Here is a 69,595-nt window from a genome sequence, read left to right as displayed (position 1 = left end):
ACAGGGCCGAGACGGTGGCGGAGGGGGTTGCGCTGATCCCGGGGCGTGTGTCTGGCCAGGCCCGGGCAGGGTGTCAGGGACCTCATCTCGGTTGATTCTCTGCACAGCACTGCATCCGTTTTACCAGCAAAGAGACAGGCAGGGAGGCTGATGCCCCGTACTGGGTCACACCGCTGGGGTGTGGGTGGGATTGATCCCGGGTCTCCCTGGTTATAGCCACCGGTAGTCAGAGGAAGCTATGGAGTTTCAGGGCCCACTGAAAAATGGAAATTGAAGCCTGTTGTTAAAAAAATTATTGATAATTTCAAGAGGGCAGCAGCAGAGAATTAAACCAAGCAATGGGTCTTTCTGACTCGGAGCCCTCTGACTGCACGGGTCACACATACATGAAACTGCCCTGCCCAAGGCATTCCCCCATCCTATGTGCATACACATGCATGCTTACACATGTGCACATACGGGGGTCATGGCAAAATGATGCAGCCTCATGTCCTGCTTACCCAGAGGTTGTGGGCAGAGCCCTCCCTGCCCTTAGGTTTCTCACTTCCAAGAGGGACCCGGGACAGAGCATAATGCCAGGGTGTGGCCCCCAAGCAGAGCCCAGCAGGGAAGCAGGTCTGGTGTCATTATTAATGTTTTTAATGACAGAAATGATGGCCACATATGGGAAGGACAGCAGCAAATTAATCTTACATGATTAACAAGCAGCCCAAAGTGTACCAATGTAATTAATTCCTGCATTCATTCTGCTATACACTCACACACATACATACACAGCACCCACTAGGTGCCAGATTTTTGCAAGGTGTTGACTTTACTTGCCCAGCCTTCCAACGAGGCTCACTCAGACTTCTGCATTCTAAGCAGTCATCCATCCATCCATCCATCCACCCATCCACCCAACCATCACCCATCCACCCAACCATCCATCCAGCCAGCCATCCAAACATCCACCCATCCATCTAGCCATCCATCCATCCATCCATCCATCCAACCATCCATCCATCCATCCACCCATCCACCCAAACATCACCCATCCACCCATCCACCCATCCATCCACCCATCCACCCAAACATCACCCATCCACCCATCCACCCATCCATCCACCCATCCACCCATCCATCCAACCATCCAAATATCCATCCATCCAACCATCCATCCACCCATCCATCCATCCATCCATCCATCCACCCATCCATCCATCCAGCCATCCACCCATCCATCCATCCACCCACCCATCCATCCATCCACCCATCCATCCATCCACCATCCATCCAGCAAGCCATCCACCCATCTACCCATCCATCCACCCATCCATCCAGCCATCCACCTATCCATCCATCCATCCATCCATCCACCCATCCATCCAGTCATCCACCTATCCATCCATCCATCCATCCATCCATCCATCCATCCATCCAGCCATCCACCTATCCATCCATCCATCCATCCATCCATCCATCCATCCATCCATCCAAACATCTATCCATCCAACCATCCATCCATTCATTCATCCATCCATCCATCCACCCATCCACCTATCTATCCATCCATCCATCCAAACATCCATCCATCCATCCATTCATCCAATACTCATTCCTTCAACAAATGTTCAATTGCCCACTTTGTGCTAGTGCCTGGGATCCAAGAGTAAACAGTCCACATGAGCTGTGCCCTGGAGGCCATCCCAGTTGGATGGTGGGGTCAGTAGAGTAAAACATCCCTCCGCCCCCTGAAGTCTGTGCTATAGCCAGCCGCAGTGTGTTTGGTGGGCTGTGGATGTGAGGGATGGATCGGTGAAGAATCTACTGGTTGAGGAGCAGGAAGGACTCACAGAGGGGACATTTACCTGGGCTTTAAAAGGTGAAGAGAAGTTTCCCAGCTTGGAAACAGCAGTGTAGGCAGAGGGAACTGGTATTCAAAGACAGAGGCAGGAAGGGGCCTAGGGTGGGCGGGGTGGGGACTTCAGCTCACCTGTACACATAACCTAGCACCCAGCATGTGTCTGCCCGTGGGTTCTGGACCCTGCCCAGCTGGGCTCAAAGCCCTACTCGGCTGCTTATAGCCCTGCCACCTTGGGCAGGTTGCATGATCTCTGTGCCTCAGTCATCTCATCTGTAAGATGGGGATAGTTATAACACCTCCCTTCCCAGGATTGTTGTGCAGGATTAAAGGTGTTAATTCAAGTCAGGTACTTAAAATGGTGCTAGGCGCATTGTTAGTGCCATGTCAGCATTAGAAATACATAAAACTTCTAAATAGATCCTTTTTTAAATTAAAAAAATTTAATTTTAATTCCAGTATAATTAACATATAAATTGATCTTTTACACTTAAAAATATTACAGCTTGATAGGATGATCTGTCTGAACCCAGCCCAAATTCTAGTTGAGAAAGTGAGGTGCGGGAGGATAGTCAACACAAAGTAGACATACAGGAAACCCTCCCAAGATAGGCAAAGAGCCAAACCTTCTTAGCCATGGATCCCAAGGGTGGTATGGCAGTGTTTCTGGAAGGTTCTATTGCACACTATGGCTGGAATATGTCTTTTACTTGTTCATGAACTAACCAAGCCGAGTGTAAATGCTTGAAACCCACTGAGGTTGGGGTAGTGATAGGGGATGAGGAGGACACAGCACCAGGGGGCTTGGAGGAGGAGAAGCCATTTCTGTTTGGGGGTCAGGGAGAGCCCCAAAGATTCACCCACACTGTCCAGGCAAACAAGAGGAGGGTGTTCCTGCAGGAGGAACAAGCACGTGCAGAGCCCGGAGCTGGAGCAGACGGGCAGTGAGGTCGTGCGCTTTCCAACAGAGAAGTCTGTCGGGGTTTGGAGACACCTGTGTTGCAGCTGGGTAGACTGAGGGGTGGGTGGGGGGGTCCTCATACCCGCAGCACACACCACATGCAGGCATGATTCACAAATGCTTTGAGGCAGCTGTGCTGCCCTGCATTTTGAGAATAGCAAACCGCAGTTTGGAATGGTGGGGTGGCCAGGGAGGGGCTGGACTTGACCCCAAGCCACAGCTCTGGGCTCTCTTCCTGGGCCACAATTGGGGGGTGGTTAATAGAAGCAGAGGAAGGTGGATGGGATTTGTGTCTCTAGAGTTCCCGACTTCCAGCCTGCTGTGTGGGTGGCAGCCAGACCCCTCAGCTGTCCCCCTTGGGAGCCAGGGTGGCCAGGTTTATGGCCCTCCAGGAACGTTTGCTGAATGTCCAGCAGGTGCAGAGTTGGGGCTCCCCAGGTGTCACTGGGCAGGCAGCCCCCATGTCTCCTGATGGCCCCCACTGGGGCAATGCCCCCCGAGGTCCACAGAGCCAGCCTCACGAGGCGGCTTTGCTGCACGGGATCTGTGGGAGGCTGGGGCAGACAGCCCTTCTCCTCCACCTCCATGGTGCTGCCCAGGGCCTGCCTCAGTGTCCCTTCCCAGGATAGCCCTGTGGTGTCGCTAACGGTCACCCTGCTTCTAGCCTCACCTGTCCCCTCAACCCCCTTCACAATCAGCTGCACCTCCCCAGACCCCGCTGTGATGTCATCTCTCCCTGTTCTCAGACTGTCAGTTGCTCCCCACCTGCACCCACCTGGCACCAGCCCAAGGTCTGGACTTCAGGAGTTTCTCTCGTCCAGTCTGTTTTCTCCCCAGTGCCCTGTTCCGGTGCCCGTGAGCCCTGCTCGCTCACCCGTCCCTGCAGCACCTTTCTCTGCTCTCTGGAGGGCAGACAGAAGCCCTCTTCTCCTTAAAGTCATCTGTAGCTCCCTAGTGCCCTGATCCTCAAACTGGGCCTGTAGGGACTTGGGGGATAGGACCCCAGTGCCTCAGCCTCATTGTCCATCAGCACCCCTTAATCTCACCTCTGGTTCCTCAAACTGTGCTCTGGTGTGGGGGCGGGGGGCAGGCACCCCCCTGACTGGGGCATCACTGTCTACCCCATGCCCTGTTGGGGATTCAGCCTGGCACAGGCTCCGTGCACCCACACCGAGAGTCACACTGGAACTTGGGACATCCCAACCCCTGCAACCCCAAGCTTGGGGCTGCATTCTCTAGGTACATGAGGTGAGTTGTGGTTGCTGGGCCCCTGCTTTTTTCTGCCTCTATCTTTCTTGCTTTGGCCCCTGATCCCGGCTGCCTGGGTTAGAGGCCCCCAGAGATCTCTTTGAAGCTGAAACAGCTTATGAACCAAGAGTCCTGCAAATTTCCACCAGAAATAAAGGGGTCCCACTGGCCTCAGGCATGAGATGCTCCAGCCGTCTAATGGGGGTGAGGGTGCCTTTTAGCTTGGGGATGGCCCAGTGTGCACTAAGATGCCTTGAGACCCAAGCTATGAGGTGTGTCTTTGAGGGTCCCTTCAGTTCTGGCTCTGTCAGGGCGCAGGGGTGTGCTGATCGACTGGGGCCCAGAGCTGCTGGGTCATCCGTGTGATGAGAACATGGGCCCTCGAGCCTGGCTGTCTGAGTTCAAGCCCTGGCTCTTCCACTCACCACTGTGTGACCTCGGGCAACTCTGTGAGCCTCAGTTTCCCCATCTGCAGATTGGGCAATCTCTCTTGTTGTGAGTTTACAACTAGTTCATGAACATAAGGTGCCTAATATATAAGAGGCTCCCGGTGTTTACTTGACTCTGAACCCAATGTTCATATTATCCCTTCTCCTAAAAGCTGTGATCATAGCCTCCTCTTTGGGGCTTTGAGAAGGAACGTGAGCTCTGCACCCTTTTGCAGCAGAGCAAGGCTGCCTAACATCAGCTGAAGCTGTTCTGCAACCTTAAAGGGGTATTGATCTGTCACCTTCACGCATGCTGGTGGTGGGCAGCTCTCCACAGCACACACCCCTGGAGAGGGAGATAAGAGCCCGCCTGGGCAGCCAACCCGTGTTCTGACCCCGTAAAGAGGATCACTTCAGGGACATTGAGGATGGCCAAGCCGTGTTTCTAGAATGTCTGGGGGTGATTGTGGAGGCCAGTGTGCCTCACTGCTGGGGCCGTGAGGGGCACGGGCCCAGTGGCCTACATGGGAGAGGGGCTCCGTCTGTCAGCACCATGGACAGCACCACCAGCAGCGGGGATTGTCCGGTGAGCCTGGAGCCTGGCAGCCTCAGAAAGGGGACGAGATGCCGAGGGAAGCAGCAAGGGCCAGGGACCGGGTGGGCAGGCAGCTCATGGGGGCTTCACAGTTGTAGAGATGCCGGCTGCTTGTCGGATGACCACTGGGAGGGATGAGAACCCGCATCCAGCAAGGGCTCCCTTGAGCAGGGATGCTGGGCAGGTGAGCAAGTGTGTGGGGCTGAAGGAGGAAGGTGGGCGGGGAGACCCTGGCTCAGCGGTCTTCCTGGGCAGTGTCTCTGTGAGGACAAGCAAAGGGAGAACCACCTTGGCCAGTGCACGCCCAAGGCTCCCGCGTTGTCTCAGCTTCTCTGCCTGGCTGTCCTGGAGGCCACAGGACACTCAGTCTGCATTGTGGCAGCAGGAGGATGGGGCCGTTCACGCCCCAGAGCAGGGCCCCGCCTGTGGGGGTGGGAGTGGGTGGACGAATGTCCAGCCTTCCATCTCTAGGTGGGTACTTGTGAGCTGTGCTTCACTCCTGAGTTACAGCCTTTGAGACGCCAGGTCTTGTGCATCCAAGGTGACCCCTCCCCTGAACTTGGCCAACCCCCTGCTCGTGAGGGTCAGATCAGCCCACGTGACAGGCTAGGTGTGAATGCGCCAGTGGGGCCCTCTGGGCCTGCCCTTGGTCTGTCTTAGCCTCACTTGCTGCATCTGTAAAGTGGGGCCTTATGCTCTGGCTCCCCCAAGTGACCCAGCAACTGCACGATGTGAGTAACATCCCTCTGTGCCCTGTGGTCTCTGAGCCTCGGTGTCCTCCTCCATGAATCGGGCACTGAGGCTTTCCCCAGAGTGAGGTTTCACCTTGCCAACAACCCACCTGCTTCCTGCTGTCCTCAAGAGCTGCGGGTTGGCCGTGGCGATCTGGCGGTCTGGGCGGGAAGGGGGTCACTGCATGGCCAGGCTGGGCTCTGAGCAGCTGCTTGGGAGGCACGGGTCTCGGAAGGCAGGCCTGCGTAGATGGATGACCCCGCCATGCTAAGTAAGCATGGAGTGGGGCCCGTGGGAAGATGGAGAGAAATACAGCCTTTCCTCTTAACGACAGCGTGACGGTAGCAGGAAACATCAAACACGCGGGACGTTTATGTGCCCTCATAAAACAGGGGCTGTAATTCTCTCTCCATCCTGGGCAGAGCCTCGGGGACCGCGTGCTCTCTGAGTCACCTCTGGGAGGAATGATTCCTCTCTGGAGATCCCTGGAGCCTGTGTGGCCTGCGGGGCTGGGGACTCCAGCCGAAGCAGAGTCGTTCACGGCCCAGAGGATGGCAGGGTCAGTGAGGGGGCAGGAGGCCATGAAGGGAAGGGTCTGGGAGGTCATGGCAGTCTGCCAGAAAGCCGATCTGAGGAGGGGCGGCTGGCAGGAACGGGCGAGGGAGGCTGCAGAGGATTGCAGGGAGACCGTGGCCCCTCAGCGCTGTGGGCCAACGCTGGGACAAACCTGAGGAGGGGACAGCGAACTCCACGGCTGGCTGCATGGCCTCGGGCCAGTCCCCCCTGAAAAGGGCCACATGCTCCCTCCCCCACTGACGAGGCCTAGGCGGGACCCGGGGTGTGAAGGGGCTTTCTCAGAGACTTGTAACCCACTCGGCTGGGGCTACCCTTCGTGGGGTCTGACAGCACAGCTCTGTGCTAGAGCCTGGGATCCGGGGCGCTCCATCCAGTGCCAGGCCAGGGATGGTGGCGGGGGGCTCCTTCTGTGCTGGGGCCCCGGGAGGCTCCTGGGTGCCGTGTGGTCTCGTGGGGACATCTGGGTGTCCCTGGATTAGAGACATTTGAACAGGTGTCTCTCCTGCCGTTCTTACACTTATGTCCCTTGGGTCTCTGCAAGAGGAGACTGCAGGCAGAGCGTCCTAACATCTATTTGACCTAGAATCTTCTTCAGCAGCATCTCCTGGGGCTTGTGTTTGTGAGGCAGGAGTTCGAGGCTGCTGCCTGGGGGGGGCGGTGCTGTTCCTCCACCGTTTTATGAAGCAGCGGCTCAGAGGGGCTGCCTGGCTGTCCCAAGGTCACGCTCCTTGTCCTGCACTGACAGCCACGTTGTCACCGCCACGGGGCAGGGAGGCCCTCGGGGAGAAGCTGGGCAGGCGTGGGCTGAGACAGCAAGGCCCCCAAGCCACTGGAGATGCTGAGGCGGAACAGACACAAGAAGAGGGGAGGGCTTTCGGGGGCCCCGAGTCCTCGAGGACAGTGGAGGGGCCCAGCCTGGGTGGGGCAGCCTGGAGCCTGCTGGCCAGACGCAGAGCAGGGGGAAGCGACCTGGTGTCCAGGGGAGAGGCCCCTGCCTGGGACCCAGGTGCCGACCTGGGCAGGGTTGCTGGGTCAGAGAGACCCCAGAAGGGATGGGGTTCACCCACGGAAGTTTCCCCCAGTACCTCAGAATGACCCCTTCTTAGCCCATTCTCACAGAAGAGATGCTGGGGCTCAGAGGCAACTTCTCCGGGTCCTGCAGCCACGGGCAGAGTGGGACTGTAGCCCACGTCCGGGGAAGGACGAGCCCCCGCGGGGCCTGACCCCTCAGCTTCAGTTCTCCCGGGCCATGTGTTGAGGTTCCCTGGAATGTTCACCTTGTTCAGGCTGGGTCTTCTGGTCCACACTCATCCTGTGTGTTTATGGGGGAGTGAAGCCCCCTCAAAGTCAGAGGGGACAGCCGTGTCCTGTGAGGAGGACCCGGTAAAGGGGCCACTGGGCTCAGTGGGTGATGAGTCCCTGGAGCTGGAAACTGCACGAAGATCTTAGGGGGTCATGAAGAGAGACGACTGGGAAGTCCTGGGGAAAACCCAGAGCCCACAAAGACACACTTGATCCCTTTGGCAGCCATGGCCGGGCTTGGGCTGGGGGGAGACGGTGGTGGCCCGGAAGCAAAATATACCACTCTCCTCGACACGTGGGAGCCAGGGGGTGGGATCTGGGGGAGGGCGTTGTTCAATAGGAAAGTTTTTTCCTCCATCTGCTGAGGTCTTAAATCGGGAACCCCAGTGAGGCCCTGGTTATGAATGCCAACCCCGCAGGCCGTGCTCACACAAACCCACCTGCATGCAGGCCTCGGACCTGGGACACAGGTGCCAAGGCACAGAGGTTTCTGGTTGAGCACCTCCTGGGCACCCTGGCCAAGTTACCCGGGGACATGGCCTCCTGGAGCCCTGGGTCTCGGGCGTGGGAGGGGAGGCAGGTGCCTCTGTGGGCGTAGTCTCAGTGTGACTGGACCTGTTCTTTACCTGTCGCTCCCGCTCTCCAGCGTTTCCTCACCTCCCTGGCCCTGCCGCCCACTCTTGTCCCAGCTCCTCCACCACGGTTGGCCCTAAATGGGGCTGTTCCTGGGACTCCGCCCTCCAACAGCGCTACTCTCTTAAACCAGGAGTTCAATCCCAGAACCTGGAGAGGACCCCAAATCCTTGCTCTGCCTACTCCCCGGGGAGCTCAGCAGGCTGCGTCTTCAGGGACCACTGTCCTGCCCAGGACCCCGATGCCAGCCTGGGCACCCTCCTTCCTGACACCTCCACCTGGAAGCCCCCCGGCATCTCATGCTCCCTCCCCTCCCCTCTGCCTTCCCCACCTCCACTCCACTCTGTGCTGCTCCCGTCCCCCACGCTGGAGTCCTCCGTGGAGTCCCTTGGCTCCCCTGCTCAGGACCTCTCAGCCTGTCTCCCTCCCTCTCCACACCACACCTGGACGCTCCCACCTGGTCTGGAAGCTGCTCCCCCCCCTCCCCTCACTTCAGCCTTCTTGGAAGCACGTACAGGATCTTTCTTCCCTCTTCCCTGCTAGGAGCACATCCCCTGCCCAGCCCCGCTTCCCAGGGGCTACAAAGTGGGGACTCGAGTCCTGCACACAATTTCCTGCCAGGGACCCTGCATGGCATCAACAGCTCCCAGGACCCAGCCTACTCATGGAAGCCTCTGGGTCCCCCACTGCCTTCCAGGGAGCCAGGTCCACAGCTGGGGTCAGTTTGCTGGAGCTGCGTCAGAGGAGGGCTCAGGCTCCTTCCCGGAAATGCCCAGCCTGTCCTCAGACGCGTTCTCAACAAGCCCTTCACACTCCTGTGTGTGTCAGTGGGTCAGGTGGAATATCTCGAATCCCTCCAGGAGCCAACGACCTGCTGTCTGCGGGTGACCTCGCTTTTATGGACCCCAGGGACACTTTGGTGATGGGTACCAGTGCGGAGGCCCAGGAGAAATGTGGGCATGCGGGGGGCGGGGTGGGGCAAGGAGGGAGAGAGGGAAGCAGTGGGGGGATTACTACGGAGCTGGCACTGGCCATAAACTTTAATCAATTAAACTTTAAAACCCATTTTCTGGGTATTAAACTTCACTACCCGTTTAATACTCCTGGTCCTGAGCGTGGGAGCAGGTGTCCCTGCCTGAGCCACCACTTGGATATACGTGGCCTGAGGCTGGTCCGGGCGCCCTAGGACACCAGGGTCTCCCACGGGGTGGTGTGGACGGGGGAGCAGATCCTAGGGCCCCCACTGCTCCCATGGCCGCCAGCAGGGCTGGAGGGGCCATTCCGGAGGCTGGGTGGGCAGCAGGCGGCGTGTGCCCAGAGCCTGCCGCTCTTCAGCGAGTCCTCCCAACCTCCTCAGGGGCAGGGACTGGTGTCTCCTCCCCTTTACCGGTGGAGACACCGAGGCCCTGAGAGGCTACGCGGGGTCACAGGTCCAGCAGTTCCAGGAGGCAGATTCCAGGTGCTCTGTGGACTCAGAGTGGGTCGTCCACACCGGGGTTGGCCCCCTGCCCTCAGCCCACCTCTGGGCAGAGCTGAGCGCTCGGTTCACAAAGACGGGGAGCAGTGCGGCAGGCTGCTGCTTTAGCTCCGGGCTATGAACACGGGGGCCCCTGAGTGGGGGGCTTCTGGAGAAAACCCCCAGGCTCCCCACACCCGGAAGGTGCTTCGTAAATACAGGGGAGGCTGGCTGCAGGGCCCTGGGGGCACCTGCTTCTTGCAGAGCCCGGGGTCCTGCCCCCAGCTCTGTTACTGTGACCTTGCTTCCTTACAGTCCGGGCATCAGGAGCTGGAAACAACGGGGGGCGGGGTGTGGGGGGAGAGGGAGTTGGGCTGATGGCTGCTCCGCATGATGAGGGGGGCCGGGCTCCGCCTCTTGGGGGTGGGTGGTAGAATGGTTTCCAAACTCTGGGCACTGATCAGGCTCAGGGAGGCAGCCACAAGATGCTTCCTTCTTTCATGGAGTGAGCATTCATTAGGCGCCTCCTGTGTGCTAGGCCCTACGACAGGAGGTGGGGTGTGGGGCAGAGCCCCACCCCGGAGGCAAGTAGGGAACACACCAGTCCCGGCAGGAAAGAGGAGCCTCTGTGGGCAGTTCCAGCCCAGAGCAGGATGGCCTATGATAGATGCCCAAGGTGCTCGTGGAGCCCCGAGAGGCGTGCTTCCCTGCGGAGGTGACCTCGGAGACGGGTACAGGGGGTGAGCAGAAGTTTGTCAGGAAGAGAAATGGACGGGCACTCAGTGCACAGTGAGCAATCTGGGGCAAAACCAGCTCCGTGAGCCTTCAAAAACCCCCAGGGGAGGAACTGAACAAGGGGCAGGTGCCCTGGAGAGCCTGGAGGAGAGATGTTGTGCACTGGAAGTAAGCGTGCATTAGGGAAGGCTTCCTGGAGGAGGCGGCTGTGGTGTGAGGCCCTGATGGTTAGGGGGTTAGAGGTGGGCGCTCCTGCTGAGGGACTGCACAGCCTTTGCCAGCCCCCCCAGCTTTGTCTCCCTGAAGGACCACGGGGCCTCACCTCCTTTGTCTTTTGCATCAAAGCACAACCCCACGCTGGTGGCGCTGCATTATTGTCTCCTGGACTCACAGACGTCCTGGGGACAGCTGGGGCTTTCCTCCCCAGCTAGGATCCCGAGGCTCAGCCCGTGGGGGCCCAGGCCTGGGGACAGACTGTGGGCGGCTGTCGTTCCTTAGAGGGGTCAGGGCCCAGCCGTCACGCCTGGTGCTGTCTGCAGATGTTTGAGGGACTGTCATCACCGAGAAGCTACATGCTTCGAAGGCACCTGCTTGCTATGCCCGGGGCCTGGGCACCCTGCTTTCCCCCGTGGTCCCCGGTCCTCACTAGCGGGGGGCACCCTTACAGTGCACTTCACAAATGAAGAAGAGGCGCACAGTGATCAAGTGGCTCGCCGACGGTGCCGGCCCTGCTCCACAGTGTCCCTGGGACTCGGAGTCGGGTCTCTGGTGGCAAACACCACGTGGCTTCGGGAGCAGGACCCTCGCTCCCGGGTGGAGCAGCTCCTGCACTGGGAGCGCCCGTCCCCTAGTTCCTCCAGTTGTTGGGGGAGGGGCTGACCTGGCTGCTCTCTGGGCACCCTGCCAGCACCCATCTGTCGCTCACGCCCCAGGAGGTCCTGCCTGGCCCGCCCTGTCCCTTCCCCCATCACCCGTCCTGGCTGCCTGCCCTGGTAGTGCTTCCCTTGGAGGAGGACAATCATTCTGGGCTCCCTCCAGGAAACAGCCCTGGGGCGCGGAGAAGGCTCAGCTCACCCTTCCAAAAACCCCGACACACACTTGTTCGGAGTTGTGGGTGGCAGATGGAAGCTGACAGTTGAATAAATTAGGGCACGGTTACTTTTTAGCAGACGTCATATCAAACAGCTTGAGGTCCCGTCAGGAAGGCCTGCCAGGGTGCATGTCGGGGAGGGTGTGGCTTTTCCAGGATCCACGGACGGCTCGGGATGCCAGGCCCTGTCCAAACTCTTCTGGGGCTGCTTGGACGGTGTGCGGGGGGGGGGGGGGGGGGCTGAGCCTGCTGCCCCCCGAGGGTCTGGGTACCATGGCTGGTGAAGGTGCTGCCCACAAGGCCCCAGGTCACTGCGCCCCCCCGGCCGAAGGAGCCCGGGGCCTCCAGGCGGGGCCGTGTCCCAGGCATCAGCAGAGTGGAGCTGGCTGCCGCGCCCCCGCCCTCCCCCACCGCACTGGAGCCCTTCTTGGTGTGAGGACACCTTGCTGTCTTGGGATTCCGAGAGTGGGGTTTTGTTCACTCATCAAGGAATATTTCCCGCCTGGGAACTTCTGGGAGCCAGTGACTGTCGTGGGTGCTGGGGTCAGCGGGGGACGTGGAAAGCCCCAGCTCCCGACAGATGTTACGGCGGCCGGAGGGAGCACCGTCTTCTGGGCCCACCAGTGCCGTCCCAGTCGGCCGGGGGATCCCTCTCTCGGCGAGGCTGCAGCACCCCACCTCGCACGCGAAGAAGCGGGGCGCAGCGAGGGCAGGTCACTGTTCAGGGTCGTGGTGGGGCTGGCATGCAGACCCCTCCTCCCAAACCCTCAGAGACGCGGCAGGAAGCAGAGGAACGCAGCGCCCCCAGGGATGCGCGTCAAGAACAGGGAGCAGTGCCAACGCGGCTCTGCGGTCTCCGTGGGCGGTCAGGGTGGGCCTCTCGGAGAAGGCGGCTTTTGAGCAGAGTCGGTGACTGGGGACGGGGTGGGGGTGTGGAAGTTGGCCGGGGAGGGCTGGGCCGAGAAGGGCCAGGCGGCCAGGCAGCGCTCTCAGGGGCGGCTCCCAAACCCAGGTGTGGTGCCACGTCCCAGCTGTGGCTCTGTGTCTTCTCCTGGACGAGGCCCGACTTCCTGATGGGGCATCTGTGATCTGACCTCTGCAAACCCCCAGCCTCACCACCCCCCGTTATGACCCCACGACCCTGACCTTGCAGCCCTACCAGCTCAGACCTGGCTTCTCCCTCGGTGCAGTGCCTCCACACGGAGAGCAAAATCCAAGCCACCTGTGACCTCTCTGACTTCTCCCCTGGCCCCTCGTCCCTCCTCACCCATCCCCGAGGCCACCTCCTCCAGGGAGCCTGCCGGGACCTCCAGGAGAAGGTGATTTCTGCCTTCTCTGGGTTCCTATAGCATCTGCACCGGGATTATCGCCCTCTACTGCCAAGAGTCCCTTTCTGGGACAGTGGTCTTCCTCTGCTGCTGGAGGGAGTATTTCTCTGGTGTCTCCGAGGCAGCCAGCAGTCATTCTGCTGGCCCCGACCCCGGACCCGCATTGGGTGCATCTGGAGAGACCTGGCCAGATTATGTAGGGAAGGAAAGTGCCTGGCTGCTTGGAGGATGTGTGAAGGGCAGGCAGGGGCTGGACAGACCCCGGGGAGCCGGGCAGCGCCTGGGCGGGAGGCCTCAGCAGGCAAGGCCGTGGGTGTGACCCAGATTCACGCTGGAAACCGGAAGAGGAGATCCAAGACCCGCAGGCCAGAAGCCGGGAAGATGCTGGTCCTCCGGCCTGGGACGCAGCCACCAGGTGCCACCAAGTGAGACCAACAGCTCCAATGCCGCCGCCACCCCTCAAGAGCCTACTGTGTGCCCAGCGTCTCCCCGGACACGTGTCACTGTTAACGGAGGACGCTCCCACAACCCAGCGTCACCCAGGGGGAGAGTGGGAGAACTGTGTTTGGACTTGGCCCCCTTGGCTCCGAACTGGAGCTCTTCCCACCCCACTCCTGGGAGACCCCGCACAGCTTGGCGGTGAGGTTGGCTTTGGACAGGCTGAGTCTGGGCTGCTCCCAAGGCCGCCAGGAGTGGGGACGTCTGGGTCTGGAGCCCTGAAGGGAGGGCTGGGCTGGAGACAGGAGCCCCCAGATGGGGCTGGGTCAGATGCCCCCTCCTCCAAGGAGAGGAGCCAGCCCACGCCTCCTTCTGAAGATGGGGACACCGAGGCACCAGGTGTGGGGTTGCAGTGAAACCGGATCCTGGGGACAGTGCCTCGGCAGCTGCCGCTCGCGGGACCCCCGGCTCGTCCCCTGCGAGGAGCTGCTCCAGAGGTGGCTCAGGGCTCTGTGAGGTCATGGTGAATTGTTTGAGGGTCTCACAGATGATTTGTACTCAGTTCCCAGGAAGGAGAGAAAACTGGTCAGAGCTTGTGGTGTAGAATGGCTGGGGTGAGGTGGGCAGGGGGTGGGGGTGATGAGGATGCTGAGGGCCAGGAGGACCTGGAGGCAGGGCTGGGTCAGGCGTCTACCCCTCAAGCAGACACAGAATGAATGGGAGGATCGGAAGGTCCTGCTGACCCCAAATTATCTTCTAGTTTGGTAAAATTTCTCCCACTAGGAAGGCACCGTGGAAATTGAGCCCTGATCCTCCTCACATCCGGAGCCCTGACCCTGGTCACAGGCTGAATCTTCATCCTTTCTCCCCAAACTCGACAAAGAGATCACAGTCTAGCCACAGGGACGAGGTGGCATTCCACACACAGTTAATTCACAATGTAGGCCGGATCAATCTGTTCTCAGGAAGTCCAGGAAGTCTGTGTTTGCTGTCCATTCAGGACTCCAAGAGGGCTTCCTGGAGGAGGATCAGTGGTGTGGAAGCTGAGGCCTGAGTGATACAACGAACACCCAGCTTGGTGACAAGAAGCAGTGTGTGAATATGGTGGGGGGAAGCAGGCTGGGCCCCGGGAAGACTTGGGGAGGCCCTTTGTATGGCGCCTCTCCTTGCTTGAGCTCCCTCTCCTCTCCCAGGCTCTGTCGGGGTGTTGAGCTCCTGGGGTGGTTTCTGCAGCGGCTGTGGGCGTTCTGGTTTCTGGGCAGCTGAGCTCCCTGTTCCTGCCCCGTTGCCCGAGCCACTTTGGACACATAAAGTCCTAGGGCGTGCCCTGACCGTGTGACGGTGCGTGACTTTCCCCTCCATGCAAAGTGCTGGCTATCACCGCTCCTCACCAGGCGTCCGGCCAGTGCTGGTGGCACTCCATACCGGGGACGCAGAGGTGGGCAGGACAGAAGGCTTTCCGGCTCTCAATGAGCTGGATTCGGCCGTCCATCTGTTCGCCCAGCAAACCCCTGCACGTGTCTACAGAGGCTCCGGGCACATGAGCACCCGTGGTGACACCCCCAGCTTCCTGCACACTCCCGGCCTTGCAGATCTCCCAGCTGCCCGGGCCTGACCCCCGGCTATCCCAGGACTCAGGCCATGCCTTCCCTGCTCTTTCCTTCTGAGGCCCCAGGGGTGCTCAGGGGCTGCTTGTTGGATTGGGCCTCGTATAGTTTGTTGCAGGCCAGACCACCCCTCTGCGATCCCCAACCTCAGCCCTTTCATGCCTCCTCGTCCAAATTTGAGGGGTTTGGGCCAGCTCTGCCGGGGTCCCCTCGAGCCCCACCCACTCTGGGCCCGTTCTGTGGCTCCGCGACTCAGCACCGTGGTCGTACTTAATGGGCACGGCAACTCCGTTCTGGGCATCTCAGCTTCTGTTTGGACTCTGTGATCCAGGCTTACCACTCCATGATTCTCATCCATGTGTCAGTGCTTCTCTGGGGCCTGTGGAGAAGCGTTTGGAAGCTGTGGAGGCAGGGAAAGGGAGGGAAGCTGTTGGGGGCAGAGCAGCAGCCCCATCCAGGAATCTTTGGGCCTCGTGCGTTGGGCAGGCCAGGACTGCACCCTAGCACAGCTCCTGGGCCACAAGGTGGTCCTGTCATTGCACCCTGCCCAGGAGTGCAGCGGCCTGGGCTGGTGGGCAGGACGAAGCCTCTCGAGTGGGAGTGAGGGTCTGCACCCTTGTGGTGCATGCTTGTGGGGCCCGCAGAGAGGCCTCCTGTGCCTCCTACTCTGTCCCCTTGCAGCAGGCCCCCACCTGCCTTCTGGGCCTGGGGACTTGCCGGCTTGTCCCACTTGGAAGGGATAAAAACCTGCAGGCACGGTTTCCTGACTAAGGTGGGGGAGGGGCCGGGTGGGCCCAGGACTACCACAGAGACTTGGGGGGGACGGTGCAGGTGGTCCAAGCTACTGAGGTGCGGAGATGCCCAGGCCCTTCCCTGGTGGCTCCCAGGCACGGCTGCGTGTCTCACTCCTTCGACCACCATGGGGTCCCAGCTGGGCTGAGGCTGGTCCTCTGTCCTCCATCCTCCATCCTCTGTCCAGCTGGGGCTGGTACTCTGTCTTCCTTCCTCCACCCGTCTGGGGCTGGTCCTCCATCCTCTGTTCTCCACCCGGCTGGGGCTGGTCCTCCATTTTCCATCCTCTGTCCTCTACCTGGCTGGGGCTGGTCATCCATCTTCGGTCCTCCATCCTCTGCCTGGCTGGGGCTGGTCCTCTGTCCTCCGTCCTCCACCCAGCTGGGGCTGGTCCTCCATCCTCTGCCTGGCTGGGTCTGGTCCTCTATCTTCTGTCCTCTGCCTGGCTGGGGCTGGTTCTCCGTCTTCCATCCTTCATCCTCCGCCCAGATGGGGCTGGCCCTCTGTCTTCTATTCTCCATCCTCTGCCTGGCAGGGGCTGGTCCTCCGTTCTCTGTCCTCTGCCTGGCTGGGGCTCGTCCTCCATCCGACTGGGGCTCTCCCTCCTTCCTGTCCCCTCCCCCGAGGCAGCCTCCTGGCCAGCCCCCAGGCCTTGGTCTTAGCTGGGAGCCAGGGGTTGATGTCCCCTGAGGGATTTGTCTGGAACCTTTGCTTAGTGTCTCAGAGCTTTTGTCCACAAAACCGAAGGGCTTGTCTCCACCTCAGACCTTTGCCCGATCTCCATTTTGAGTTGTCTTCTTTTCTATTCCGAGGTGGACAGTGTGGAGGCCGGTACCGGACAAGGAGCTTTAAGGGATGCTTTGACCCAGTTCCTCTGGGGCTGAAGTGACATGACTTCCCTCTCAAGCCTCAGTCTGCTCCCCCGCCGGCCTGTCCCCTCAGCATGGTGGGTGCCCCTCCGGGCTCTGGGGACCCCACCCGGCAGTGCGTGCCGCTGTCAGGGGCCCCCTACTCTCCCCTCCACGGTGCCCTCACCTGCCCCCTTGCATGGGGACCTTCCCCACTGACTGATGGACACAGGTGGACAGAGGTCAGCCTCTGTGTCAAGAGGGGACCCACATGGGAGCCATGCATGCGCTCGGGCTCCCATGGGATCCGGCTGCCTTCGTGCTCCTTCTCCCAAGAGAGAACACCGCAGGCAGGCAGTCAGACCTACGACGTGGGACCAGGAGTGGCCCAAGGAAGGGGGTTGGGAGAGGGGTGCTGAGGAGGGGGCTGCACCACCCAGGGATGACAGTGCAGGTCCCGTGGCTGGGGCAGGTCCGATCATCACCGGGAGGTGATGGTCACCAAGGGCTGGCGGTGGGCTTTCGGGGTGAGTGGGGCGGGGGGGGTGGCGCAGGGAGGGGCGGCTGGTGCCGGAGGGGCCGTGGCGACGAGAACGCGCCTCAGCAGTGTTGCCAGGAGCCCCGGGCACGCTGGAGAGAGGGAATGACAGGCTCGGGTCTGTTAATCAGTGAGTTACAGTGCCTAGTGAGGGTCGGGGCCTCCTTGGAAGCTTGCGAAGAGAAGCCCACTTCCTGCCGTGGGGCAGAGCCAGTCTGGCGATGAGGCGAAGGACTTCGTTGGAAGCTGGCGGAACGCTGGAGAAGGTGGAATTCTCAGGCTGTGGGTCCCCACGTCCCAGCTGGGGCCTGACGGGGAGGGAGGGGGCTCTGAGGTTGGGGGGGTTTTCTGGGAGACGCACTGAGGACCCCAAGCCCTGAGGTCCCCCACTGGAAGACTCCTCAGGGGCGCCGAATAGGGCAGGTGCCCTGGAGGTGGTACAAGTCCTCTGATCTGCCCACATGTCATCGCGTCGGATCTCAGGGAGGCTGGCCGGGGCTCCTGCAGGGGCTCCTGTAAGGCAGAGTGGGGAGGGTGGGCATGGAGCTGGGGAGGGGGGCTTGCCAGGCCAGGCCGGGGCTCACTCCTGTGGCACTGGGGTTAAAGCCCCAGCGGGAGGTGCTGCTGTGGCCCTGGGTGCTAGGGTCCCAAACCCCAGAGGCCAGGCCGCACCTCCCTGCGGGAGCGGGTCGGGGGCGCTCCAGTCACGGGCAGCCGGCGCCCACCCTGCAGGGAGCCGTGAGGGTGGCCCCCAGAGCACAGTGCTCCTGGGGTAAGACAGCGGGCAGCCAACAAGACATTGCTGAGGGACATACTCCAAGGAGATCGGGAAGCCGTGAGCGGCTCCGTGGGCAGCAGAGCAGGTCCTCGGACCCAGAGCCGGTGGGTGTCGGGAGCTGCGGGGCCCCTGGCGGAGGGCGCAGTAACACACGGCCAACACTGCAGTAGAGGTCCCATCCTTCCCAGGGGCCCGGGGCCCTCACGAAGGGCTCCACAGGAGTTTGGAGAGCGTCGGTGTAGGGCCGGACGATGCCAATCCCCGGGTTTCCAAGGCACCTGGCGCCTGTTGTCCTCTGTCCTCTGTCCTCCACCCAGCTGTGGTTGCTCCTCCATCTTCAGTCCTCCGTCCTCTGCCTGGCTGGGGCTGGTCCTCCATCCTCCATCCTCCACCCAGCTGTGGTTGCTCCTCCATCTTCAGTCCTCTGTCCTCTGCCTGGCTGGGGCTGGTCCTCTGTCCTCCGTCCTCCGCCCAGCTGGGGCTGGTCCTCCATCCTCTGCCTGGCTGGGTCTGGTCCTCTATCTTCTGTCCTCTGCCTGGCTGGGGCTGGTTCTCCGTCTTCCATGCTTCGTCCTCCGGGAGTAAGGAAGGGGCATGGAGGGCCCCTGTTGAGAAGGGGCATGTAGGGTGAGGTGCTCAATGTACCCTCGCCTCCACCCGTTCTCCAGTGGGGCCCCTGGGGCCACCCACCTGGCTGCCCAGGGGTCATCTAGTTCTCGAGAATGGATGGCCAGGGGCACACACGGCTGTCGGCAGAGCCTGACGCTGGTTCTTCACCCTGGAGATCAGTGCCTGCCCCCAGTGCTCCCACCCTCGGAGACCCGGGCTCGACGGCCCTTCCCCAAGCCCACTCGGCCCTCTGTCCCCCGCCCCAGTGGCGGCTGGGCCTGCCTTGCTTTGCTACCCCATGTTCGAGTCTGCGGTGGTGCCCCGTGCATAGGGCTTCACTAGGGATCCGAGGCCCTTCTGCTGGTCTTCATTCTCAGGCTTCCCCACCGAGTCTGCATGACTGTGGGATGACCTCTCCCTCTTGGACGTCGGTGTCCAGGTCAGGACACAGAAGCTTTTGACTGGAACAGAGCAACGGTGTCATCATGGCGTGTCCTGGCGTCATGCTTCTGGTAGCTTGGGCCACTGACCAGCCCTCCGGACTGCCTAGCATTTTTTTTCCCTCCCAGAAATTAGAGTTGATTCATTGCCGTGCTGTCATATGGCTTTGAATCCCCAGTTAGTGGTTTGTGTTTTGGGGTGCAGGCGTGGCTGTGTGGACGGGCATCGTGGCCCTGGGGGCACTTGAGCCACTGTGTCGAGGCCTTCCCAGCGGGTGGTCTCCCAGTCAGCTGGTGGGCCCTTGAGGGCAGGGTGTGTCCTGGCTGTCGCTCAGCCCCAGCACCCGGCCCGCAGCCTGGCCGTGGGAGGCCCCCCAGGTACTGTGGCGGGAACGCGGACGTGTGGCGGGCCGGGCTCTATTCCCTCCATTTCCTCCTCTGCAAAGCGGGCGTGCCAGTCCACAGCCCTTTATCTGCAACACGAATCCAAACTGTGCTGCCAACAGACCTGGGGGTAGTCGGTTTGGAGGTGCGTGCAGCCCCTGCGGCTTCTGTCTCCGCCAGCGCGAGCATTCGTGGGTTTTCCTGCAGAACCGTCGGTGTGTGTGCCCGCTGGGCGTCTGTGTGAGATACAGTCCCCACACCAGGGCGCTCGTCCAGAGTCTACAGCCTTCCCTCAGGTTCCCTCTGGCCCCAGGGCTCGGAGCAGGGATCTGGGATATGAAATAATAGTGGTGCCCACAGGCGGTGGGGGGCTGGCCGAGCAGGTGCAGGGAGGCTACGGCCGCCTTCTTTCCGGTGTGCCCACTGTCAGAGCCTGTCCCGGAAGGCATCCCCCTCTGTCTGACTCCCCAGCAGCCTCTCTCAGGGGTCGGGCTATGGGTGAACGGCCGGGGCCCACATCCTGGTCCCTGGAGCCCCGCAGGGAGGGAGCGTCCACAGTGCAAAGTCTGGGACTCGGCGCTGGCCTCCGGCTGCTGGCCCCACCTCTCCGAGCCTCAGTTTCCTGGTCTGTGGAATGGGGTTACAGCCCTTCTCTCCCCGGGAGGTTGTGGGGCTTGAACGAGCTACATCTTACACGGTGGTTCCGTATTGGACCCCGGGCGTCCGCGGCACTCGTTCTCATCCTTCTCCGGCCTCCGGCCCGGCGCCGGCATTCTGCATTCCTGGCCCAAGTTTGTGTGTGTGGATGGAGTCAGCTGAGTGTGCTTCTGCTTGAGGCCAGTGCCGAATTCCAGGGATCCGGTTCCCATCCCTTCACCTGCGCCTGGCTGCCACGGCACTTCCCTGTGGAACCTGCTGGCCTCTTTGGCTCAGTCTACGGGGCTCACACACCTCCCGTCACCATCCCGCTCTGGGGTCTCCCCACCATACTAGAACTCTGATTCCTTTTCTTTCCACCCAGGAAGCCTCGCCACCTCCATGGCGACCTCCCCTCTTGGGCACTCTGGGGACCCGGCACATCGTGAATCATCAGGACCAGGGAGGCGCTAGCACTTTCCCGCCGTGGCTGCAGTGGACAGCCACAGCCACGGGTGGATGGCGGAGGGGGCATGAACGCTACAGCCCATGCCATGGCCACGTGGGCATTGCTGCTTCCAGGAAGCGGGGGCCCCTGTGTGCCAGGCTGGTCCTCGAGGAGACTCAGGCTCATCCCCAGGTGGCTCCCGTGTAAGGAGGTGCAGGCTGGGGAGGGGGCCCAGAGCCGTGGCAATACACTGAGGACAGCGCCCCATGCCAGGCACCTGCAGGGATGAGTTCTGTAAGGTGAGAGAGAGCGAGAGCCCCCCAGGCTCAATGTGTGTCCACCAGCAGACACAGACCCAGTGGCCACCACGGGACGCGCCCCAGGGCATTGGTGAGGGCGGAAGGAAGGCCAGCCTGGTGGGCGCACCTGAGTGAGGGGAGGAGCCAGGTTGGGGTGGCGGGATGGGACTGGATTTAGCAGGACCCCCAGGCTGCTGCAGGAGGTGAGTGTGGGGAGCTCATGGCTGCCCATCCAGGTCTCGGCCGGGCCTTAGTCTCTGTCCCCAGAAGGGCCTGGAGGCCAGGTGGAGGGCGTGGGAGGAGATGCATCGGGCACAGAGCTAGCAGCTTTGGCTGAACTCGCTTTCTCACCCACAGGAGGGCTGACGGCCCCACAGGGACGTTGTCGGAGTCCTGCCTGAGAAGCTCTTTCTTGTACCAATGTTCCAGGTCCGGGTCTTGCTGAATGCTCATGATCGCCTATGCAGGAAACTCTGCTCTAACCCATTTCACAGATGAGAAGCCTGAGGCCTGGTGGACGCACAGTGGCCTGGTGGACTCGCCTTGTCTGACTTCGAGCCCTGCTGTGGGCCCCCCTTCCCGGCAACAGAGAGAGGCAGACACCAGGCCCCTGCACGCGTCGCTGGGGGGCCCGGGCTCCACAACCCTGTTTGTGCTCTCCGTGAGACCCGAGTGTCCCCGAGCCTGACTTTCCTCATCTGAGCGAGGGCGCTGGGGATCTGCTTGCTTGTGGGGAAGGGACTCCTGGTGACAGAGCCCCCAGCACAGGAGCCACCCGAGGAAGTGCCGGGCAGGAGAGGCTTCGGATGGCTGCGTGCCGTGAGGGCCGCGCCCCTGCCAGCACCCAGCTCTCTCGTGCCCTAGGCGGAGATCCCTTACTCCTCTGCTTCTTTGCAGTAACACTGAATCTATGCAGGGCCTGGCAGATGCTTTATTTTTGGAGCTGGCTTTGATTTGGGGAGGGTATTGTTGGCTCCCGGGAGTAGATTTAGGAGCAAATATTACTGCTTATCAGTGGCACCTAGGACCCTCTGCAAAGGCACCTCCCTCCTGCCGAGAAGTCTAGACTTTGCCTGCTTGGCACCTGTCAGAGGAAGGAAGGAGCCCCGGCCTGGGGGCTTCCTGCCCAGCTCCACCCGGGCAGGCTGGGCGGCCGCGGCCACATAGATGCCTCCCTCTGGCCTCGGTTTCCCCATTTGATGTGGGTGAGGGTGGATGACGAGGTCTATCTTGGCCCTGCATCTCCTCTGCTCCCACCCCAGGGGGAAGACAGATGAGACGGGGCTCTTCCTCCTGCTGATCAGGGTGGTGTGATTTGCATGTGATTTGCATGAATATTCATGCAGATTTCATAAGGTTCTAGGTCCAGGCATCTAGGAAAATTCCAGCAAACAGACCTGGGCAAAATGCCTGGGATTGTCCTGGACCTTGAAGGCAGCTTTACAGAGACCGTCCCTCTGGAGGGTCCTGCAAGCAGCGTCCCTGCATTTTGTCACCTGGATCCCTTGTCTGAGCACCAGGAGGGGTCTGGATGGAGTGTTCGTGTCCCCAGTCTGGCCAAGGCTGCCGTGCCTCCATCCAGCGTCAGGACTCCCCAGGGGTTGCCCAGCAAGTCAGGGTGGAGGCAGATTTTTGGGTCCTGAGGTCGGGGCACCTGGGGGGCCTCCAAGACACTCCTCTCTGCAGAGCCTCTGTCAGGAGGCCCCAAGAGCAGAGACAAAGCTGCCCTCAGGGTCCCTTCCTTCCCCACCCACCCCTTGTCTGGTCAGTGCGATCCCCCAAACAGTTCCCACATTTCACATGTGAAGTTGATCATACCCCCCATCCCCCCAAACACCACAAACAAAACAACAAAGCCCAGACCCTCCAGCAGCCTCTCTTTGTTCTAGGAATAGAGATGACACCCTGCGTGGGTCTGCAGGGTCCTTCGAGCTTTTGCCACCTCTGTGGGCAGCCCGAGCTCCCAGCCTGTCCCTCCTCACTCCGCAGCTCACCTGCTTCCTGTGTCGTGGGGCGCTTGCACACGGTCCCCACTGGCTGCCATGCAGTTTCCCGGCCTCTCCTCCTGCAGCGCTCCGCTTGCACCCCTGCGCAGTGGTGTCGGACCCCCACCAGAGCCACTCACAGGCCCGCTCCCTCTGTGCGGCCCTGGCAGCCCCGGGTGCGCACTGGCATTGGCCGGTGTGTTTGCCCGGTCCCTGGCTCACCGCGGGACAGTGAGCTCCACGGGGCAGGGCCCAGGCCTGCCCTTTGCTCCAGCTGCAGCCCGCACATAGTAGGTGCTCTGTGAAGGGACGGATGAGTGGCTGACTCCGTGCACATTCCTCCCTTTGCATCCGACAACCCCACAGAGGCCGACTCCCTGAGGCCTGGGCTGCGTGTCCCCTCCCACGGTGGCCCCACAGGGCAGGGCACGCCGTCGGGCCGGCTCAGCGCGGAGGGGGCCTCTCCCGACCGTCTGCACCCACGGACAGGAAGCATGGCTACCCCAGCATCTTCCCGCCTCGGTGGGCATGGGGGCGCGAGCTTTTAGAGGCTTTTGTTCTGACAGCTGCACTTGGCTGCCAGCAGTGTTCTGTTCCGTCTGCCGGGAACACAGCAGTGCTGGTGTCGCGATGCCGCTCGGAGAGAGACCCCCGCCCCCTGGAGGGTGGCCCGCGGAGCTGGCCTGCTGTGGGCCCGGGGCCGGCTGGCCGGGCCGGGCTGCAGGCAGTCACCCCTCGGGACCTCATGGCGGTGCCGGGGTATGTTACCTGGGGGGGCGCAGAGCCAGGGCTGGCGGGCTCCCCCGTTCAGTGAGTACTCGCCGAGCGCGGGGTCAGGGACGACCTCTCTGAGGAGGCGCGTTCTGGCCGAGCAGAAGGGTGGGGTGAACAGGCCCCGTGAATGTGTGGATGGAGCATCGCGGCTGGTGGTAACCGCGGCTCCGAGCCCCCACGGTGGCCGCCGTCCCCGCGGCACACCTCGTTCCCATGTTTTCTTCTGGCACTGGGGCAGCCCCACACCCCTCCCTCGCCTTGGCCGAGGCAACGAGAGCAGAAGGGACTCATGCCAGCGCGGGGCAAGCATCTTGGCCGATGAGCATGGGCCGCCGGAGGGTGCTGTGTGAGAGCCGGGCGCCCTGTTGCCGCAGCGGGACCTGCCCCCTGCTGACAGGCACAGCCAGTGTGGCCTAGGCGGAGTGGCCCGGTGCCAGATGGGCTGATGGCGGCCGTAGGGCTCCCGGCTGTGCTTGGCCAAGGGAGGCCCTGGCAGGAGGTGGAGGGAGGGCCCCTGCACCCCGCGTCCCCTGCGGGCTGCAGCGGGGCAGTGAGTGGGTGCGTCCCTGAGGCCCCACCCCTGCCGGTAGCCCCCCCTTTGGCTCCTTGGGTGTCGGCCGCTGGTATCTCTCCTGTTCCTGCGTGGGGTGGGCTCTGGGTGACTCAGCCTCCCTAGTTGGGGTCCTTCACCCCGCCCTCTCATCTGGAAACAGCCCCTCTTTTAAGCTCTCAGCAGTGACCTCCGAGTGTCCCCTCTTTGTGCCAGGACATGGGGCCATGTGCCCAGCCCGTGGCTGTGTGTCCTGGGCCTTCCTCCTTCTCTGAGCCTGAGCCGGGGACCATGGCTGGAGCTTATCCGGAACCCTCCTCCCACCCCTGCTCCTTAGGGCTCTGGAGGGAGGCCTGGCAGCCAGGAAGGGAAGCGTCATTCTCCCACGGTGGCTGCTCAGGGCTGAGAAAATTCTCCCTGGAGGAATGGGGGCAGCAGGAAATGAATGGGCAGGCCATGTAGTGAAGCCTCTGTGAGCTGAGGCCCCGGGTCTAGGACAGGAGGGAGAGCTAGCAGGCGGGCTTCTGCTGGGCTGGCCCGGTGAGCCGTGAGGGACCCAGGCCAGAATGATCACGCTGCTACCACTAGACATTGGGTCTTGGGCCGCCTTTCTCTGTGTGAGGTCAGCCTTCCAGATTAGATGCACAGACCTACTAGGGAGCAGGGCCCCTGATTCCAGCCTCCTGTGTTAGGACTCACGGCTGTGTGGCCCGGGGAGAGCCCATGGCCATCTCTGAACCTTACTGTGCACCAACAAATGGAAAGCATGATCATTCATGGAGTGGCATTCAAGGTCAAGGTCAAGGTCAGGGGTGGGAGAACTTTTCCTGTAAAAGCACAGATAGCCAATCTTTTAGGCTTTGTGGAATATATCATTCCGTGGGCATAACAATTTCAATAAAACTTTATAAAAACAGACAGTGGGCCAGATTTGATTTGTAAGCTGTAGGCTGCAGCAGACAGGGATAGGGAATTCCTTTGTATATACTCAACTCCTGGAGAAATAAATATCACTTAGGTAGTCTTGCCTTAACCTTGTCAACAACACCTGCTAATTTCTCTTTCATGAAAAAACTCATGTTGGGGTGTATATCCAGAAGGGCTTCCTGGAGGAGGTGATGTCTGAGCTGTTTTCTCAATCTGAGAGGCAAGCTGGAGGGGAGAAGTCTGTGCTAAAGGAAGGGTGGTGGCAGAGGGAGGGGCTGCAATTTGCAAATTTAAACCGGAGCAGACTGTCAGAGCCCCTAAAACCATGATGAATGCACCTGGGCTTCCAGTGCCGGCCCATGTGCTCCCGAGCGATGGTGATTTATGACGGCTGAGATTTTTCTTAAGCAAGTGGTTTTCGGAGAAAAAAGAAAGGTCACCGCGAGTTAAGCCTTCCATATCTTATCTTGCTGTCTGCCAGCCAGCAATTCCCTCCGAACTTGGCAAAGCCCGATGAGCGTGTCAGCTGCCGGGAATGGGCCTTAATGTCCAATAAACAAACGCAGAACTATCCCCAGTAGCCCGCGTGGCTGAGCAGGGGTGCTGTTCTTCTCTTGGAGTGGTGGGCAGGGGTGGCTCCCAGCAGAGCCCGAGGGCTCAGAGACAGAGGCTAAGCTGCAGGACGGGTCGCTGTGCTGGGGGTCCCTGGCTGGGGGTAGGGAAGAGGGAGGAGGGCAAGCTCTGCCCGGTGTCTGCCAGTGGAGGGAAGAAGAGACACTAATCCGGGTCAAGCTCATCTTTTTTTGGGTGGGGGAGGGGCAGAGGGAGAAGAAGAGAGAATTGTGAGCAGCTGCCACGCCCAGCGCGGAGCCTGCGGGGGGGCTCGATCTCACGACCCTGAGATGATGACTTGGGTCGGCCGCTCAACCGACTGAGCCACTCAGGCAACCCCCAGGTCAATCTCATCTCGAGATTCTTACCTTAGTTACATCTGCAAATACCCTTATTCCAAAAATAGGTCACAATCTGAGGTTCCAGGTGGACAAGTCTGTTTTGAGGGGACAGTACTTGGGGACAAGGCTGGGCCGGGCAGGCAGGCAGGGCAGAGAGGACACCGGGTGGATGCAGCTGTTCTGGGGGAGGGTCTTTCCTGCCTCTTCCAGTTTCTGGGGCTCCAGGTGTTCTGGGGCACGTGGCCGCACCCTCAGTCTCAGCCTCGGTCTCCACGTGGCCTCTCCCTGTCTGTGTGTCTCATATGTCCCCTTACCTTTTCCTTATAAGGACACTTCACGTTGGATGCAGGGCCACCTGGAAAATCCAGGATGATCTCCTCATTTCAAGATCTTTAATATAATGATATCTGCAAAGCCCTTTTACCAAATAAGGATTTTCCACAGGTAACAGCATGGACATGCCTTTTTGGGGGCCACCAATCCACCTCCACAGTGGAGGGACACATTGATCAGCCCCTTTCAATGGCCGTGAGTGGGGCCGAGGGCATGGGCCTCCCGACGCTGAGCAGAGTCAGCTGGGGATGGGCAGGGGGCAGGGCCCTGATGGGGCACGCTTGACGATCAGAAGGAGGTGTGGGCTGCACGTTTGTGAGCCAGGCCAGGAGCGGTGGGAGAAGAGAGAACCCAGTGTTCAAATCCCAGCGTGGTGTGACCTTGGGGGGAATCATGCATTGTTTTACCTCGTTTATTTTATGCTGTTCTCTTTTCCTTGATCTCTATCTCGTTCCCCAGAAGCTGAAGGGGAGCGATAATGCATGGAAGGTGCCCAACGTCCATGATGGCCATTAACACCCAGCTGTCTACCTGACTTTACAGACCTTACCTGACTCGCAGGGGCGCCATATTGTCTCCTGCCTAGACCCTGGGAGGAAGGTGGGGATAGTGACCGTGATCGCTGCTGCGTGTGCGGGGGAGGGCTTCCCACGGCCCGTCAGATGGGTGACGATCCCGCGGGTCCCTGGCTGTGAGTGTGGGGTGGGGTCTTCCCCGAGCGGCATCCGTCTCCAGGAGAGGCAGGCAATGGGCTCAGACATGGGCTGGCAGCTGCCTGGACCTTGGTCTCCCAGTCCTGACCTCAGTGAGTGCCCTGGTGGCAGGGCCGAGACCTGACACCTGCCCAGGAAGGCTGCCAGGAGGTTCCAGGGAGAGGATGAGGGTGGGGAGCGTGGGCCTGGGCTGTGCTCCCTGGGGTGCCTGGGACATGGCAAAGGAACTCTGGCTGGCAGGGTAGCTGCACAACCCAGTCCCGCCATCTGAGGACATGAGTGGGGACCCAAGACAGGCAGCCAGCCTTGGACCCAGCGCTTCCACAGGCTCAGCCCTGGGCGGCCCTGACCTAAATGCGGGGTATAGGGTGAGGAGACCCGTGCAGGTGGAATTTGCCTGAGGTGGGGACAGAGGGGTGAGCTGAGGCCAAGAAGAAGCTGAGGCAGTATTGGGTCATGTCAACAGAGGTAAGTCAACAGGAGGTGAGAGCCTGCTTCACTCTTTCCTCAATCAGTATGTGACTACCACACTGAGTTTTGGTTATTCTTTCTCAAAAAATGCATTCATGCATCCACCCATCCACCCCCCTGTTTGTTTCCAGAAGAAAATCAAGCAGGAAGTGAGGGGCTCTGTGCCCATCACTCCCTCACGGACGGGTCATCTTCACCGCCACCCAGAGGCACGCCCCCGGCGCAGGGTCTTCCCGTGAAGGCCCCACCTTCGTGCGGCCTGGGGCCGATGTCACCACTGCCCGTTGAGCATGGCCGAGCATGGCCGAGCATGGCCGAACACGGCTCCCGGGCTGGCCAGGGAAAGCAGAGGCGTTCCACCCAGGAAAGCAAAAGCCACAACAAAGTGACGTGTTCTCCCAGTAGAACTGGAGGGTCCTTAGCAACCTTGGGTCACTTCCTTTCTGCAAGTTGATGGGGACGCAAATGACGGTGTTACAGGCTGAATGTGTCCCTAAATTCACATGTTGGAATCCTTACCCCAGGGCCTCAGACGGTGACTATGCCTGGAGATGGGTCTTTGCAGAGGTGATTAGGACAAAGGCGGTCAGGGGGGGCCCTGATCCATGCTGACTGGCATCCGTACAAGAAGGGGAGAGCAGGATGCAGACACGCACCAGGGGACAACCACATGAGGACATGGGGAAGGGACGGTCATCCATACGCCAGCAGAGGGACCCCAGGAGGACCAGCCCTGCCTGCGCCTGGGTCCCGGACTCACAGCCTGTTTCTGCTGTCTCAGTGCCCGGCCTGTGCTTGTTACTTTCCTGTGCTCACAGACCCACCGGGTGGGAGGGGGTGTTCAGGCAGCGTCTTCCCAACCTCGGGCAGGGATGTGGCGGTTTCCCAGGGTAGACAGGGTGATCCCGTGGCCAGACGGGCTGGTCACCAGCCAGGGCCACCAGCAGACCACTGTGGTCTGAGCTGAATGAGGTCTCAGCTAAGCCTCAGACACAATGTGTGTGCACGGTGGTGGGTGGGGACCCCTCGTGAGATCCACAGAAGGAGCAGACGTGGTGGGTGGTGGGCAATGGCCAGGGTGGAGGCAGGAAGGTGCAGGACAGCTGAGGGCTGAGTCAGGGTGGGGTGGCCACGAAATCCTGGTGTGAGGCCAGGCCTGGGGCTGGAGTTGGGACTGAGGGGACAGGTGGTTGGGCAAAGTTGGGGTTTAGGCAGAATCAGGTGGTCAGGCAGGACTCCAGGAGTTGGGTGGGGACAGTTCTGGTTGGGGGGAATCGGGCTTGCCTGTGGGTTTAGAATAAGGATGAAGATCTGACCAGGTTGGTGGGGAGACAGGTTGGGTCAGGGCGGAGCCCTCTGTTCTGGAGGGCTGACTGGGTTATGGATGAGAGAGGGGCCAGAGCCTTGTGGACTCTGGTTCAGTCTCCCCATGCTGGGCTGGCCCTGGTGTGATGATCAATCACTGTGGGGAACCCTCCTATCTATCTGCATGTGAACGCTGGCCTGCAAGGTTCCTTGGCCATACTGAGCTTGCTTCTGCCACAGGGCCTTTGCACCTGCTGCTTCCTGCCTAGAGCACCCTGCCCCAGTTCCTCGCCTGGCTCACTGCTCCTCTGTGTGATGTCCCAGCACGTCTGAGGGATTTCCTGGCCTCCCTGCCCAGATGACACCTATCTCCTTGTGACCACGTGACTCCACATTCCTCGCCTCACGATCCCCATCTGAGATGCTTGTATTTTGTGTGTGTTCATCGGTCTTCCCCACTGGCCGGTGAGCTGTTGCGGGCAGGGGCTTTGCTTCCTTCGCTGTTGCTCTGTCCCCAGGGCTAGTGCAGTGCCGGGCACCTGCGGGCACTCGGTCTCCATTGGTGAATTAATGAAGGAAAGAGAGACATCCTGCAACATTCCGCAAGGACTCATGGAGCAGTTCCCGTGTGCCGGGCACACAACGGGGCCCTGGGACGGAAATGCAACCGTGAGCAACAGTAACAAGATCGCGGCCCTGGCAGAATTACACTCCTGGGGGGAGAGCTAGACCGGAAAGAAGTGCCGTGTGCTTCTGCCAAGGTCAGGCGGCCCAAGTGCCGCAGAGAAAACCCAGCAGGCAGGGCAGGGGAGGGGCAGGGGCCGGGGAGGGGCGCGGCGGTGTCTGGGGTGGTCAGGAAAGGCCTCCCTGATATGGGGACCCTAAAGCAGGTGGGGGTGAAGCCCGGGAGGAGGCGTGAGCTGGGGGTGAGCAGGAGACAGGGCTGCGGGTGTTGGGCGAGGCATTTGGGTTCAAATCCGGCTCCTCCCGGGCCTGGCCTTCAAGTTGTCACCTGTGAAATGGGTCCACAGAGGCAGGCTTCCCTGGAGCTGATGCTGAAGCAGAGAGCACAGCCTCAGCGGCCTCGGTAAAGACTGGCTTCCTTTTGTCCTTTTGTTGTGATAATTACAACGCTAGCAGCCTCTTTGTTGCAGCCTGGAGGTAGACATCTGAGATGTTATTTTCCGCTGCTCACGACCCTGTTTCTTGGCACCAGTGAGGCGGGAAGCTCAAGCTGTTTCCTGTCTGGCGGAGCGCCAGCTCCTCTGGGACGCCCCCACCCCCTCCACTTCCCTGGCGCTCAGCCTTCTCCCCCACCTGCCCTGCCGGGTGACGGCGGGTCGCTGCAAAGGCACACTTGATCGTTTCCTGGATGCTTCTGAATTTTGACTTTCATGCCCTTCCTGCTGGGGGCTTGTTGGCATCAGGGCAGGAGCTGGGCAGCTGACCCGAGCAGAGGCTCTGAAGCCTCTGGAAGGGCACCTGGCTTGTCTTTGCCAGGGGCAAGCAGGCCTGGGCTCTCCCTCTTATTCAAGCACAGGTACATTTTCGGTGTGAGAGCGTCCCCAGGCCCAGGTCTGACTCCTTGGGAGGCTGAGGCACAGACAAGCAGGGAGGCAGCCCAGTCTCCAGCTCCCCACATGATGGGGTCCCAGAAAGCAGGAGGTCCCAGAAAGCATTTCTGCTGAGGGGACTATGGCTCGGAGGAGAGGGGAGGCCACTGCTAATCTGATAGGCCGGCTCAGACTCCCCTGGCCTCACCCTGCAAGGGCTCTGCTCCCTCCCGGGCCTCCCGTGGAATCCACGTGGCGGGGTTGCCTCCCCTGCCCCGCAGTTCCTGCACCCGAGATTGTCCAGGGACCTGTGTGCCCCTCTCCTGGGCTGCCCGTGCTCTGACACTTCAGGGGAACCTTCTGAAGCCCCAGGCCCACGAGGAAGACAAAGGAGGAATTCCAAAATGGAGCGAGGAGGGCGTCTGGAGCTGGGGTGGGAAGGAGGTGCCTCCTCTTGCCTCCCTGGGGGCTAGCTGTGCTCAGGCCCCTCGGCCTCCGCTGGCTCCCTCCCCTCCCTCACCCTTCCCGCTCCCGTGGCTCCCATGGGCCCACCGGAGGCCCCAGAGCTGTGGATGGCCGTTCTCCCCACTGAGGTTTGGCTGTCACCCGGCTGGGGTCAACGAGGCTTGGTCGTTCATCTCCCTGAGCCTCAGGCAGCTTCCTGGAGGACTCTGCAGGCCCACCTCCCTGAGGGGCAGCCCTGGGGGCCCACACCCTGCCTGGCTGTGCTTCGCCCACCCCATCCTAGGCTGGGACGAGACAGCGGGCGCTGCAGGCCATAAAAACATCCAAGTGGACTGACTGTGGACCGCAGAATCACGTTAGAGCTGCAGCTTATTGATGTTTAAAAAAATAGCATTTAGTGAGAGGCAGGGAGATGTTTTGCTCAGCAAGCTCCTTTTCCATTTTTTGGGTGCATTTTATTGATTTCTGCACTGAAATAGCCTTTCAGCGTTTTAAAATAGAATCCTAGGCGAAGGGATCCCAGACTCAGGATTTAAGTGGAAATTGACCTGGCTCTTCATAAAATCACCTTAAAAACAAGATGCTCGGTGTCAGGAGCTGGCCCAGCGCTGTGCGGGCTCTCCACTTCTTTGTAGCCCCTTCCCTGCTTTCTGCCTGAAAAAGTCACCCGGACAGTTGCTCATGTGGATCCATCATTCTGCTGCAGCCGATTTTCTCTTTTCTCTGTCCCAGATGAGCGGGAGGGGCCTCGGATGGCTTGGGTCTAAAGCCCCGAGCGGCCAGTGGAATCGCGTGGCTGAGCGGCTTCCTTCGCCTGGAGGCTCCTCGGCCCCCGTGTGGCCCTGTGCGAGCCTTCACCCGGCTCCCTGCCCGCACCGGGCAGCCCCTGCTCCCCGGGGAGACCCCCAGGCTGTAGGGCAGCTTTCGTGAAGCCCCCCCGCCCCCGGGGGAAATGCCAGGGGAGAATTCAGGTCCCGCTCACTTCCTGTGTGAGGGGCCTCACCTTTCGGTTGGGAACACACCCGTGTCCTGCTGGCGTGGGCTACATGCCGCTGCTGGAGGCCTGGTCTGTGTCCTGGCCCACCTCTCCTGCATCTGCCAGCCCCTCGTTGCCTGGGCGGTGTCCAGGCCTCGGCCACGAGAGACCACGGAGGGCTGGTGGGGACTGTGGTACCACCTGACCGTGTGCACTGACCTTTCACAAAGACCTGCTGTTTGCGAGGTTCTAGGCAGGGCAGCCACTGCGGTGGGCCCTCCTGCTCTCCACGGCCGTCCCGGGCCGGGGTGCTGGCTCAGCCAGCTACGGGGGGGTCCCCGCTTCCCGGTCCCCAGCCTAGGCCAAGTGCCCGTGCCCTGCTTCTGCTGCCGGAGCGGATCCTGGCCCACCTTTAGTCACCTTGGCCTGGGTCTGCCGACGGGTGAGTCTCTGGGCCCGAGGAGGCCCAGCGCCCCTGCGGAGGGAAGTGCCCAGCCCTTCCGTGCGACCCCTGCTCAGCCCGCAGTGGGGACAATGGCGCGCCCAGCGTTGCCATCACCCGTAGGGTCATCGGCCAGCCCCTGGTCTTCCTCACTCCTGCCTTTCTTCCCTTGGCTTTTTCTTGCTCCCAAAGCTTTGCTGGCTCCCCAGGGCCTCCAGAATCCAGAGTCTGCCTCCCTGGCCTGGCATGGAGTGCCTCATGCCGGCTCCTCGGCCTGCAGTGTCCCCAGCAGGCCACCGTCCCTTCATGAGGTCAGTGTGCCCAGTCCACTGGCTCCCGCCATCGAGACCACTGTCCCTCCACCTCAGGGGCCTGGTCTCCACAGACCGTGCTTACGGCACCCCTCCACCCAGCCTGCTGGGGGCAGCTGGCTGTCAGCTCAGCTCCCCCCAGCCAGGCACAGGCCGGCATGACTGAGATCCAGAGGGCAGTGAATGTCCCTGGGGCTTCTGCACTGCCCAGAGGAGGGTCCCGTGTGTTCCTGGATCTAGGGAGCACCTTCCTAATGGATTGTCTTCCTGATGCCGGGAGGCCCCTGTCTTAGGGAGGCCCCCATCTTAGAGCAGGGAGGCCCCCATCTTAGAGCCCCCCAGCCCACGTGCAGGGAAGCACCCATCTTAGAGCCCCCTTACCCCATGAGCAGGGAGGCTCCCATTTTAGAGCCCCCCACATGCAGGGAGGTCCCTGTCTTAGAGCCCCCCACCACATGCAGGGAGGTCCCTGTCTTAGAGCCCCCAGCCCACGTGCAGGGAGGCCCCCATCTTAGAGCCCCCTGCTGCATCGCCCAGACCCCCTACCCCGGGGGCTTGCTCCCTGCCTGCAACCCTCCAGCCTCCACCAGACCCTCGGCCCTTGACTTTTGTCTTGACCTCTCTTTATGGCACTTCACCTTGGGAGAGGCCTTTCTGGGGCCCCAAGTAGGCTCTCTGCATCTGCCCACCGCCCCTGTGGCCTGAACCAGACTCCCCATGGTTTCGGGCATCTGCCCCCTGAGTCCAGAATGGTTATGCAGAGCACAGGGGGAGAGGGGAGGGATGGGGGCCTGAGGGGCAGGAGGGGGTGCAGGAAGCATGGACAGAGCTGGGGACTGAGAACAGTGGAGGTGGGGGTGGAGGGTGGCCGATCGGGGGAGGGGACAGTGCGAAGTGGGTGCTGGCCCTTTTGGGGAGCAGTGCTGTCCTCCTCCTTGGAAAGAGCCTCTGCAGGGCTGGGCTGGGGGGCGGGGACACATGCCTCCAGTAGCCTCTCGAGAAGCTGGGGTGAGTCAGGGCACAGGACCTGGGTGGACATCGAGGCCTCCTTGGGGGACCCTCCTGGGTCCCTTCAGGGCACACGTAGCCCCCCGAGGAGAGCCAGGCCAGGGGCCCCTCCTCACCGCCCCCCCTCATCAGCGGCCTTGTTTCTCAGCTCTCACTGCACTGAGCGGGTAATTAGCCCCGTCAGCTGGGACCACATTTTCTGAGCAGATGCCAGCGAGAAGTTAGTTGTTCCGGAGTTGGAGTTGCAAATATGTAGCCTCTTATTTATTTATCTTTTTAAATGTACAGTGTCCCACCAGGCTCCTCTCCTGGGGAAGGTGATCTCAAGGCCGGGCCCTGGCGGCCGGGCTGCGAGGCCCGGGGTCACCTCCCACCCTGCGTCTGGTGCCGGGAGGCTGGAGGCTGGGGCGGGCTCAGGGAAGGGGCTAAGCAGAGCCATGTGGCCCCAGAAGGAGTGACAAGACACGTGTGTGATGTGCGGCTGGGCCCGCAGCCAACCGCGAGGCTTCTGGGGGGAGTCAGTCTTCTCTGCTCCATCACTTCCTGAGTGATCAAGTGTAACGACTGTGATTTTCAGCCAAGGACGTCCTTGAGACCTGTCCCAGGTCACGATATGCACGGAGCCCCCTTTGGGCCCCTGACCCTCACCCTGGATTCTTGCCAGGGCCCGCAGGCTGGAGCCTGGCCCGGCTCTGTGGCCTCTGGCCGACCTTGGCCTGGGTGCTGGGTCACTTGACAGGCAGCAGGAGAGATGTGCAGGTGGGTTCGGACGTGCTGAGCATCTGGTGTTTGTGGGCCATTCGGGTAGGAGATTGGACTCCCTGGGAGTCTGAACTCAGAGGGCTCCCCGAGGGGCCGAGACGGCGGTGTTGGAAACCCCCCTTGCTGCTAGAATCTCCCCCCCAGCTTGCATGACGACATGAGGTCGGAAGGCAGCCGAGCCCCTTGCTGCCTGGAGCGCCAGGGTGGGCCTGAGCTGGCCGTGGGTGTCACCACGTCTCCCTGAGGGGCAGTCAAGCTCTGGGACGGCGACTTTCAACTGCTCTGCATGGCCAGCACGGTGGGCAGGCTGCGGGACGGAGCCATACGCCGTCCTGGGGGGGCGGGCGGCTCGGCCTGCCGGGTGGCTGTCCTCCCTTGAGACCGTGCCCCATGCTGACACAAGGTGAGGCCGGCTCGCTGGGGCCCGAAGAGCAGATCTTTCGAGCTGTTGTTTTGAGCCTACAAGGCAGTCTCTACCCACAGGAGACTGCGACTTGCCTGCCCTGGCCCAGTTCCCAAATTCCAGTGGTTTCTCCTAGCTCTACGCTCCCGCTCTCTAACCCCCACTGCTTCTGCTTCTTTTTCAGAGCTGTATTCAACCCGGCCGCCACTACCAAATAGACCAGGGCGGCCGCATCCCTGCTGCTCAGAACATGAGATTTTTCTCCCTGGCAGTGGGAGGCCTGACGTCTTATTAGGAGCAGAGCACCGGGCATCAGCGGACCCGTAACCTCAGGTACAGGGAGGGCTGAGCTGTGCCCGTCCTCCGGCCCCTCGGCGGCCCCTCGGCGGCCCCTCGGCCCAGCGGGAAGGGAGGCGGGCTCTGCAGTCACATGAGAGGTGTCCCGAGGGGTGGGGCCTCGTGGAGGGCTGAGCAGGGGGTCCCCTGGCAGGGGCCACTTCAGGATGCCCCCTGCTGGAGGCTGGTGAGCAGGGAGGAGCCACTGCCCTGTCCTCGGCCCCTGACGGCAGGGATGCTGCTCCCCAGCCAGTGGCCGGGCCTCCTGAGTGGAGATGCTAGGCGTCTCGCCCCACAGGTGGCCAGGCGAGAGGGACCTCTTGCAGGCCTTGGAGCCAGAAGACAGTTGTGTGGTCAGGTGGGGAGGGCAGGGTAGCTGGGGGAGATGGGGAGAGAGGGAGGGGGACCCCCAGCTAGCCCCCAGGACTGGGTGCCCTTTGGGAGCCTCCAGCCACTTCCACAGGGAACAGGGAGCAAGGAGAGGCCGAGGGCCCCCGTGAGCGAGCGGGAGGCTGGTGCCTGAGGGGGGTGTGGGGTGGGGAGCAGGCTGCGGGTGAGCATCTGCGTGACCGTCCCCCCAGGCCAGGTCTCCGCTCCGTGTCTGCTGGCCTCTGGTGTCTGATTCTTCATTCACTCAGCCCGAGGGATGGTGGTACTACGGTGTGCGAGCCCAGAGCCTTCTGCCCCCGTGAGCCGAGGAGATGGAGAGGCCGTGCCACGAGTAAGAAGGCGTCCGCAGCGGGAGGAGAGGGCCGCCTTCCCTCCAACGCCCAGGAGGCAGGTCCTTCCCAGGTGGGGCCCCGCGTGCACAGCGACACGGGAAGACACACGCATACACCTGCTCCCGCGAGGACCACGGCGTAAAATACAGGACGCCCAGTTAAATTTCACATCATCAGTGAATCATTTCTCTAGTATTTCATGTTTGGGACATACTTATGCTAAAAATGTTCCTGGGTCATCTGAAATTCAAAACATCAAATGCCTGTCATTTTGATAAATTTGGCAAGCCTGGTCCCTCCTTCTTTGGGAGAGCTGGGGAAATTGGGGAGAGGGGTCTTCTTTTCCCTCACCCACACGGCGCGGTCTGCGGCTCCTGGGGGAGAGCCTGGGCCTGTGTTTCACACGTATTCCCCCAAGGCAATGGTTCATAATAGGACCCCGAAATCTTTGTGGCCGAACACTGAGTGAATTTTCCGTCTGGTCTGGCCGAGCCTCTTCTCCCACGGTCCTCTGGGAATCGAATACCTCTGAGTGCTTTGTCCCAGCCTTGGGTCGCCTGGCTTAACCGTATGGTATGTTGACTCCTTTTTATCCACTGCAACAGAGAAGATTAGCATTGCGGGCCTAGGTGACCTTGACTCCCTGTGCATCTCGCTGTCACCCCCGCCCTGCTCCCCAGCCAGCCTGGGTGGTTTACGGTGGGGGTGTGTCCTTAGCTGTGTGACTGTGGGCCTGTGGCTGCCCCTCTCCGGTCTCATTTCTAAATCTGAGGGTTGGACTGGATGATCACGGGGATTTTCCCCTTCCCTTCTCAGTGCCCGGTGACATACGGCCGTGCTCTGCGTTGGACCACAGCCCAGACCCATCGCGGACGAGGGCTCTAAGGAGCCAGTTACCTCAGGCCTTCGTCCTCGGAGGGGCGATTACATTATTTATTTATTTATAAAAGATTTTTACTTATTTATTTGAGAGAGAGAGAGAGCACAAGCAGGGGGAGCGGCAGGCAGAGGGAGAAGCAGGCTCCCTGCCGAGCAGGGAGCCTGACATGAGGCTCGATCCCAGGACCCCCGGGTCATGACCTGAGCCGAAGGTGGATGCTTACCCGACTGAGCCACCGAGTTACATTCTAATCAGACCATTCAGAGGCCTCCCAGTCTGCACTGAGCTCTAAAACTGCGTGGGGGCCGCAGGTCTGGGAGGCTGATGGGACTGCGTGTCCGGCAGGAGAAGGGCCCTTGCCCCTCGTGGGCAGCCCCAGGCCCTGCATGTCCGCCTGGCCAGCAGCACATCGCAGGAAGGGGCTCAGGGCAGGACAGAAGCTGGAGGCGAAGAGGAGCTCCTGGTGCTGGAAACAGTCCTCACGGTTTTCAACCCTCCCGTGGTGGCGAGGGGTAAAGTTCTCCACCTTTTCTGGTAGTCGGTCTTAGACACGAGCGAGTAATAACTCTGGACAGCTGTGAGGTTCACGCCGGCCTCAGCGAGCCCACTCCTTCTGCTGGCTGGCCCTGGATTGTAGGAAACTCCTCAGGGGGCTGGAAATAACCATCCGAAGTAAGAGTCTTGAGTGGTACCCCTCTTACCGCGGAGACCGGCACAGATGGGGTGGTGAGAGCCCCATGCATCTGGGAGCTGGCCAGCCTGGGGGTGACGCCGGCACAGAGGGACGCCGGGAAGACCCCCTCACCCTCCAAGCGAGGGGCTGTCATCCCACTTGCCGGAGACTGGCTTCATCTCGAGGGGTCCCCAGAGTAAGGAGCAAAGCCTCTGGCCACAAGCTTGCTTTCTTGACTGGCCAGGGCCTTTGGGGCACCCGGAGCCCGCCTCCCCGAAAGGAGCAGATAGGGATGAAAAGTCAGTTGCTAGAGTATCGCAGTATGTTTGCAAGTCGCTGCCCAGGCCCTGGGGGCTTCTCAGGCGGTTGCACTATTGTCCACTGGGTCCCTGGGTCCTGGGCCCCTGGTGAATCAGAGTGAGCGGTATTGGCCAGACAGGCGGGAAGGGGCTGGCAAGGAGCCACGGGCATGGCCCTCAGGGCCCGGCGCCCTGAAGGCAGTCCTGCAGCCTCGTCTGGGGACACGTGTCCCCCCAGCTCATTGCCTGGATGTGGTGCAGCCCCGTGCCCAGCGGTGGTCAGTAAGCAGGCGCAGGGCGCTGGGGCTGCGTGGACCTCTTGGCAGGGAGCGGGGAGCAGGGGTCGGAGCTCTGTTACGGAAACTCCGAGTTACTGACATCGACGCAGAGACGCTCTGTCTCTGACATGGCTTTGGCTGTCCATCGCATGGCTGTGCGAGTGGACCCCATGTACCCCGGGGAGGGGTTCACAGCACAGAGAGCCCGCGGCTGCACCAGTCCCTCCTTCCCCCTCAGTGGTCTACATGTGGATTTCTCCACCGTGTTCTGTCGCTGGATGTCAGCCCTCGCCACGCGGACGGACACCTGGCATGGCGTCCTTCATGGTGGTCAGTGGTGTGCAGGGAGCTTTCTGCAGCCCCCAGACTCTCTCTGTCCCTCCTCTGTGGCAGCCCCATCAGCGTGGGTCCCTGGGTGACCACAGGGAGGAGGACCCGCCCCGCCAACCCCACTGGGCACACAGAGGTCTGGAGGAGGGGAGTGGCTGGTGGGATGGGCTGGACTCCTGGCCCTTTGGCATGCGTAGGTGTCATGACCCTGGCTCTCTGTCCCCCATCGCTTGGAGCCATCGCCTCGTTCCTCCTCCTCAGGCTGGGCCCTGGCCTAAGACTGCGGTCACCCTCGCCCCCTCACCCCCTCACCCCCTCCCTCTTCCCCTGCGAGTGGATTCCTTGTCCCCCAGGGTTTCACCCATCCAACCGTGCGGTTTCTGAGCACCTGCTGGGCGCCAAGCGATGGGGAGCCGGCTGAGTCCCTTCACTGTACTCCTTTCCTCCCGCTGATGGGGCAACGTGACAGCAGGGCCTCCCGCCCACCTGCGGCGTCTCTGGCCCATCCTCCCTATCACATTTATCCCACGAGCACGCACCGAACCACAGTCTGTCCATAAAGCACTGAACGTCTCTTTATTGAACAGTCCTGCCGGGGACCCAATATCTAAGGGATGTTAGGTGAAGCTGCTCAGGGAAGCAGCCCGGACAGGACGGGGTGCCGGCTGGCCTCTGTCTGTGCCTCTGTCTACCCTCTAGGATCGCCAAGGCACTCCACGGGTGGGTGGAAACCCTGGGGAGTCTCCTGAGGCTGGAGGCCGTGTGACCCACCCTGCCCCCACCATCCCACATGCAGCTGGCTCCAGGTAGGTGCTCAGGGGGGTGGGCTCCCTGCAAACACAGCTGGATGGCACAGTGGGTGCTTCGCAGATCCTGAGGGCCTGCCTCTGGGGCACCTAGATCTGGGAAGGGGGCCCCAACCGTGGGGTGAGAAGTCTGGGACAAGGGGACAGGCTCCCCACAGCTCACATGGTTTAGACCACACTCCATTCCCTTCCGAACAGCCCCCAGCCTGGCCCAGGGTTCACGTGGGTTTACCCCCCCGGTCTGTCTTCTGGAGGGCAGACCAGCCTGCAGGAGTGTGCATCCCTGGGCCCAGTCGGAGGACAGACCTGTGTGTGCCCCCAGGCCAAGGACAGCTGCTTGTGGGGAGGTGGACCTAGCTGGGGGTCCAGGTTGGGGCATCCGCCCCCTGAACACAAAGCCCCTCACAGCGAGGATGGGTCTGGGGCAGGAAGACGGGGAGGGAAGCTGGGGGGTCCCCCCTCCTCCTGTCCCCACGCCCAGTGTTCGTCACTGGAATTCTGAAGAGCCTGAGCATCTGAGGGTCTGAATTGGAGCCTGGCCTTCCACAACATTCTGGAGGTCTCGGGCTGAGCCTGGAGGATAGAATGCACTTCACTTAGCGGCTCCTTGGAAAGTTGTGCCCTGCAGCCTCACCTTCTCGGGGACGTGGAGGCTGGGGCCTGCCCTGGCCCCCGAGCTGTGAAGGTGGGCCTGGCTCTGCCCACCTGCTGCTCCCTCCCGGCTGCAGACTCAGGTCAGGATTCCCAGCAGACCCCTGTGGTGCCTTGGCTCACAGCCTGGCTTCCCTGACCTACCCTGGGAGCTCACCTAGATGCGGGTCCACCCTGACTTGTCCCACAGTGAGGACCTTGGGGCTGGTGGCATGACGGCGCAGGTTTAGACCAGTGAGCAGGCTTCTGTGCTGGGCCTGGCCAGGTGCAGGCCTCTCCCTTCTCCCCTGGACAGTGGCCATGGCCTCCCACGTGTCCCTCTGCATCAGCCTCTGCACTGGCCAGCTCGGGCCCCCACCACAGGTAGCAAGACTGAGGGCTCGGCCAGTAGGCATTTATTTCTCACGGCTCTGGAGGCAGGGAGCCCGTGATCGGGGAGCTGGCACGGTCAGAGCCCTGGTGAGGCCCCTTCTCACTGTGTCCTCATGTGGTGGGGACGGAGGAGGGAGCTCTCCGGGCTCTCCGGGGTCTCTTCCTATCAGGACACTAATCCCAGTCCCACGGCCCCACCCTCATGACCTGATCCTCCCCGAATGGCCTCCTTCTCCAAATTCCATCACTGTGGGGCTTCAATATATGGATTTGGAGGGACGTAATTCAGTCCTGGCAGCCTCCTTCCCTCTGATTCATCCCCGCTTGTCTTCCAGAGCATCTTCATACCATGGGAGTCTGACCGGCCTGGCGAAGCCTTCCCGAGGCTCTGTGCCCGTGCTCGGCACTACGGCCCTCCAGACTCCCGCGACCGGGCCACGCTGCCCGGCAAGGAATGTGGTGCGTGTGGCAGGAAGGAGGTCCTGGCAAGGCCATGGGACGCCGCTCCCGGGTCAGGTCACAGAGACGGTGCCTTCTGTCTTGTCTGGAAGCACAGCTTGTCTGGTTCCCCTCGCCTTCTGAGTAAGCAAGGACCCAGAGTGTTCCTGGAGGAGCCCTCCGAACCCCTCCTAGCCGGGGCTTGAGCGAGGGCTGGAGCGGATGGCCGCCTGGCCAGCCCGAGCGCCGAATGCCCTGGGCCCCGTGACTGGGGCAGGTGTGGACACGTGACTGCGTGGCCGCTTAGAGAGCCTCCTGGCCTCGTGGCAGCTCTCTGCCTCTGCAGTGGGATCTGGGAAGATGTGTGCTGCGCTGACGGGGTCGCCTGCTGCCACGTGGAGCCCGAGAAAGCTGAGGGCGAGCAGCCGAGCGGAGAGGGCCCGGTGGCGCCATTGGATCCCTGGAGGCAGCTGTACCTACATCTTGCATCCAGACCAACCGTGCTTGGGTCTTTTTCCTGTTTTAGAAAAGTAGACTTTAATTTTTAGAGCATTTAGGTTCACGGCAAAATCGAGGGAAAGGTACAGAGAGTTCCCACGTGCCCCTGTCCGCTCCCCCAGCAGGCACAGCCTCCCCCCACGAGCAGCACCCCACCGGATGGCACACACATCAGTAAACGTACACGGACGCATCCTCACGACCCGGAGTCCACCGTGTACCTTACGGTTCATCTCGGCGACGCACACCGTGTGGGTTTGGGCAAACGTGTCATGACGTGCGTCCACCAGTAGAGTGTCATACAGAGTAGTCTCCCTGCCCTAAATCCTCTGTGCTCTGACTGTCCCTCCCTCCCCCCAACCCCTGGCGACCACTCATCTGTCTCCATGGTTCTGCCTTTTCCAGAGTGTCAGAGACCCGGAATCACACAGTATGGAGCCTTTTCCGACTGGCTTCTCTCACTTGGCAATATGCATTTAAGGTCCCTCCGTGTCTTTCCATGGCTCGAGAGCTCATTTCTATGTAGCGCTGAATAACATCCCATCGTCTGGATGGACCGTGGTTCACGTATCTGTCCACCTACCGAAGGACGTCTTGGTCATTCTGAGTTTTGGTGACTCTGAATAAGCTGTTATGAACACCCGTGTGCAGGTTTTTGTGTGGATATGGTTTTCAACACCTTCGAGTGAATACCCAGGAACGTGCTGTCGGCTTGTATGGTAAGACGGTGTTTCGTTTGTGAGAAACTGCCAAGCTGCCCTGCAAAGCAGCTGCGCCGTTCTGCGTGCCCGCGCACCACGAGTGAGCTTGCACCCCGCGTCCTCGCCAGCACGTGGGGCGCCGGCGCTCTGGACTGTGCACATCTCATAGGTGTGTAGCCGGATCTCCCCGCTGTCTGACTTGCCTTTCCCTGACGTGAGCTGTGGAGCGTTGTTTCCTGTGCTTATTCACCATCCGTGTGTTCTCTTCGGGGGGGTGCCTGTCCAGGTCTGTGGCCCATTTTTAACCAGGTTCTGTGATGGGCCCTTTTTGAGCTGGAGTGTCTGCCTCTTGCCACCAGATTCAGCAGGAGGTGGTTATGGGAAGGGTGGACACGGCGTGGCTTCAAGCCCGGCTCTGCCTTGTGGCCGTGACCTTCGGCAAGCCAAGTGACCCCCCCAGGCTCCGTGTTTCAGTTCTGTGGGGGCTTTGCGGGATCGATACCAGGGGTGGAGGTGGAGGGCTAAGTGAGATGACTTCTGTGAGAACAATTTGACTCATTCTAAATTGTTAAAGTAACAAATGTCCCTGAGCTTGCATTATTCATCTCTCCTGGCCACCCTCCCTGAGGGCTTATGACGTGTCCTTTTAGGGCAAACCGGGCTGGGCAGGCGCCCCTCTCCCTCGCTGCTCCTGCAAACCCAGTTCATGTGTCACCTCCTCTGGGGCAGTTGGAGGCAGACTGGCTGGCACAAGACGGGTGGATGGGGTGTGGGGACATGCGGCCGGAGGCATCCAGATTACGTCGTTCCTAATGAACTTCCCAGGTGACATTTCTCTCCTAAACACCACCCAGATTACGTCGTTCCTAATGGAACTTCCCAGGTGACATTTCTCTCCTAAACACCCACTAAAAACCCCCAATCCTGAGCAAAAACATCTCCAGGACAGCTGCGGAAGGAGGCAGGGATGTTCAGGGTGCTGATGGCTAGGGAGCGCACATTCCCAGGGGGCTGGTGGGTGCCGTTGGTCCTTGTTGCCAGGAGATTTTGTACCCTTGAGATGCTGGGGGCATGAGGCTTGCATCCTACTCTTGCCCATGACACCAGTGAAGGTCCAAGGGTCCCCTCTGGGGACCGTTTAGCTGTTATAAAGTGAGGGTGATCTTAAGGAGCCCCCACCACCTAATGCCCCAGGCAGTCCTCGGAGCAAAGAGCCCCTGGAGGGGCCTGGCCATTGCCTCCCCACCGGAGGAACCCAGGAAGAGATAGGGTCCTTCCAACCCCGGCCCCTCCTGCAAGAGCCTCTTTCCCAGGATGAGTGGGATGATGTACAGAGGTAGTCAAAGACCCAGCTCAGATGTGGCCTGGCCTTTCTCTGCATCCCCTTGAGTCATGGGCTCATATTTTCAGCCCCAGCTGTCCTCCTCTGCAAAGTAGGGGTGAAGTGGCCCGGTGGGGGATGGCCCACGCAGATTCAGGCCGTGTGAGGCTCTGTTCATTGGTGAGGGGCGGCAGGCCGGCACAGGCCCCCTGGCAGCCGGCTCATGGAGGGGGCCTGGTGACTGCAGGGGGAGGCTGGGAGGAGCTCCTAAGGCCTGAGAAGGATTTCTGGGGCTCCTTGTAGTGAGCGCCTGGGTGCATGCCGCTTTTCCCCGTGTCCCTCTGATAACAGCTGGCCCCAGCACCCAGCAGTCTGACCATCCCCAGATGTCCGACCATGGCCACAAAGGCTGGTCTGGGGGTCCCTGGACAGCTGTCCAGACATGGTGCTCCTCTCTGCCGGCCTCTTACGGGGATGGGGCAGGAGTGAGTCCAGGTGGTGACTCTGGCACTGACCCAAAGGATGGAGATTTGGGGCTGCCCCCTGAGGCCCTTGTCCTCCAGCTGGGGTGGTGGGAGGCCTCCCCTGTGCATTTCTTGCCCCAGAGCGTCTCCTGTCTTCTCACCTGAGCAGCCCTTCCTCATCCTTCAAAATCCTGTGCCTCATAGGTGTTCGGTAAACGTCCCCCGATTGAACTGAACTGGAAGACACAGGCTCCAGGCTCCGCTCTGCCGCTGGGGGGTTCTGTGACCTTGGGCAGGACAGGGACACACTGCGTGTGCAGAGTCTGAGCTCCTGTGGTGGGCCAGGCGGGGCCCACAGGCAGGTAGACAGGGAGGAAGGGCTCTCAGTGGGGCTGTGGGGAGGCTGGTGTGGGAGTCCTGGGGGAGGGGCTGCTGTCCTCCCACCTGGGGCTTTGGAGCTTGAGCATCCGCTGGCCCAGCCTCTCCATCCAGCAGCTGAAGAGCTCCTGGAACATTCCAGCAGGGGCCCCAAGGCGAAATGCTCCACCCCTCCTGGCTGAGCTCCTGGATGGGGTCCCTGCTGGCCATTCACCCCGCAGTGACCTTGCGCGTGGCCCTTGGTTTTCTCCAGAGGTGAGCCAGGTACGGCCACCTGCAGTCTGAGATTACCAGGGGCGTTACGGTGAGGTGGACGCAAGGATCTGGGTCAGACCTGCTGCCTGGTGGCCCCTCTCAAGGGCTGTGGCACTGAGAAATCGGCCCTCAGTGTTCACAGCAGTGACTGCCCGGCCCCCTGACTGGTGGCCACAACCCCCTGGACGCCCATGGTCAGCCTGCTTAGCTGCGTCTTCCAGCCCTGGCCACCCTGAGCGCCTCAGTTTACCCTCTGTCTCCCGGTCTCGCCGTCCTGCAGAGCCCGCATTGGGCCGGTACCGGGCACCGTCCTCCTGACGGGGTGTCTCTGCAAACCTGTCCACCCGTGGCCCCCACACCATCCGGAAAGCAAGTGAGAAGAGGAGCGATCAGATATTAATTCAATTTAATTCAGGTTCTAATTGTCTGGAGAAACTTCTTATGCACTAACATTAATTTATTTCCTCTTAGGGCCAGTTACGCTAATTCAAATCAGCTTTAAGTATTAAAACGCTGATACTGTGAATCAGATAACTGATTGAGGGAACCAGGGGAGGCGGGAACAGGTCGGTGGTATCTGCAAAAGGAAGAGGAGTCTCCACCCTCGCCGCCCCCTGCCTGTGACCTTGATCTTGGCTGGATGAGGGTCACAGGCTCACCTCCCCACCTCCATGCACCTGAGCCTGGCCATCTACCCTAGGACCCGCAGCTCAGACCATGCGGTCACCGCTGCTGACCCAGGCTGGCTTCTGGGGCGCCTGCTCATTGCCGCTGCACGGCCGCACCCCACAGACTGTGGTCCTGCCCTTCACCCCTTCTCCCCCTAGTCTGGCCGCCCTGGGACCCCTGTCATTCCCCGGGAGCCCTAATCTGTCCAGTCACCTGAGGGGCACGGCTTAGGTTCCCACTGGTCACATGGGACGAGCCGGGGTACCGGGAAGCTCTTAGATCAATGTGGGGCGTGCTGGCGGGGCCAGGGAGCATGGCCGTGGCTGTCCTCACCGTCTTCATCGATGTCACCCACCAGCGCGTCAGCCCATCCTACCTGCTGTCCTCCCTCTGCCTTCAGAGGGCCGTGCCACCTCTGCTTGGGTCCTGGCCTGGGGCCCTCGTACCGGGTTCTGCGAAGGTCCGTTTGGAGGGGCCACTGCTGCAGGGGTGGGTGTGGCCACCTGATCCGGTGTTTTGGGGTCTACACTGTGCTGGTCCCATCACATATGGGTCCCGGGCCTGACCCAGTGAAGGCTGGGGAGCTGGTGCCCACCCTGGGGATGTGGCCCCCCCGGGATGGGTCTACAGGCCAAAGCTGCCATGGCCAGAGACGCTGTGAGGGCTCCCCCAGGAGAGGATGCTGCTTCTCGCTCTGTAGCTGCTGAGTCCAACCACCTAGCAGGTGGGCGCCCCGCGCCAGAGGGCTTCGTGTGCAGTTCGGTCCTGGCCCACTGTCCCGCCTACGGGCACACCTTCTCCGGCCCGAACCCGATCCAGTTCCCTGGCTGGGGCTGCTTCCTACACGCCCGACACTGTCCGCCTCCCTCCTCCCTTTGACCGGCTGTCTCTGCTGCCTTGGCTGGCGCGGCCACGTCCTCCAGCAGCTTCTGCGCCCTGGGACACCTCCCACTCGGCACGGCAGCCTTGGTGACGTTGCTTTCTGGCTGGGGGGTCCGTGTGTTCTCATAACGGCCTCTCAGCAGGAGCCGGACGCCGACCCTGCGCAGGGATGTGCCTGCTGACTTCCTCGGTCACCAGGGCGTTCTCAGGGGCCTCCTACTTGCCAGACACTTCTAGGCCCTCTCCACCCAGCTCCAGCTGCCTGCCCGAGTCCTGCTGTCCCCGCCGTTGTAAGTGCCTTGGTGATGGCTCCTGAGGTCTTGCCTGATCCCTCGGTGTTCCTGAGACCCAGAGCAGATCCTGGCATGGATCACACCTCAGTGGGTAGGGAGGGACGCTCTTTCTGCCCGCAGAGGTGAGGAGCCACGGTGCCACCCTTGGGAGGTCCAGTGGGCCTTGCACCACTCACTCCTGCATCCTTGTGGCACGGGTTCCTCCCATGAGGTCCTGGGTCTTGATCTCAGTGCCTGGACCCCACAGAGGGCTGGCTTGGGTCCCTGGTCCTCCAGGTTGTTTGAGGACAGCCCCTGCAGCCCCACGGGCCTGACCTTCCATCCAGCACGTTCTCCCAGTGCTGAGGAAGGGGGTGCCTGGCACCTCCCACGGAATAGACGCCTTGCACTCTGGTTTTGAGGGTCGTGGTCAACGACCTGCTGCTTCTGTCCATCTTCCTGGTCCAGGGCTGGGATGCTGCCCTGGGGCTGCGGCGGGCCTGAGCCTCGTGTGGGCTGCGCCTCTTCTCTCCAGCGGGTGAGGTTGTTGGGGGGGCAGCGCCAGGAGGTGCGGTGTGAGTGTGGTAGGAGGTAAGCCAGCCCAGCCCGGGAGGCCCATTGGACGCATGAACCGAGGCTGGCGGAGACTGCAGGGCGTCTTCGCTAGGCCCCTGGGGAGCTGTGTGGCTCTGGGTCAGCCAGTCACCTCTTCGGGCCTCAGTGGCCTCGTGTCAAGGTGGGCTGGGGGATGAGTTACTCATGGGGTGGGCCTGGGCTCCAGAGTCCTCGACACTGAATCCCGCCCACGGGCAGGACGTGCCATCCTCTGTCTGGGGCCTCGCTCCTGGGCTGGGTGGCGCTTGCTCAGGCTACATCCAGGGTGGGCTGAGTCTTCAGTGTGGGGGCGGCTGGAGCGGTGCCCCCCATTTGCCAGGAGCTGTGACTCATCAGGTGTTGACAGGGTGAGTCATCGGGGGAGGCAAGCGATGGTTTCCAGGCTCCAGGATGTTGGCCCAGAGCAAGGCTGACTGACAGCACATCCTGGGGCCCGGTTTCCAGCACTGCGGTGCCAACGCATGTCCTCTCTGTCCTCACACCCCCTCACCTACGGCCCCCAGCCCAGGCTGCTCTGGGAATCCTGGGCTGGGGAGACCCTCTGGTCTTAGCATCCCATTGCACAAATGGATGGACTGAAGAGCAGGGAGGGAGTGGTGGAGACAGGATGAGGACCCAGGACACCACACACGGGCCATCCGCATGCACCATAACAGGAAGATCACAGACGTTGACCTGTCTGCTCCCTACCACCCTGTTGGGTGAGGACCACTGTCTAGGCTCACTTACTTTTATCTGCAACCTGGGGTAGGTAGGGGAAGAAGAAAAAGGCCAGGGCTTCTCCACTGGCCCGTGGGTCAAATCATGGTGTGGAACTAGAGAAGTGCAGACCATGCTCTGGATGTAGTGACATGTGAGGAGCTCTGAGTGGGGAGCGGGTGGGGTGGTGAGAGTTTCACCACTTTTAAGAATGACTTGACTCCCTCTTTTTTTCTCCTTCCTCCCAACCCTGCTTTCTCATGTGCATCATGGGCAGAGTCAAACAAGCTATGTTTTGGGGTCTTTTTCAGTTAGAATTGTGGAATAGGCTAGGTGGGTCAGAACCAGGAATGTATAGGCATACACTCAGCCAGTGTTCTTGGATGGATGGGGGGTAGATGGATGTATGGACAGGTGGATGGATGGGAGGGTAGATGGATGTATGGACAGGTGGATGGATGGGAGGATAGATGGATGGATGGACAGGTGGATGGATGGGAGGGTAGACGGATGGATGGACAGGTGGAAGATGGGTAAGTGGATATACGGGTGGATGAAAAGATATATGGATAGATACATGGGTAGAAGGTCAGGAGGATGAAAGGATGGATGGACAGATGAATGGACAGGATGATAAATGGATGTGTGAGGGGGCAGGTAGATGGATACATGGGTGGGTGGAAGGATAGATGGATAAGTTGGTGGGGGATTAGATGGATAGGTTTGTGGCAGGGTGGTTCGGTGGGTGCGTGGGATAATGGACAAATGGTGGATGTATAGATAGCTGGGTGGGGGATGTGTAGATAGATGAGTTGGTGGGAGGTTGGATGGTTGGATGGATGGAAGGATATATGGAGGGATGAATAGATGGGTGGGTGCATGGATGGGAGGATGACTGGATGAATGGATTTTGGGTGAATGGATGGGTGACGTCTGTGGCTTTTGCAGTGCTGAAACTTTAGGCTTCCTCCCTTATTAATAATTAAACATTTGGAGGGTCAAATACATGGCAAAACTCTGGGCTGGCAGCTAGAAGCCCAGGGCTTAATTTTCACCCTGTCACTGTGTGACCTTGGGCAAGTCACTCACACTTTCTGATCTTTCCCTGTCTGCAAAGTGAAGGGGTTGGAATCATCGGTGCCTAGGTCTCCATGCCTTGGCAGAGTTCTAGGAGTGTCCTGCCTCCTCCGCCCTCTGTCCCTCTTCCCACTCTCCCTCCTGGGCAGAGGTCCATTTCCTTCTCCCTCCTGCACACCTCGGACTCCAGGCCCTCCCAGGGGTGGCAGCTTGGCAGGCCTGTGGTGAAGTCCCGGCAGGTGGCCCTGCTGTGATGCCTTCTGGAGCGGTACCTGTCTATGCCGGCTCCCTGGCCAGATTTGGACAGGTGCCCAGCCGGTTTGGAGGCTGTCATTTAAGTACCACAGGAGGCTGTCTGTCGTCCTGACCTTTTCGGCTGAGGACATAGCCCCCTCCAGGGCCCCAGACAGCCGCCATCTGGCCGCAGTGGTCTGTGCTGGTTAATATTAGTATTATCCTGATTTTGGTAAAATTGAGGCGTCAACACCCACTTGGATGCACTGCAGGATGCTTCTGTCACCCTGGCACCTGCCTTTTCTCCCCACCGTCCTGTGGTCATTCTATCAATCACAAGGATGCTGCCCACACTGCAGGCTGTCAATGGGATCAGTTAGAACAAGTAAGGGAAATGCAGGTATTTTCTCCATGATTATAGAAGAAGAACGGCCACACCCATGCTGTGGCTGAGAGGCTGGCTGGGGGGTTCCGGGCACGTGCATCGGTGTGCTTTGGAGCAGACCTGAGTCCTCAGTGTTAACAGCTTGGGTTTGGGGCTCTGCCAGCTGGGGACCCCCTCCCCAGCTCTTCTTCCTGCAGGTTGGGTCCTTGGGCCTCAGTTTTCCCCTGCGTAAAATGGGGATAGTATGGCCCTTTCCAAGGTGGTTGTGAGGATAGAAAGAAGGGAAGGGCCATTGTAGCCCCTGCCCTGGTCCCACCCAAGGTGAAGCTTTTGTCATTTCCTTCAGGCCGGTATTGATCTCCTGGGCGGGGCCCCAGACCCCACCCGCCAGGTCGCCCTGCCTCTGGCCCGCTTGCCGCCCTGGAGCCCAGGGCACAGTGTGGACTGGCACAGGTCCAGAGACCCACGTGTCCGATGGGAGGGGTCGTGGTCCAGAGACCAAGCTCGCCCCGGCTGCTGAATCCCGGGGACCGGGCATGTCTCCACTCTGGGCCTCAACTTCCCATCTGATAGAAGGTGTGGGTGGGTTTGTGCCGTCCGTGTTTCTTAGGTCCCTTCACAGGACTCCCAGGCGCCCGTCCCTGCTGGTAAGCAGGGAAGCAGTCAGAGCTGCCACGGCAGGAGAGGGTGACTGCAGGTTTGAGGTTGGCCCGCTGGTGGTGGCAGCTGCAGGGGGACATCTCGCTGGCTCTCCTCCTGGGGGATGCCTTGGCTGGACACGTGTCTCCTCTGAAGGGCAGTGGCTGGTGCCTCCAAGCCACTCGGGCCATGGCCGAGCCATGTCAGAGACCACGGGCTGCCCCCACTGTCCCCTTCCTCCCTGCTGGACGCTGGTCGCCGTCCTAGGCTGGCCTGAAGGAAGCCTGGCTCTGGCCTGCCCACCGTGAAGTCACTTTTCCTTCTTGGGCCTCCACTATGTCTATAATAAATGGGGTGTGGTCCAGGCAGATGCCCCTGCTGGGCACTGGGGAGCTGACCCCCAACGGGTGCCGGGATGAGTCTGGTTCCTAAGAAGTGGACATGGCCGTGATGTGCAGGTTTAGAGGTTTATGGGGAGCAGAGAGCCAGTGAGGCTGGGTGGGGTACTTGGGGGAGAGCTGAGAGCCACCCAGGGGCCCGACTGCTGTGGAAGGCCTGTCTACTCCTTGCGCACCTGTCCTTAGAGAACCAGCCCCACCAGCCCGTGCGTTGGGGATGGGTTCACACCTTTGCTTTTATGGCTTTTTTTCCCCCTGGGGAAACATGACAAACAGGCCAGGCCAGCCTTGGCATAGTCCAAGGAGGGAACTGGTGTTGCCCAGTGGGGGGTCCGCACGTGTCAGCATGCAGCCCAGGTGGGCTGCACGGAGGAGGGAAGGACAGGAACCAGGATGGCACAGCCCGTGGAGCGTTTCAGGCGCAGGGTCCCTTTGCAGGCGAGGCTGCTGAGGCCCAGGGAGGAGTAGGCCTTGCCCCTAGAGACCCCGTGCCCCATGCGGTGAGTGGGCAGATGGTCCTGAAGCTGTGGCCGCCGTTAGCTGGCTCTTGGGGCCCCGGGGGACTCTGCCCCCTCTCTGGGCCTTGGGCCTGACCTGAAGCCCGGGGCCTGTGAAGGGAATTGCCGGGCTCGCCACGCCCCCTCTCCCAGGTGAGGGCCTGGCTGGCCTTGGTGTAGGGTTGACCCCGCGCTGGGCAGCCCGGCCCCTGGACAGCCTCTGGGTGGCAGTGGTGGCCTGGCCGCCTCCCTGTGGCGGCTCTGCCTCAGGCTTCTGCTCTTCAGGCCCCTCCTGCCGCGGTGGGGGCCGTTTCTGGGGGGCGCAGCCGCCACACGCCTCTCCGTCGGCCGGAGCGCTTCGCACCAGAGGATCCACACGCCCTGTCCCGTGAGCTGCTCTGTCCACGGCGACTCAGCACTTGGCCCTCCGCCGCCGACCGAGCCTGTGGGGCGCCCACACCCGTGTGCTCACGTGCTTCCTCCAGTCTCTGGCACCGAGCATCTCCACTGCACCAGAGAATCTTGGAGAATATTCCTTGACATCCATGCCACCTATGCCTGCAGCCTTGGTTTGAATGCCTACCATGATGAGGGGCTCACTACTTTTCACTCCATGTAGCTCACTCCATACGGGGACGGTCTTACTCTGTTTACTGAACAAAGTGGCTACAGAGTATCATGCCGGCCCCCTCCCCGGAGGATTGGATAGGCAGCCTGTGAAGGGCGAGGACACACACTCTTTCCCTTTCTCGTTGTTTCCCATCGTGAGAATTCCCCCTAAGACCAAACCAAAATCTCCCCAACAGGCCCTGCCCTTTGTGGCCAGTGACCTGCCCTGGCCTGCAGGGCTTACACACTGGCAAAGGGAGACCCCTGCTCCCGGGGGCAGTGCAGGAAGACTGCAGCCGTCAAGTGGGCCCCACTGAGGAGCATAGGGTTTGGGGGCAGGAAGGGCAGCCTTCCCATCCAGAGGTCAGGGAAGACCTCGTGGAAAGTGACCGTTACGGGGAGGGGTCCTCGGGCGACACGAGGGGAGAATGTCACAGGAGCCTGGAACAGTATGGGCAAAGGCCCTGGGGCGGGAAGGAAGTGAGAGACTTTAGAACTGGAAGTTTTCCCTTATGGCTGAGACGCTGAGCCTGTGAGCTAAGAGCATGGGTCCTGACGGCAGATTGAGGAGTTCGGGCTTTGTCCCGAGTGCACGGGAAGCCACTGTGGCAGTCTGGCTCTGTTGGGGCCGCCCAGAGTCCCCTTTTCTCTTGGGGATCTGCCCCCCCGCCCCCGGACTGTGGTTCTGTTGGAGGTTTCCAGCCTTTGACAGTGTCGAGGGTTTGGCCACTGGAGAGCTTCGGGAAGGCTGGCCGGTAGAGGGAGGCAAATGCCTGGGACTTCTCACTGCAGGTTTGCTGGCACTGGGCCCGCCGGATGCCCCCACCAAGGCCCAGTTCCTGTGGGCAGCCCCACCGCGTGGTGTGAGAACTCCACCTGCCCGCTCCTGCTTATCGAGGGCACCCTGTCCAGCTGCTGCTGGTCCCTGGGCGGTCGCCGTGTCCCCACTTGGTGGTCGGCCTCTCGGCTCTTCCAGGCCCGTGTGAACACTTCTTGACATTAAGGCCCTTCTGTTTGAAAGCCTGGCATGTTTCCTGTGTCCTGAGTGGACCCTGTCTGGCAGGGAGGAGTTGTGGGGGAAACGCTCTTGTCCAAAGAAGGCAACGTGGTTAGGATACCAGGAGAAAAGGCCCTTCCTGCGTTCAGGTGGCTCCCAGGGTTCATCACAGAATCGTAAGACTCAGGGCCCGGCAGAGGCCCCCCAGCACACGGGCTCAGTCGGGGTGCAGCCTGGCCCAGGTGCATGGTCGTCGGAAACTCCCGCCCAGCCCCTGCCATCTGAGGAGGCGCCGAGGCCGCCACTTAGCTGTTGTGCGTGGCCGGTTCCAAGTTTGTCCCTAGATGTGCCTTTAAGTTCTCTGTAGACCCCACCTTCCCACTGGCCTCCTGCCTCCGCTGTGGCCCACCATGGCTCCCGTGGCTCCATCAGGTGGGGTGGGCAGCCTGATGAAGGAGGGTGACAGGTCTCACCTGGGGATTCAGAAATGAGCCGTGGAGCGATGGGAAGTGTCTTCCTATCTATTTCCTGCCATGGGAAAACCACCCTGAAACCGGGTGGTCCAAGTGGCAGGGGCTTGTCATTTCTCAGCCTTCTTGGGTCAGCTGGGTTTTCTTCTGCTCCCTGTGGGATCACCCGGGGTCACTGCCGGGGCTTCAGTCGGCGGGGAGCTCGGCTCGGGCTGGAATGCCCCAGATGGCCTCATCCACTCGAGTGTGGGGCTGGTGACAATCAGGCGGGCAGCTCGGGGGGGGGTCCCTGTCACCTGACTGACCTCTCTCCACTGGGCTCTCACTGGGCAGCGGTCAGCGAAGATTCCCTGCATGGTGCTGGCTGCCAGGAGGGTGACGGGGGTGCTGCTGTCCCCTTGAAGCCTGGGCTCGGAGCTCACACGGCCTCACCCCTGCCACGTTCTGTGGGTCAAAGTAGGTCTCGGCCAGCCCAGATTCGAGGGGTGGGAAGCAGACCCCTCCTCCTAATGGGAGTGACTGCAACATACTGTAGTCATGGTTCCCCAGCCTCCCGTGGGGTCGGAGAGGTGAAACCTGGCACGCTGACCAGGGGGAGGAGGCCCCACAGCCCCTGGGTGGGCACTTCTGCCACCTGCCAGCCCGGGGCAGCTTCGACACGGCGAGCTGTCTGTGATGCACACACGGCCGGTGGGTGTGTGATCAGGGGAGGGGACGGTGGCAGAGGGACCTCACACACATCCTCACTCACTCATTCAGTATGTATTTTTGAGGTGCCCACTGGGGGTCAAACCCTGCCTTTGTATAGCCAGGGTTCTGGTTGACGGGAAGAGTCAGACAGACCCAGGTATGTAATCCTGAGTGTTCGAGGAAGCATCAGGGTCTCAGACAGGAGCACCAGAAGGGGTGGTCTGGGAAGGCTGCCTGGAGGAGGAGACAAGGAAGCAGAGACTTAAAAGAGGGAACAGGGCCAGCGCCCTATGAAGAGTGCAGGGAAAGGCATTCTGGGCAGGGGAATAGCATGTGGGAAGGCTTTGAGGTGTCATGCGCGGGTGAGTTTGCCAGGGGTGGTGAGAGTGGGGAGCTGGTGCTGCTCCAAGGTCATCAAAGGTCACTGGTCACGTCTGAAAATGTTTCCAGAAGTGAGTTTGTGTGCATTGGAGTTGTTTCCATGGAACTGAGTCCAAACAAGTGGCTTGTTTCTCTGGGGACAGGGCCTTGTCTGGCCTGTACCTGAGGTGGGCAGAGCTTGCCCACTGCCCTGCGTAGGGCACAATCGCAACTGCGGGAGATGGTAGGGATGCTCCATCAGGGCTCAGGGTCAGGGTTCCCTGGCTGCGGCCAGGACGACTGCAGGGGTGGAGCCCGGTGAGCGGGCCTGTGTCCCCACACCCTGCCTGGGCTCCGGCGGCCAGCACACGTCCCCCAGGGCGGTGACTCTGGCTGTGGGCTGCTCGGAGGGCTGCGGGCAAGGAGGGCCCGTGAGGACGGCTGGCCGGGCAGCAGCGTGCCTGGGCCAGGGTGCACACTCAGCAAGACCTGGTTTCCCTGATGTGCGGGCCGCGCCTCGAGCACTGCCCGAGGTCATCCGGCCTGTCGGAGCTTCCTGTGCACCTGTCACCTGGGCGGGGCAGGTCCGTGCCCCAGACTGGACTCTCCCCAGGGGTGTGTCTCTGCCATCCGACCGGCTTCCTCCTGAGGGCGGCTCCCTGTCTGCCCCTCACAGCAGAGGTGTCCGAGGGAAAGGCCAAGGCTCTACTCCAATTTTTCGGCCGTGTGGGGGCTGGGGCCCTCCTGTCTCTGTCCAATCCAGAGATGAGATGCTGTTTCTAGAATAACCCCCCACCCCCACCGCCTCCTGTTTTTTAACCTTTCCATCTTCTGTGAGTACATCCGCCTCCTGCTGCCGGTCTCGGCTCGATTAGAGCAGTCACTTCTAAGCTTGAAAAACCCAAGTTGAGGGAAAAAGAAAAAAAACAAAGAGAGAGAGAGAGGGAGAGGGACAGCCATCCTGATGGAAGATTTCTTATCTCCTGGCCGCAGTCTGTGCGTCTGTGTGTTCTTAATAACCCAGCAGAACTTGTCTTTGCAGAAGAATACGCAGCCTTGCAGGCTGGCAAAGCCCTTGGTGGTGGGGCTTTTCTCCCGCATGCCCCCCCCTTCCTTTGCTGGCTTCAGACGCGGAGCCGTGGGGCTGGCGTGGAGGGAGGTGGGACCTTGTTCCCTGATGGCCCACACACGGCCAGCACCGTCCCACGCACTGAGCATGCACAACGCATGCAGGGCTCCCAGCAGCTCTGCAGGGCAAGCCTAACAGACCCATTTTACAGATGGGAAAGCAGAAAGGGTGGGAGGGAGTATCCAAGATGGTGCACGAGGCCTCCATCAAAGGACAGGGACCCAGACGCAGAGCCCGGGCTAGACTTTCACTTCTCTCTGGACTCAGTTTCTCCCACCTGTATGGTGATGAGCAGGTAGGATTAGACCATCTCTAGGATTCCGGGGGCCCAGTCTGAGCACACAGAGAGCCAGGGCGCCAGGCCCAGTGCTTCGTGGCTGTGGAAGGAGTGGCTTCAGACAGAAAGGGTGGGGTGGGGTGCCCGTCTGGCACCCACTGCTGGGACGAGCTGTTGCTGCACTTTTGATGAGCTGTTTTGGTCTCCTGCTCACTTAGGCAAGTTCCTGAAACTCTCTGAGCCTCTCCTTCCTCATCCGTAGAGTGGGGGCAATGGAAAACCGTCGCGTGGCTTTGCCAGGGTCAGCAGAGGCTGCGTGCCAGAGCCGGGAACCGAGTGCTGCCCCTCGCTCTGCTCTAGTGCGAGTTCAACCAAGAATGCATTCCTTGCAACTTCCACTTGCCTTCTCTTTGGGAGAATGCTTTCCGTGCTGCGGCGCAGAGCATGCTGTGGCCCCCTGCGCTCCCCTCCACTCGCCGGGCCATCACCTGGGCTTGGGGGTCTGGACAGAGGGCCAGGGAAGGCCTGGGGGGCCCTGCAGGTGTGAAGCCCAGGCTGGAAGCCTGCCCACGAAGATGGGCTGTCAGAGAGTGGTCTTTAGTGCAAAGCTGAGAGCAAGGAAGGGGACTTTGCAGTGGCCTGAGTCTCTGGAGAGCTGCGGCAAGGAGAGTGGGCACGGTTCTGCCTCCAGGGGCCGTGGGACCTGACCACGTGCGCACTGTGTCAATGCGGGGGGTGGGAGGTGTGTGGAAGGGGAAGATGCCCCCTCTGGGGGCCCCGGGGAGCCGATGCCTGTTAGCACCAAGGACAGCGGCACCTCCGGGCCGCTCCAAGTCACCGTAGGTCCACCAGCACTGACTTCCGGAAGGTTTAGAGCCCCTCCCAGGGCCCTCAGGCCACGCAGGGAGGACAGCTGAAGAAGAGCAACTGGGGGTGTTAGAGTTGTGGGGGGAAGCGCCCAATCCCGTGAGAGATGACAGAGGGACCGTCCCCAGAGACTGGAGACCTCTCACCGAGGGTGAGCTCCGGCAGCTGGAGTGTGTCCTCAACCTTCTCCCTCTGAGCATCGGGATGGCCACCTACCAGGTGACCTGCTCTGGGTGGGCGCTGGGCCGTAAGTCCACCAGAGCCAGCAAGGGCATCTGACCTGCGGCAGCCGCCAGCGCAGTCAGATAAGCGTGAACCTGCTCACGGACGGACCAACGGTGCCAACCATCCTGGGGATGGAGCACGTCCCATTTCTGTATGATTTTTAACCAGAGGTGAGAAGAGGAAAAGTCCCTGTGGTCTCGGGCCTCTGTCTCAGCAGATGTCCCCCTTCCCGTCAACCACCTCCAGTCTGTGGACACTCAGTGCCAGCGACGTGACCGTCCTGGGCCCGTGGGCAGGGACCTCGTTCATTCCCACTGAAGGGATGCTGACCAGGCCTGGTGTGGGTGATCTGTATGCCAGGATGCCCAAACCGCAGAGCCTGACCCCAGGCCATGTGCTCAGGCTTCATCGGGGTTCAACGCAGGGCACCCCGAGTGAGAGGAAGGGGAGGTGAGGTGTGCGAGCAGGTCTGGTCCCCCACAGAGGTCATCTCCAGGAAAGAGGCCCCAGCACGAGTCAGAGCAGGGGCCACGTCCCCTCGACCACGGAAATCCCGCCACATCTCCCTCCAAGGCCTCCCCACTATCCCTCTTTTAAAAATTATTGTGAATGATTGTAGATAGTGTTATTACAGCTATAATCGTTATGGAAAACTCCCCTAGACTAAGGTCGAGAGAACGTGTGATAAACCGCATAGGGCCACCGCTGCACCCGCCTGGGATCACCTGTGTCGGGACCCCCACCGCGCCGCTCGACTGTTTTGAGGCAAATCCCAGACTTTATCTCATTTTATCTCCACCTAGTTCAATATGTGCTTGTAAAACAGAAGATTCTTCAAAAAAACCCCCACGAAACACAAAAACAAAATCCTACACAACCATGACATCATTATCACCCCTAAAATAGCAACAATTGCTTAATATTCAATATCCAGCTGCAGGCACATTTCCTTGTCTCAGGGTTTTCTTTTTAAAGCTTATTGGATTTGGGATCCCAATAAGGCTGAAATATTGCATTTTCTGACATTAAGATTTCTTTTAACCCATGGACTTCCTTTCCTCTCTCTCTTTTCTCCCTCTTAGCACAGCCGCTGGAGGAACTGGCTGTCTGGCTGAGGCAGGTCCACGTTCTGTAGGGCAAGGGTTTGAGCCCCGAGCCATGGATCTGGGACCAGTGGCTGGGCCGTGGCTCTGGGACCCGGGTCTGTATTCAGTAGGACTCCTTCGGAAGTGGTGTTGGTTCTTGCAACAGTGGCCAGTCGAGTCTGGTCCCTTTGGGATGTAGGCGGCTGGGGTGATCAATACCTATACCTCTGTTAATTCACTGGGTGTGGCGAGACGGCAACGTGGCTTCATTTTTTTCCACAAAGAAAAAATTTTACTGAAAGTCAAAAGTGAAAGGCTCACCTCCCTCTCCTCACTTAGCGTTTCAGGTGCTCAGGGTCAACATGCTGCATGGTCCTTCCAGATCTTTCCCTGGGCCCACACAAGCCTGATCCACGTCACAACCAACACTGCTCTTTTCTTTACAAAACAAATCGGATCATATTCAATGCACTGATCTGTAGCGTGTTACCTTCACTGAAAGTTATAAATTATGGACATTTTCATGTCACTACACACAGAGTTGCTCATTTTTTATCTACAAACATTTCGGTGTGTATCTCTGAAAGATGAAGGCTTTTAAACACTCCCAACCATGACATCGTTCTCCCACTTGAAGGAAAGAACAGTAATTTCTTAATATCATTCACTGTCCAGAGTTCAAATTTCCCTGATTAAACCATAAATGTGTTATTAGTGATTTTTATTAAAATTATTTTCAAAATAAGGTGCACCCATGCCCGATGGTTCTCCTGGATCTCTCGGTGGATAGATAGCCCTCCATCTCCCCCTCTCTCTTTTCTTTGCCATTTATTTGTTCAAACCAGGTCTTCTGTCCTTCGGAGCCACCCGGCCTGGCCTTTGCTGACATCCCCGGTTCCTCCGCCCTGACCTGTGTCCTGCAAGCTGTGGTCAGCGTCCGGGCCTTGGTCCACTGGGAGGGACGCAGCAGCTGCCCGTCTCCACTGGGCAGTTCATCAGGGGGTCGCAGAACGCAGTCACAGAATCCTGTCATTCCGTCTGCTCTCGTGGCTGGCATGCCTCTCCCCGAAGCAGCATCTGCTCGTCCACTGTTGGTTTTGGGGATGGACAGTTTGAGACGATGGACAGTCAGGGGACATGTTTGGTTCTCTCCCTTTATTTACTAGTTTTCAAGATAATGGGTTGGTTTTCTTTGCATCCTCCAATGATTGCCGGAGAGCTTCTCCCAGGCATTTTGAACTTAGGAATTTGGGCTTATTTGATGTTTCCATTTACTGCAGGTGCAGTCTGTATTCATTTAATAAGGCGTCCTGTCTCCGGCTTGTGGGAGCCTCCTCAGCTGGACCCCTGGGTCCTTCTCCGTGACTGATGGTCTCTGACTTCTTCCTTGCTGCCTGGTCTACGCTGCTCCAGGTCCTTGCCTCCGGGGGCCCTGCATCCTTCGGATGGGACACGGTGGCCCTGGGGGCAGAAAGCTGTCTGCTCCTGGGCTGAGCCTTTCATTAGACAGGTTAGGAAGTTCTCCTTTTAAAGATTAAAAAATAATTAGCCAAATGTGGGCTTACACGGTTTTATTCAATTTCTTGACTTTGCATTTGAGTTTCCTTTTTCTCACACTGACAACTTGGTTCCTAATGGCGTGCAATAATTTCGTATTTATTTTGTCTTTATATAAATGTGACTTCAGAATAACACTGCCAGTATTATTTGCAGAAATGTGATCACGGAGAGTCGTTAGAAGTCGCTCTTTCTGCGGTCCTGTCATCCTTAGTGTACAGCCCTCAGGAACCTACAATAAAATCACTGTTTGAAACTCACTTCAAATGACTCTTTCCCATATTGTTATGCTGCCGACTCGTTATGCTCTCAGGTTCATTGGTTTTGTGTTGCTTTTAATTTTTAAAGATTGTTTTTTGGGAAACTTAATTTGTTGTATAATTACCCAGAACGTGGGCCGGTGTATTTAGGAAATTCCAGCTTCCACCCTTGCCCCTCCACCGAGGTTCTGTTTCCTTCTTTAGATACAGATTTCTTCTCTTCAGGCTTTTGCTCCGAACTTCCATTGTTTCTCAAATATATGCAAACGACTATGCACATTCATATCCCCCCTGGTTCTCGGAGAAATGGCAGTGCACTCTCCGCACACTTTCTCACCCTCTTTTCCCCTCTGAGGGCATATCCTGGTGCACACTCCACATCTGGAGGGCCGGACTGCTTGGTCACACCCCTCTAACCCCATCACAGGTGGGGTGATGTATTTGTCAGATGGATGGACAGAGGCTGTTATGGAGATGCCGTGGAGCACTGGGGAGGGAGTCCCGAAGCATCCCTGGGAGAGTCAGGAAGGCTGGAGAGGTGGTGAAGGATGAGTGGGTGGGGGACCTCATGCGGGTGGTGAAGGGGGGGTCTCGGATCTGGGCTGGGCTCCACGGCCCGGCAGGAGAGCTTGGGGGTCCGTACGGGTGCAGCTCTTCAGCGGGCTCCTGGCAACAGTGGGAAGGTAGAGCACTGCCGCTGGGGTGCGGGACTTGTGCGCCACTGAGAACCCATGCTCTGTTGGGGACTGGATCGCCCATGTGAGTGGAGGTGGTGGAGGGACCCCTCCTCTGCGCTTCAACAGCCTGCTGCCTCCATCCCTCAAACATAGCTTGAAACACAGTCTGTGCTTTGCTTTACTTTGGAATATAGTTGGTAGGGGGCGTCTGTCTCCCTGTTCGAACGGCAGCCCCTCGAAGGTCTGGGCCCCTCTCAGCACCTGGCATCACTGAGCAGGGGGAAGGCATGCTTCTCAGGGTCTGAGACCTGGGTTTGGATTTGGATTCTGCCACTTTCTCCATCCGTGGGATGAACACGTGGGTAGCGAGTTCCTGGGACCAGGGAGGGAGTTGGGACAGTGGCCCCGGGAGGGGCGGGGGGGGGGGACGAGCATCTCAGTGGAGGAGTTGGTGTTAGTTTCCCACGGCTGCCACAACTAAGTACCACACGCCAGGTGGCTTTAACCACAGAAATTTATTCTCGCACAGTCTGGAGGCTGGACATCAGAAATCAAGGTGTCGCAGGGCTGTGCTCCCTCCTAAGAGAACCTCTGAGGGAGGCTCCTTCCCGTCTCCTCCAGCTTCTGGTGTCTCCTGACGTCCTCGATGTCCTTGGCTTGTGGGTGCATCTCTCCAGTCTCTGCCTCTGTTGTTACTTTGTCACACGGATGTTTTCTCCCTGTGCTTCCGTCTCTGTGTCTGTTCTCCTGGCTTTATAAGGATGCCGGTCACATTGGATTAATTCAGAATGACCCAATCCTAACTAATTACATCTGCAATGATCCTATTTCCAAACAGTGTCACATAAGCAAGTAAGGCTTCAGCACCTCCTTTGGAAGGCCCAATTCAGTCCAGGACAGAACTGATGAGGGAGGGGGCCACGCCGGGCGGTATCTGGGCTCTGGCTGGGTGCTGGGTCAGCGGCTCAGACACCCTCAGGGAGGACTAGGGACGGGGGCGGGTTGAGGGCTTGGCACACATTCCTCCTTCTGGATGTTCTTGCAAGGACCCCCAAAGCTGCACTTGTTCTTCTGAGCCCTGGTTAGTGGAATGGAGCCCAGGAGAAGCGAACCGGGTGGGTGACATTGCCAGGGGGAGCCGTCCCTCTCATTGGCACCACTGGCGGGAGCTCAGCCTCTGTGACTCAGTGGAGTCCGGATGATGCTTGGGAAGGCTTCTCTTTCCCCATGGGAGATGTGGGCCTGAAAACCAGGATGGAACCCTGACGTTTAGTGTCAGCAGCCTGGGGCTGCCCCGTGCCCTGACCTCTGCCGCTCTCCGAGGCTTGCCAGGTCCCACGGGGACAGCATGCGTTGGGTCTGTCCCTGCACCAGACGCTGCTCAAGCTGCTTCAAGGGGTCTGACCCGCTAAGCCTCACAACCACCCTGTGAACGGACAGCAGCATGTGGGCTCCAGCTCAGGGAGGGTTAGAAAGCTGCCCAAGGTCACACATCTTGTTAGGGGGCAGAGCCAAGCTTTGAACCCAGAGCCTGGCACCTGTCTCTGTGCTCTGCTCCCCTGATCCCAGACACCTGGCTTTTTGCACCCAGCCCTCCCGGTATGTGGTCCTTCTCACCCAAGCCACGATAGCTGTCTCTCCGTAACAGAAACTTGATATCAACTGGCAAGTCTCCCCAGCCTTGCCCCCGACTTATCTTTCTAGCCTCATTTACTGTCGAAACCCCCCTTTCTTGCTATCTAGACTTCAGTGTTTATCACTGTCCTAGGAGATACCAGGCCCATCCCATGCCTTGTAAAGGCAATATACTCTCTAGCCTCAGCTTGGCAACTCCTATACATCCTGCAAAGCCCCGAACAATCAATACCTCCTCTTCAAGCCTCCCTTGACCCTCACCTGCCTCAGCAAAATTAGTCATTGTCCCCAGAGCACAGTCTCTGAATCAGACTGCAGCTTGCACCCCCTAGCAGCTGTGTGGCGTGGGAACCTTGCTTATCTGTAAGAGGGGGTGATAGTATAATACTTCCCATATGGGCTGCAGTGGACATTCAGCGGTTGCAGTGTCTGGAATAGTGAGTGCTCAGTAAGGACTGGACACAACACTAATGACCATGATCATTGTTTATCCGGGGGTCTCAGAGCCCTGAGCCCCCCAGACCACGAGCATCTTGGGGACAGTGATACCCCACTTCCTCACTGTGTTCATAGGAGCTGATGACTTGGGGTGGCGCGCCCAGGTCTGCAGGCTCTAGCATGCTTTGCTTTCTCTAAGTCACCACCCCGAGGGCCTGGGAGCCAGCGGCAGAGAGGGCTGGGCGAGCCGAGGTGTCTTGGAATCTGCTTGGCAGACACCTGGCCTTCCTTGTGCAGTGCGGAAGGCCCAGGGGAGGTTTGAACCATTTAGCGGGGGGGACCCCCGGCTTCTCAGCTGGCAGGCAAGATGAGCCTTTGGGAGCCCTATGGGATTTGCCTTCCACACCTGCAGCTCAGCTCGCTCATGTGTACAAACACCCCATTACGTCTGATTACAAACCATTAGTGCAATTAGGTTAGCCCCTCTCTGCGTTCCAGGGCCTGGAGCCAGCTGTGCTGGGGGCCAGGGATAGAATAGCAAACAGCTTCCTGCAGAGGCAGCTTGGGCCCGGCTGGCTCTGAGGGGTTGAGAACGGTCCTCTTGGGCCGCGGAGCCTGGGCTCTGGACCGCCCTGGGGGGAGGGGGCTGTTGTGTAGCTCCGGGAACCGGGGGTGGAGGTGGGGTGGGGCCAGCGCTCAGGTGAGGTCACCTGAGGGACAAGAGCCTTCTCCTCGCCAGGCCTTCGTGCTCTCTCTCCCCATGCCTGGAATGTGGTCCCCGCTCAGGGTTCTCGCCCTCCGCACTGCTAATGGGTGGGGCCGGCAATCCTCTGCAGTGGGGGCTGTCCTGTTCCCCTGCACTAGAGGACCTTTAGCAGCGTTCCTGGCCTCCACCCACTGGACGCCAACGGCGCTCTCCTCCTCCAGCTGTGACCACCAGAAATGCCCCCCTCTCTCCCCATTGCCTAGTGTCCCCTGGGGGGCGGAATCGCCCTGGTTGAGAGCTGCGGCCTGGACCTTGATGTGCCGTTTATCTGGACCATCACATTCAGCCGGACCGCTGCCTTCCGGGCGGTCGCTTGATGCCCGGCTTTGTTTGCTCTGTGGCCTCATCAGCTCGGCCCCTCCCTCCACCGGCCTCAGCCCTCCTCGCTCTTTTATCCCAGCCTGCAGCCCATGGCAGCCTTTTAAGCCCAAATACTTAATCACCTCTGGCCCTGTTACCCCCAGGGGTGCCCGAGTCTGAGAGACCCCACATATTGTTCCCCTGACCCTCCGCGCTGAGCGCAGCCCCAGCCTGCGGGACATGAAAGGGCCGCTTCAGCTGTGTACTCGGCCAGGAGAGGGAAGAGAGGCCGTGGCTGTTTGTTCTGGGAGTCAGAGTGAGTGTGTGGTTCTTCAGAGTGCGGCTGGAGGTGTCCGCTGGAAGCTGTCCTGCCCCGCCCACCGGATTGATCTGCGTCCGGTTCCCCGTGCGCCCCCCGCCGAGGCTTATTGCCGAGCACTTTAATGACCATGTCTCACTGGTTCTAAGACGCATTTGCACATCTCAAATCCCCCGAAGTGGGGACACATCTTCAGGTGCTGGGGTCCCACGACTGCTCTCGTCTGGGTGGTATTCAGGATGCACACTTGCGCACTTGAACTTGGTCATGGCTCATGGGGGATTGATTGCAAATATGCACACACCTCCTCCTTGCCCTGTCTCCCTGCATTTTGCTACTATTTCCACCAAGAGATGGGGGTGTGTTCTTAGGGTGATGAGCCTTCGAGGTTTGCCTGGGACTGGGGCTTCTGGGGACGTGGGCTTTTAGTGCTAATGCTGGGAAAATCCCAGGCAAACTGAAGAAAGCCAGTCATTCTACTTACTCCCCATCTTTGAATTGGGGTTGGTTTTGTGACTCGGTTTGGCCAATAGAACATGGCCAGTTGTGTGCTGATAAACTGGGACCACCCCCCCTAGAAAAACACCCCAACCCCCTGATTTGTAGCATTTGCCAATTTCCTTGATGTAAATACTCCCAGCAGCCTGATGTCAAGCTAGCAATATACTTCACTGAGCATGGAGTTAGCAAGAGATGCACACAGTCTCTCTGACTCACATACAAGAAGGGCCCATGTGTGCTCTGGATCTTGGCTGTGAGAAGCTCCATGAGCATCGGCTCTCTCCCTATGACTGCCATGTGGACCATCCTGAGCTAGCCTGCTGGAAGATGAGACCATGTGTGTGTGTGTGTGGGGGGGGGCAACTGTCCCAGCCAAAACCACCCACAGCCAGCCTGCTCCCAATCACACGAGAGAGCTCAGCCAGGACCAGCCGAGCTGCCCACTCAACTCATCGCTGACCTCAGACACATGAGTGAGCCCTGCTGGGACCAGAGGAACCATGTGCTGACCTGGAGACTCATGAACTCATTGCTCAATTCTATTGCTTTAAGCAATTGCATTGCTTTACTTGTATTGTTTTAAGCAATTCTTCATTTTTGAGGGATGGTTTGTTACGCAGCAATAGCTAACTGAAACACAGCTGTCCATATTTTTTTCCCTTTAGTTGAGCCATGTGTGTCATTGATGTATGTGCTGAGTCTAAGTGTCATTTAAAGTACTTTAAAAAGATGGGGCACCTGGGTGGCTCAGTGGGTTAAGCATCTGCCTTCAGCTCAGGTCAGCATCCCAGGGTGCTGGGATCGAGTCCCATATCGGGCTCCCTGCTCAGCAGGGAGTCTGCATCTCCCTCTCCCACTGCCGCTCCCCCTGCTTGTGCTCTCTCTTACCCTCTATCTCGTGTCAAGTAAAGAAATAAAATCTTAAAAAAATAAACTACTTTAAGAAGTTTATGCTATGATTCTGCACGGAACGGGAGTTATCACTTACACAGGAAGTGACATTGTGGCAGGTTCCCCTTCACGTCAGTAAAGCACATGCTCGTCTTTGAAGAAATGACCACAGTTCCATATTTTCTTACAAGGCAGCAACCAGGTACTTTATGTGCCTGGAGAGAGGAAACTGCTCTGTTTTATAGTAAGATGGGTGCCAAAGGACGGTGAGGCTGGAGTGACCGGTTCAGGAGCCAAGCAGGACTGTCACCAGGCGCTGTGCCGGAACTTGACTGGCGAGGTTTTCTCTTAGTGTCACACAAAGTCATGGTATTCTAGACTCAACAGGACCCTCAGTTGGACAAACTAGAGCCTCCTTTACATACATATCCTCCCCTCTAGACCAGCAGCCCCGTGCAGGCGGGGTCCTGGCTACAAGACTGAGCAGATGCAGTCATCCCAGCGGCTGGAGCGAGTGGTCACAGGCTTCATGCCCATTCTCTGCGCTGCTGGGGACCAGGGGCAAGCTGCTCCTCTCTTCCTCTGTTTCCCACTCAGCTTCCCCTCGGAGCAAGCCTGAGCCGCCGCAGAGCGGATGTCAGAGGCCCCCCCGTGCAGGTGAAGACACTGAGGGCGTGGAGAACTTGTGTGACCAGCAGGGCCAGCTTCAGGGTGGGGGGCGGGACTTGGGCAGCCGCGCAGTTTCCCCAGATGGAAGGGCCCTGCACTGGGTTTAATGAGCTGCCGTTTCCATGTTGAAATTCTTAATTTGTAAGTAAGACCCCGTATTTTTATTTTGCCCTGGGCCCAGCCAGTTGTGGAGCTGGTCCCGGTCCCAGTAACCAGACCATCTGGGAGGCTGATGGCAGGACCAGGGTTAGGTCCATGCTCTGTCCCAGACGTGCTGCCGGCTGTCCCAACATGGTGCTCATAGGACTAACTGCAGGGCCACCTTCAGGGCTGTCCCTGCCTCAGTGGCCGGCACGGCAGCACTCCCTGCCCAGGTCTGGCAGACCATGCCTTGTTGGTGTGCAGTGCCATTTCCCTCTGGCCTGTGGCCTCCCTCTTAGCAAAGTCCAATGAGCCCGTCTGTGACAGAGCTTTGTAAGCACCTCAGCCCCAAGCCAACGTTTGCACTGTCATTATTACCGCTGCCTGTATCACCGTGAGCCACGGTCGTGACCCAGAGAAGGGGGTGCACTTGACCACAGGTCCTGCCAGCGGCTGCTTGTTTCCCTCTCGCTCCCCAGACAGGCACCTGCGGCTGCTGGACCCCCGGGGCCCGGCCAGATGCCAACTCTTCTGAGGAGCAGAGGCAAAGGGCTGACCTTGAGTCACGTTGGAAGGTGAACAGCACTAACAGACGCTTATTTCTAAAATAGAACTGACTATCTAGACAACTGGTTATTAACTTGGGGAAAGGGAATGCCATTTCAGGCCCAACATCAGAAAAGCATTTTCCTCTGAGAGCTTTTCCTGAACTTTTCACACCTGCTTAGCTGTGAGAGGCAGGGGCTGCGAGGGCTGTCCTCCTCCAAGGGCCCCAGGAGAGCAATGGAGACGAGCTATAAACTCCTAAACCATAAGCCGTGATGGGCGACGTGAGCCCAACATGACACAGTAGCCAGAGGAGCTCTCAGCCACAGCATCCTGTTGGAAGTGACTCTGGGGCCCTGTCACGTGGACGCAGCACCCCACACCAAAGGTAAGGGCTGTGTCTGGCATCTATGTCCTGCCACTCTGCCCTGAACACAGATTCTTCAGACAGCTGGGGTCAGGGCTCAGTCCACACTCCTAGTCAGGGCTTTAATAGCCTATGACAAAGATCAGGGCCCAGTGTGTGACCAAGAACAAGTCTCAGGATGTTACCAAGATCAGGGCTCAGAGCAAGACCAGGATCAAGGCTCAGCATGTGACCACAGTCAGGGTTCAGTGTTTGTCCAGGGTCAAGGCTTAGCCTATGACCAGGGTCAAGGATTGGTAGCTAACCAGGATCAGGGCCCAGCATGTACCCAGAGTAAGGGCTCAGGCTGTGACCAGGATCAGGGTTCATTACGACTTTCTGGTGAGTGAGGGGACAGGATCAGCATCAATCTGAGGCTGGAAACCAGAGTGTCCATCCACCGTGGGGTCCCTCTGACCACTGTGCTGAGTCTGTTCCTGAAGTTCTGTGAAGCTCTCAGCTTCCCACACCCCAGGCAGCTCGGGAGAAGATGGTCCGGTAAGGTTTCCTGAACATGAACTGAGTGAATGAGTGTGTCTGCAGAGCGTTTAACTCTCCAGCTAACCCCTCCCCTCCCACTCCCCAGCTAACGGTCGCTGGATGGAGCCAAGCAGGTGGGAAGAGGGCTGCACTTTAAGTAGGATCCTGAGCAGCGATTTTCCCCCAGACTTGGGAAGCACATGGGGCTTTCACCTTCTGCGTCATGGCCTTGACTGTAGGATCTAAACCCACCTCAGGGGCCATCTAGGTGCTTAAGTGGAAGGAAAGCGGGGAGTAGCAGATGTCACCACCTTAGCAAGTTCCTCTAAGAGACTGTGTTTGCATATTCTGCTCCCCTCTTCTTCGGGTGTTTGCTGTGAAGCACACATTATGCCTCTTTATTAAAATTGTTAATCAAAAGGAAATGCACACGCTAAAAGGAACTGGAGAGAAGACGAGTGAGTGGAGATGGAGCTGTCCTGGTGTTGGGTCAGAATGTTCCCTTCAGAGTAAACCTAGGCAGAGCTGAAAGGACTTTCCTTTATACACAATGGCTTTCTGCCTCAGTTTCCCCATGGTACTCAGTGCGTGAAAGGCCTCGGGCCAGATGTTTCTGGATAATGGTAACAGTGAACATGTTTACAGAAGCTACCATAACTCAGGCACTCCTTTAAGGCGTTATGTGTAGTAACCCAATTAACTCCCCCAACAACCTCTGAGGCGGGGACCGCTACTGTCCTAATTACAAATGAGGACATTACAGTCCAGAGAGGCTAAATAGTTTGTCCAGGGTCACACAACAAGCAAAGGCAAAGTTGCATGTTGAACCCAGACATCCCGGGTTCATACTACCTGCCAGTCCCCGTTGGTGAGTAGCTCCCTGGTCCTGGGTAAGGTCACAGGCCCTGCCAGAGTCTGTCCTCAACCTAATTCTGTGAGGCAACTATGATGATTTCTATATTGCAGATGAAGAAACAGGACACACAACGGATAAGTGAAGTCATCAAAAACCTGATTGGAATGAATCCCAATCCAGTGCAATACAGTGCAATTTCTTCTGCACCATGTTACTACTAACAGCGAATTCTTGCTCTCATTTCTATATTACTTTGGGCAAGCCCTTTCACACATCCACTCAGGCTCTCCCTCCTTCAGTCTCACATTTATAGATTCTGTCATCACGATTCCATCAGGATCCACACCGCGAGGAACAGTGCGTGGAGCCTCAGCACCCAGCGCTCACAGGGCTCAGGCCTGTTACTACAGGACACGCAACCTGACAAACTTGATGTGCTGACATCATTGGTGCTTCAGACAGGCCTACAGAAAGGACCGTGGGATCCTGGAGGCAAGGGGACCTGACCTGGCCTGGGCTGGGAGGAGGTCTGGGAGGGCTTCCCAGAGGCAGTGACCATAGAATGGGCTTGAAGATCACCCGATGGTTGCTCAGGAGTGAGGTGGCATCAAAATCCAGGCAAAATGAGGACAAATCCATGACGGTACAAGAACAACATCAGCCACATAATCATAAACAGGAATATCACCACCATCACCATCACCATCATCATCATCAACACCATCATCATCATCATCATCACCAAAAATAACATTAAAACAGCAGCAGCAGTAACAACAGCCACTTAATGGGTATTGTAGTGCCTGCCAGGTGGTGGGCTAAAAGCTGTGTCTAGATTATCCCATTTTGTCCTCATCACAGACTTGGGAGGTAGAGCCCATCATTGTTCCCATGTGCAGATGAGGACTGTGGAATTCAGAGAGGTCAAATTAACTTGCATAAGTTCACACAGTTAGGACAGTGCTGGGATTCAGCTCAAAGTAGTGGCAACGCTTACATAATTGTCACACATGCTCAGGGTCTTCCAGAACCTCCCATCTCTTTGGAGCTCAGTCAGTGTGTCATGAAGGGACAAAGGGGATAGTCATCTTCAAGCCCACCTTTGTCAATCCCAGGGGCTCTGTCTGGTTTCAAGTCCTATCCCTGCTGTAGCTTGAGCAGAGGAAGGGGCTCCTCTAGGGAAGGAACACATACCCCAGACACATCCATTATCTACCAAACGTGAGGGTGGGGAAAGGATCAACCAGCCTTGTTCTGAGCACACCCTGCAATCTTGAGCAAAGCATACTCTTCTCTCTGCCCCTCAATTTCCTCAGCACTAAAATGGCCTCAATATCTTGTCAGTAGTAGTTTTCCTGATGGTCCAATGAGACAGTGAATTCAGAGGTGCTCTGAAGACTGTGAAGGACTGCCCAGGGACCACCTTACCTCTGAAAGGGGGAGGGGAAAGAGGAGGAGGTGAGTCCTCATTGAGCACTTTAGAGGTCTGTCAATTTCATTGATCATTTCAAAGAACTGGCTTTTTGCTTCATTGATTTTCTCTGTTGTTTTCTGCTTTCAGTTTCATTGACTTCGGCTCTTATTTTTATGATGTCATTCCTTCTGCTTGCTTTCTTTTTATTTAGTCTTCTTTTCCTAAGTTCTTGAGGTGGGAACTTGATTATTGATTTGAGACTTTTCCTCTATCCTAATGTAAGCATTTAGTGCTATAAAATTCCCTTTCAGCACTGCTTTAGCTGTGTCCCACAGATTTTATATGTTGTATTTTCATTTTTATTTGGTTTAATGTCTTTTTTTTATTTCCTTTGAGACTTCCTCTTTGATGCATGGATTAAGCAGTTTCCAGGTGTTTGGAGATTTCCCCATTGTCTTGCAGCTATTGATTTCTGGTTGGATTCCACTGTGCTGGAGAACACACTCTGATTTCAATTATTTTTTTGTTGAGGTTTGTTTTATGGCCCAGAATATGTCTATCTTTTATATGGTCTGTGGGAACTTGA

General features: G+C 59.3%; 2 long non-coding RNA genes across 2 annotated transcripts; one reads left to right on the top strand and one right to left on the bottom strand.

Annotated features, from left to right (window-relative positions):
• Positions 1–38,992: 38,992 nt before the first annotated feature.
• LOC118546629 (uncharacterized) lies at positions 38,993–45,586 on the bottom strand. Its single transcript, XR_004922693.2, has 4 exons — positions 45,123–45,586; positions 44,328–44,413; positions 43,889–44,096; positions 38,993–39,572 (listed from the first exon to the last, which is right to left on the bottom strand). It is a non-coding gene; the product is annotated as an uncharacterized LOC118546629 (long non-coding RNA).
• Positions 45,587–45,748: 162 nt separating this feature from the next.
• On the top strand, positions 45,749–58,965 carry LOC118546630 (uncharacterized). Its single transcript, XR_004922694.2, has 3 exons — positions 45,749–45,918; positions 58,434–58,663; positions 58,867–58,965. It is a non-coding gene; the product is annotated as an uncharacterized LOC118546630 (long non-coding RNA).
• Positions 58,966–69,595: the final 10,630 nt, after the last annotated feature.

This window comes from Halichoerus grypus, chromosome 5, assembly GCF_964656455.1.
Source record: "Halichoerus grypus chromosome 5, mHalGry1.hap1.1, whole genome shotgun sequence".
NCBI lineage: Eukaryota > Metazoa > Chordata > Mammalia > Carnivora > Phocidae > Halichoerus > Halichoerus grypus.
The sequence above is the reverse complement of the archived record's forward strand: the minus strand, read 5'-3'. Positions and strand labels throughout refer to the sequence as shown.